Below are 72,089 nucleotides of genomic sequence, written 5' to 3'. Positions count from 1 at the left end.
TGTCAAACATGGTGGTGGCAGCATCATGGTTTGGGCCTGCTTTTCTTCAGCAGGGACAGGGAAGATGGTTAAAATTGATGGGAAGATGGATGGAGCCAAATACAGGACCATTCTGGAAGAAAACCTGATGGAGTCTGCAAAAGACCTGAGACTGGGACGGAGATTTGTCTTCCAACAAGACAATGATCCAAAACATAAAGCAAAATCTACAATGGAATGGTTCAAAAATAAACATATCCAGGTGTTAGAATGGCCAAGTCAAAGTCCAGACCTGAATCCAATCGAGAATCTGTGGAAAGAACTGAAAACTGCTGTTCACAAATGCTCTCCATCCAACCTCACTGAGCTCGAGCTGTTTTGCAAGGAGGAATGGGAAAAAATGTCAGTCTCTCGATGTGCAAAACTGATAGAGACATACCCCAAGCGACTTACAGCTGTAATCGCAGCAAAAGGTGGCGCTACAAAGTATTAACTTAAGGGGGCTGAATCATTTTGCACGCCCAATTTTTCAGTTTTTGATTTGTTAAAAAAGTTTGAAATATCCAATAAATGTCGTTCCACTTCATGATTGTGTCCCACTTGTTGTTGATTCTTCACAAAAAAATACAGTTTTATATCTTTATGTTTGAAGCCTGAAATGTGGCAAAAGGTCGCAAAGTTCAAGGGGGCCGAATACTTTCGCAAGGCACTGTAAGTGTCAGATTATGATCAGATAGCCCAGTAACCATATTGAATGATTTAGTCACTTTCTCTGGTTTATTACTGAACACCAAACCAGTCTGTGTTTTAGAGCAACAAGTCACCCTGGTTGGTCCTTTAACTAGCTGTGTAAGGTCAAAGGTATTAGTGATCTGTTTGAGGGTTTTCCTACAAGACTTGTCTTCATAATTAATGTTAAAATCTCCCATTAAGATGACCTCTTTCCCAAAATCACATTCCCTAAGCATGTTATTAAACTGTTCAAAAAACACACTTTTGGTGGAAGGTGGCCTATACATTCCAATAAGGGTAAAAGACATTTGGGGAGACAGTGTAACGTTCAGGCCAATACATTCTAGTTCATTATCACATGACCACTCAATTTGTTTGCATCGGATATGTTATTTAATGTAAATCATCAGACCCCCTCCTCTTCCTTCAATCCTGTCTCTCCTGAAAACATTGTAGCCAGGCACAATCAATTCAGCACATGGAGAGGTTTTATGGAGCCAGGGCTCTGAAAGGAAGAGGAAGTCAAGGTTGGAGTCTGTGAGAAGATGTCGAATTTGATCACTTTTTGGAATGACACTGCGAATGTTCAAGTGCCCCCCTAGTGGTCCCTTGGGCTTAGCTCGTGGGTCCCAGATGACTCGAGAGTGAATGACACATTGAATAAAAGTTCAATTTTCTGTGTTTTCTGACAGCTTGGTTTAGGGCGTTTTGTTTTGTTTTGATTAGGGGCAGTTCTGTGCAGTGCAATTAACGATCCCTCCCGCTTGCACTTATTGTTGTAAATGACTATTGTAGCTGGAAAAGTCTGATTTGTAATGGAATATCTACATACGCGTACAGAAGCCCATTATCAGCAACCATCGCTCCTGTTTTCCAATGGCACGTTGTGTTAGCTAATCCAAGTTTATCATTTTAAAAGGCTAATTGATCATTAGAAAACCATTTTGCGATGTTGTTAGCACAGCTGAAAACTGTTGTCATGATTAAAGAAGCAATACAACTGTCCTTCTTTAGACTAGTTGAGTATCTAGAGCATCAGCATTTGTGGGTTCGATTATAGGCTCAAAATGGCCAGAAACAAATCACTTTCTTCTGAAAATCATCAGTTTATTCTTGTTCAGATAAATGAAGACTATTCCATGCGAGAAATTGCCAAGAAACTGAAGATCTCGTACAACGCTTTGCACTACTCCCTTCACAGAACAGCGCAAACTGGCTCTAACCAGAATATAAATAGGAGTGGGAGGCCGCAATGCACAACTGAGCAAGAGGACAAGTACATTAGAGTGTCTAGTTTGAGAACAGATGCCTCACAAGTCCTCAACTGGCAGCTTTTTTAAATAGTACCAACAAACCACCAGTCTCAACGTCAACAGTGAAGAGGCGACTCCGGGAAGCTGGCCTTCTAGGCAGAGTTGCAAAGAAAAAGCCATATCTCAGACTGGCCAATACAAAAAATATTAAGATGGGCAAAAGAACACAGACACTGGACAGAGCAACTCTGCCTAGAAGGCCAGCACCCTGGAGTCACCTCTTCACTGTTGATGTTGAGACTGGTGTTTTATATTTTGCTTTGATGAACAATTTTTGCCAACTACATGATTCCATATGTGCTATTTCATAGTTTTGATGTCTTCACTACTATTCTACAATGTAGAATATAGTAAAAATAACGAAAAACCTTGCAATGAGTAGGTGTCCGAACTTTTGACTAGTACTGTAAGTATATATTGCTAAATGGAGGGACATCCATTTTCAATTCAGAGAGGTCCGTCTTTCTCCATGTAACCCTTATTATAAATAAAGCTCACTCCCTTATGTTGTAACTTTACCTCACACCACTGTCCTTTTCGGATTGATCCTAATGTCATATGTTTTATTTTCAAATGTTATGATTCGTGTTAAAGTTTTCCGAATGACACTCATGATCATCCCAACAGAAACAATCAGTCTTGGTTCAGTGCATTTGAGAATGAATGGTCAGATGTGTGGTTGAACTGCAGTGATAGGAGTTCCTCTAGTCACCTCATTAGTGCTGCTTCACAGCGCCGGGCCTGCTAGTTCAGCAAATATGTCACCTTTGTGTCACATCATGTCCTCAGGTCTCTGAGAGCTCACAGTCCACATCTCACCCCAATTCACGTCCATTGTCTTGCTTTAAAGGTCCAATGCAGCCTATTTTAAATCTCAGTATCAAATCATTTGTGGGTTACAATGAAGTACCTTTCTGTGATTATTTTCAATTGGCAAATTTCTCATTCAATCATTTTTTCTAGGACTGTATGGGAGTAGTCTGTGTGGGGAGGGGGAAACTGAAAACTAGCTGTTATTTGCAGAGCGTTTAGGAACTCTGAAATGTCAGGCTGTCTTTTCAAACAGATCTTTTCAAACAGGGGATTATCATCATTTGTACAATTTCACTTTATTATTCCAAACTCATAGTGTGCAAATATATTTAAAACACAAGAAATCAATGTTTTTGGCAGCACTGGGCCTTTAACCAGCCACCAAGGAGACCTCCATTCTCTGCACAATTCTGCAAACCTGAGTCACTGATTATCTCATCCTCTCTCATTAACCCGGAAAGACATTTGATACCTCTTCGTAACAGTTACATAGACCTGTTCCAGCAAGCCAACTGATGGCATTCTGAAAAAAGGTTTGGGTAGCACTTCATGGGCCGGTTTCCCAGACCTAGATTAAGCCTAGTCCTGGACTAAAAAGTTTGGGCAATAAAGAGTTGAAGAGAAGCCGTCGCTGGGCCCAATGAATATCAAGTAATCATGTGGTCCTATGTAGCATGTCTAAGCAAAACAGAACACCTTCAGAAACGGCATGTTTGTGGGCTGCAATAGTTCCTAGTTATTAGAATACATACGATGGGAATTAGGCACTTGTCCAGTCCACCATGTGTTGAAACAGAGTAAGATTTCTAGGAGCTCTGTGTTTGTCAAGCTGAGGCAAGTTTCAAGTTTATTGTCACACGCACATGTGTGTGTGTGTGTGTGTGTGTGTGTGTGTGTGTGTGTGTGTGTGTGTGTGTGTGTGTGTGTGTTGAAGTGTAAGTGTGAGTGTGTATGAGTGTGTAGAGACCTGTGAGTGTGCATAGGGTCAATGCAAAACTAAAACTAAAATATAAGGTTCAATGCAGATAGTCCATGTAGTCATTTTGTTAGCAAAAAAAATAAGCAAACATTTACTAGTAGGGGGTTTAGTAGGTCAGATACTAGTAAGGTCAGGCCAGGTACTGGTCAAGTCAGGTACTGGACCAAGTCAGACACAGGTCAGGTCAGGTACAGGTCAGGTCAGGTACCTGCACTGGTCAGGAACAGGTACTGGTCAAGTCAGGTACAGGTCAGATCAGGTACAGGTCAGGTCAGGTACTGGTCAAGTCAGGTACTGGACCTAGTCAGGTACTGGTCAGGTCAGGTACTGGTCAAGTCAGGTACAGGACCTAGTCAGGTACAGGTCAGGTCAGGTACAGGTCAGGTCAGGTACTGGTCAAGTCAGGTACAAGACCTAGTCAGGTACAGGTCAAGTCAGGTACAGGACCTAGTCAGGTACAGGTCAGGTCAGGTATAGGACCTAGTCAGGTACAGAACCTAGTCAGGTACAGGTCAGGTCAGGTATAGGTACAGGTCAGGTCAGGTACAGGTCAGGTACAGGTCAGGTACAGGTACAGGTACAGGTCAGGTACAGGTCAGGTACAGGTCAGGTCAGGTCAGGTACAGGTCAGGTACAGGTCAGGTCAGGTACTGGTCAAGTCAGGTACTGGACCTAGTCAGGTACAGGTCAGGTCAGGTACTGGCACTGGTCAGGTACAGGTCAGATACAGGTCAGGTACTGGCACTGGTCAGATACAGGTCAGGTCAGGTACTGGCACTGGTCAGATACAGGTCAGGCCAGGTACTGGCACTGGTCAGGTACAGGTCAGATACAGGTCAGGTACTGGCACTGGTCAGATACAGGTCAGGTCAGGTACTGGCACTGGTCAGATACAGGTCAGGCCAGGTACTGGCACTGGTCAGGTACAGGTCAGGTCAGGTCAGGTCAGATACAGGTCAGGTACAGGTCAGGTCAGGTCAGATACAGGTCAGGTACTGGCACTGGTCAGGTACAGGTCAGGTACTGGCACTGGTCAGGTACAGGTCAGGTACAGGTCAGGTACAGGTACAGGTACAGGTCAGGTACAGGTCAGGTACAGGTCAGGTCAGGTCAGGTACAGGTCAGGTACAGGTCAGGTCAGGTACTGGTCAAGTCAGGTACTGGACCTAGTCAGGTACAGGTCAGGTCAGGTACTGGCACTGGTCAGGTACAGGTCAGATACAGGTCAGGTACTGGCACTGGTCAGATACAGGTCAGGTCAGGTACTGGCACTGGTCAGATACAGGTCAGGCCAGGTACTGGCACTGGTCAGGTACAGGTCAGATACAGGTCAGGTACTGGCACTGGTCAGATACAGGTCAGGTCAGGTACTGGCACTGGTCAGATACAGGTCAGGCCAGGTACTGGCACTGGTCAGGTACAGGTCAGGTCAGGTCAGGTCAGGTCAGGTCAGGTCAGGTCAGGTCAGGTCAGATACAGGTCAGGTACAGGTCAGGTCAGGTCAGATACAGGTCAGGTACTGGCACTGGTCAGGTACAGGTCAGGTACTGGCACTGGTCAGGTACAGGTCAGGTACAGGTCAGGTCATGTCAGATACATCTACTGGTCAGGTACTGGCACTGGTCAGATACAGGTCAGGTCAGGTACAGGTCAGGTCAGGTACAGGTCAGGTACTGGTCAAGTCAGGTACTGGACCTAGTCAGGTACAGGTCAGGTACAGGTACTGGTCAAGTCAGGTACTGGACCTAATCAGGTACAGGTCAGGTCAGGTACTAGTCAAGTCAGGTACTGGCACTGGTCAGGTACAGGTCAGGTCAGGTACTGGCACTGGTCAGATACAGGTCAGGTCAGGTACTGGACCTAGTTAGGTATAGGTCAGCTCAGGTCAGGTACAGGTCGGGTACTGGCACTGGTCAGGAAGAGATCAGGTCAGGTCAGGTACAGGTCAGCTCAGGTACATGTCAGGTACAGGTCAGGTACTGGTTAGGTACAGGTCAGCTCAGGTACAGGTCAGGTACATGTCCGGTCATATACAGGTCAGGTACTTGTCAGGTCAGGTCAGCTCAGGTCAGTAGCAGGATTGGCAACCCCTTGTCCTGGTTCAGTCCTCTAACACTAATGAACACAGATTATAGAGTTGGACTCTGCCAAGTGCGTACCACTGGTATTACTGCCCTTTCACCACTCACCCACTGGTTCTGCTAATAAAGGCATCACTCCAGTTGGCCAACTACCTCCACTGAGGCATTTGCTAACGTGCTCATGTCCTATTGAATAGCATGTTACATACCCTTCACGTCGGAATATTAGCTCTACTGTTTCTATTGCTTATTAAAGGTATAGTTTAATCAAAGTGTACATTTGTTTCTTTACCTTAAAAGCAGTCTATGGACAAATAAAGGACATTTTGACATTTTGGTTTAGTTCAACTAGCTACTGCCTCCAACCACTAATATATCTGTGTTAAATATCATGACTAAATCTGCTTTAAGGAACGGAAACAAATATGTGAATTTGTAATTTGGCTTAGCTATAACTTTAACGTGACATACAGTATACTGTTAAACTGTTAATGGCTGTGTAATGTAGTTTTACACACAGTCCAGACTGTAGACTAGGGACTATATAAGTTTTACTGAAAATCCTTGTTCAACCCTGTTGATGCATTGCCAATCTTACCTTCCAAGATCATGTGATTGCCCTGCTACAGTTAGCAGGCTACTTGGTCTTTCCCACACTGTCAGGACTAGTGATCAGACGGCTTGCAGACACACACCTCAGCTGACTAATCTGGACACAGGACCCTGGCTCGCTACAGACAATTGACACCTACTGTACGACTTCCTGTAATATTCCACTGGAATGGAAGTCGTATGGATAGAGCTGGCAAGGGAGCAGGTCTTAATTCAAAGATGATGCTGAAAGTGATGGGAGAAAAAGGACTGACATGATGGGAGAAATATAGAGATTTTCATGGAGCATAAAAAGAAAATCAAAGTAGACGTATTTCTAGAATTCAAACAAACTGCAATGTGCCAACATCGATCGCACCTGACTTTTAATATCAATAATAATAATATATGCTATTTAACGGACTCTTTTATCCAAAGCCATTTACAGTAATACGTGCATACATTTTACGTATGGGTGTTTCCGGGAATTGAACCCACTATCCTGGCGTTGCAAGTGTTAACAGCAAATATAATTGCGCAAACGTCTGGGAAATTGCCTTTAAATGTCAAGTGTAGTGAGATGTCGGCGCAGTGATGGGTTCTTTGAAGCCAGCTTAAGTTCAGTATCTGATGACCTAATGATAATGATAATAATAATTAAAAAACATACAAAATAATTAAAAAGACACTAGATAGCGAGCAACAAAATCCGACTTATATCACTCTCATTAGTTAGTTTAGTTTCCGCCATGATCACAACACATCTCCCACGTGAGTGTCCTCTCCAATATGTATTCAGGCTCATAATGTGTTACATTTGTGTCATAGCTACTTAAAGGCCTCCCTCCCTGGTTGAGTGCATTGTGTTCCTTCCCAGAACCTCCAGCGCTGCTGTCAGTGAGCCTGTCTGGCAAGCAGCCAATGGGGCACACGTTGAAAGCCTCTTGATGCATAGCTGTGTGTAAGTGCGTGGCTGTGCATCATCAATAAGGATATAGTGCTCCACTGTCAATACGAACCTTTCGAGCTGTACATAAATTGAATATAAATTACACTGTTTTCACAGTGGGTATCATAAGTATCCGCCTCCCTTGGATATTTTCACATTTTGTTTAGTTACAAAGTGGGATTGACATAAATTTAATTATGATTTTTTTTTGTCATTACCACATTTCCACCCACAGTTTTTATGCAAGTAGTCATAAAGTTTCAGTACAGATTTGTATACAGCACCAGTCAAAAGTTTGGACACATACTCATTCAAGGGTTTTTTATTTATTTTACTATTTTTTACATTGTAGAATAATAGTGAAGACATTAAAACTATGAAATAAGACATAGGGAATCATGTAGTAACCAAATAAGTGCTAAACAAATCCAAATATATTTTATATTTGAGATTCTTCAAAGTAGCCACCCCTTGACATGATTACAGCTTTACACACTCTTGGCACTCTCTCAACCAGCTTTACGAGGTAGTCACCTGGAATATATTTCAATTAACAGGTGTGCCTTGTTAAAAGTTAATTTGTGGAATTTCTTTCCTTCTTAATGCATTTTAGCCAATCAGTTGTGTTATGACAAGGTAGGGGGGATTTTGAGAAGATTGCCCTATTTGATAAAAGACAAAGTCCAAATTATGGCAAGAACTGCTCAAATTAGCAAAGAGAAATGACAGTCCATCATTACTTGAAGACATGAAGGTCAGTCAATGGGGAAAATGTCAAGAACTTTGAAAGTTTCTTCAAGTGCAGTTGAAAAAAACATCAAGCACTATGATGAAACCGGCACTCATGAGGAACACCACAGGAAAAGAAGACCCAGATTGGAAATCTCTCCTTTGGTCTGATGAATCCAAATTTGAGATTTTTGGTTCCAGTCCCTGTGTCTTTGTGAGACGCAGAGTAGGTGAATGGATGAGCTCTGCGTGTGTGGTTCCCACCATGAAACATGGAGGAGGAGGTATGATGGTGTGGGGGTGCTTTGCTTGGACAAGCATCCAACAAGTTCTCAGCATATGTGGGAACTTCTTCAAGTGTTGGAAAAGCATTCCAGGTGAAACTGGTTGAGAGACTGCAAAGAGTGTGCAAAGCTGTCATCAAGGCAAAGGGTGGCTACTTTGAAGAATCTTAAATCTAAAATAAATGTTGATTTTTTTTAACATTTGGTGGGTTACTACATGATTCCATGTGTGTTTATTTCACAGTTTTGATGTATTCACTATTATTCTATAATGTAGAATATAGTAAAATAAAGAAAAGTATGTGTGTATACCCATACCCATACCCATACCAAGTATACCCATACCATGATGCAGCCAACAACACTCTTGAAAATAAGGAGGCAGTTACTCAGTGATGTGTTGTGTTGGATTTTCCCCAAACATAAGGCTTTGCATTTAGGCCAAAAGGTTCATTCTTTTGCAGTGTTTTTTTTTTACTTCAGTATTACATTAGTGCCTTGTTGCAAACAGGATGCATGTTTTGGAAATATTTTATTCTGTATATTTGTATTCTTCTATTCAATCTGTCATTTAGGTCATTATTGTGGAGCGACTGCAATGTTTTTGATCCATCCAGTTTTCTCCATTCACAGCCATTGTAGCTGTTTTAAAATCATCAATGGCCTCATTGTGACATCCCTGAGCAGTTTCCTTCCTGTCCTGCAGCTCAGTTTAGAAGGATGACTGTATCTTTGATCTGTCTGGGTGGTTTAATACATCATCCACAGCATAATTTTTTACTTGACCCTGCTTAAATATGCACTGTGAGTGTACAAAGCATTATGAACACGTGCTCGTTCCATGACATAGACTGACCAGTTGAATCCAGGTGAAAGCTATGATTACTTATTGACGTCACATGTTAAATCCACTTGAATCAGTGTAGATGAAGGGGAGGAGACAGGTTAAATAAGTGTTGACCCTTGAGACAATTGAGACATGGATTGTGTATGTGTACCATTCAGAGGATGAATGGGAAAGAAAAGGATTTAAGTGGCTTTGAACGGGGTATGGTAGTAGGTGCCAGGCATACAGGTTTGTGTCAAGAACTACATCCAGCCAACTTGACAAAACTGTGCCATATTTCCTGTGCTTTTTTATTTGTCCTAGGACAGACACTTCAAAACCTTATTCTTTATCATTTTTTTCACTGTCTTGTTTTGCTACAGTGTATTTATGAATGTGTTATTCAATGTGTTTCTATGGGAACATTTTATTTCCAATTTTTGTTGGATACCTAAAAGGGTCCTAAAATGTGAAATCAAATAACTAAATTGTCCATGGTATGAACATCTTAAAACAATTCCATATGTTAGCTTAGACCAGGACTTGATGTTAGATTTCACTTGTTTAGCATTTACATGGGCAAACTCAGGACCATGTCTCCTTACAAGCAATGCTAACCTGGCTGTCACTTGTCTCCTTACAAGCAAGGCTAACTTGGCTGTCACTTGTCTCCTTACAAGCAAGGCTAACTTGGCTGTCACTTGTCTCCTTACAAGCAAGGCTAACTTGGTTGTCACTTGCATTTTGTTGTACATGCCTATTTGTTCTCTATTGCTCCTCTACTGTTCTTCAAGCAAGGCCGATGACATCACATTTGGCCATCAGACCAATTCATTAAATGCCCTACTCCTTGAAGTGTGCAGCATTGAATCCAGCCCTAGGTCTGTTTACATCTGTCTTAAAGATGATTTCCACATAGCATGATCATTTGGATAGCCACTCTAGCTTAGCCCTCATGTGCGCTCAAGCAAGCATGCTAGGTAGTGCTAGGTATCAACATCCAATCCAGGGAGTGAACCACAGTGAGTGAATCACAGGGAGTGAACCACAATGAGTGAATCACAGTGAGTGAATCACAGGGAGTGAACCACAGTGAGTGAATCACAGGGAGTGAACCACAGTGAGTGAATCACAGGGAGTGAACCACAGTGAGTGAAACAGTAACTGATAGTGTGGTGTAATAATCACCTCTCTCTGAGTGGGAGGTTGCCTGGTAATTTGTCTCCAGCCTGGGACATGGGGAACTGGGGCTATTTATAGTGCAGCTGACCTTTACCCAAATGTCTGTTTGTCTTCAAGAGACCATGGCTTTGTTCATTCACTGTGCCAAGCCGCGTCCAAGCCACGCATGGTCAAATGTGAAGTTATTGTTTGTGACTAAGTTCTGCTTATCAAGTGAATACAATGTTATTTCTCAGTCTGTTGAAAGTTTTCATCTTGGGGGGGTATTATTATATAAGTCTACGTTGTAATTACGTAATTGTGTGTGCTGGAGTGTGTTTTAGGCCTTGGGTTGGTCTTAAAAATACTGTACAAGAAAGTGGTCAAACTTAACAACTGCTAGTGTACACTGAGTATACCCAACAAATGTTGGTCTCAATTAGTCAGAGCATGGACTTGAAAGCATTCCACAGGGATTTTGGCCCATGTAGACTCAAACGCTTCCCACAGTTGTCTCAAGTTGGCTGGATGTCCTTTGGGTGGTGGATCATTCTTGACACACACGGGAAACTGTTGAGCGTGAAAAACCCAGTGGCGTTGCAGTTCTTGACACAAACCGATGCACTGCCACACCCTGTTCAAAGGCACTTAAATCTTCTGTCTTGCCCATTCGCCCTCTGAATGGCACACATACCTAATCCATGTCGCAATTATCTCAAGGCTTGAAAATCGTTACATAACCTGTCTCCTTCCCTTCATTGATTGATGTGAATTTAACTAGTGACATCAATAAGAGATCATAGTTTTCACCTGGATTCACCTGGTCAGTCTACGTTAGGGAAAGAGTTCTTCATGGTTTGTACGACCAGTGTAAATTACTATACTTTTGCTAATACGTGTACTAAGTCCTGTTGTTCATGCATATGTGATTACAGGATCCTGTAATAAATGGTTAACACATAATAAATGTGTTCACAAATTAGGACAAACATCTTTACACATTTCTACAAACTGTATGAATGGTCAACATACTATGTCTGTAATGGTTTACCAACCGCTTCTAAAGACTTTACCAACTGTTTATGAACAGACTGTATCAACCGTTTATAAACAGACTTTACCAACCGTTTATAAACAGACTTTACCAACCGTTTATAAACAGACTTTACCAACCGTTCATAAACAGACTTTACCAACTGTTTATGAACAGACTATATCAACCGTTTATAAACAGACTTTACCAACCGTTTATAAACAGACTTTACCAACCGTTTATAAACAGACTTTACCAACCGTTTATAAGCAGACTTTACCAACCGCTTCTAAAGACTTTACCATCTGTTTATGAACAGACTATATCAACCGTTTATAAACAGACTTTACCAACCATTTAGAAACAGACTTACCATTAGTTGTATGCCTGTGTATCCACCAGAAAGTGACAATGATATTGTATGGGCTATGTATGAGACAAGAGTATACTAAAATAAACTTTAACAATGATACGTTGATTGATTGGGAAATAATATCTCCATTTAAAAAATATTGGCAATTGTTATGCTATTTATCTGAGCTCATCAGGCACCTCAATTTCTATTCTAATTTCTTTTGAATTTACTGGCACGATTTCAGAAATTATACACAGATTATCTTTAACAAAATAACACCTAGTTACACCTTTTTCATTCTCAATCTGTTTATGCATGTGTGATATGCACACATTAAAAGTTGTTTTGCTTTATATCGGCACAACCTTTCCGTGTCGAGTGGATGCAACAATAGACCTTATTATCTAGAACCTGCTGTGAATTCTATTGTCTCTCACATTGCTTAACTCAACCATGCAGTGACAGCTGTGGGTACGTGTATTCAACTGAAGTGAGTGACACTAATTGTGATGATAAATACACCCGTATTCACGCCGTCCTTTTCTAATACAGAGGACCCCAATATACAAGAGGACACATCTGTGTCATAACGTAATCATCTAAATAATATGACTGTCAGTGATGAAATAGGAGGAGAATAGGCAGCGTGTGGACATCTTTGTCGTTGGCACATGGATGTATCATCACATAATTGACTGTAATTTGAGCACACTCCAAGTGTTGTTCAGATAACATTTGGCAGCAACACCCTCCCAGGGGCATGTGCTAAGCCCTACAGTATAAATGTATTACTCAAGCATATATGTATCATGACGACCAAGTATGTGTACACTGAATAATGCATCTACATGAAATGCATTGATTACATAAGGTCCTCATTTACATTATGCCTTCATAACCAAGGGCTAAATATGTATGTTGGTACACTCTGTACTACACCATTAGACAGTCATTGACTTCTAACTCATTCAAATTAATAACAGAGAAATATGACAAGGCAAAATACAAAATAGTTTACAATTTAGTGAGCACTATATCCGCAGTTATATTCCAAGCCACTGTTAAATCCTTAATGGTGAAACTAGCATGTCCGTTTGTGATGGTACAACAACAAAGAAATTACTTCAAACAACAAACACTGTATTTTTCCCCTCGGAAATCATTGCACATCATTGCACATCATTGCACATCATTGCACATCATTGCACATCATTGCACTTCATTGCACTTCATTGCACATCATTGCACAACTTTGCACATCATTGCACATCATTACACACATGATAGAACAGTAGAGTATGTAATGCCATGTTTTTACCACGATGCTGGACGCTCCTCGATGCTGGACACTCCTCTCCTCCATTTCATCAACAAAACAAGAAACAATAACAGATGTGCTGGGGGGCCAACCTGCTTCCCCTCATGCAGATTCCAGCTTTAAGGCATTAGAGGTTTCACAGTTTCAAACCTTATGCTACAGTACATAGCCACTAGTATGTGCTGTATAGAAGATTGTGTAAGCACTAGGCCCCTATGTGCTGTAGGCTATAGTAGGTTGCGTTATGTGTAATGTGCTGTCCCTCAGGGGAATGGTGATAATCAGTCCATCCGGTGGAAGATTGTCAAGCAGACCAACACCCCTCGATGGCACAGCCAGACATAGACTTTGCCTGGGTTCAACTGGCTGGTCACTACTGAGCCCCAATTGAATCAGGCTTTAATGGAAGCTCTAGCCACTTCAAATGGGACGGCTGATTGAGGTGGATGTATTAAAACTAGTCAGACGCCTGCTCACCTTGAATAATATATAGTATGTGTCTGTTAAAGGGACAGGTTTTCCTTGCAGTGGGGAGAGTTTTATTGAAGTCTCATCAGATGCATTTTATTCTATCAATCATATTTATATGTTTACTTGTTTAATCAGTTCACTATTACATCAGGAGGGGGGGGTAAATACTAGTCAATTAGCTGTGGCTGTTAGCTAGAGCTGAATGGGCATTAGTTAGGTAACTTAGCTAGCTTGCGCTTGGTTCCAAAACTGAACAAAATTTCACTGTCATTATTGATGTCCATGGGGTTCAATCTAATTGACATGTTTTGGCTATAATGATCTTTCCACCAAATTTCCCTCCATTATAAAAAATGTAGCTCGCTGGCACAGGCAGGTCAGTCTTTAAGTAGCAACGCCCCACCCACCCATCTGAGGATCTGTCTTTTTCAGCCATCTATTTCCTGTGTTTTTAGGGGTGCAAAATACACGTTTCACTTACATTTCCTTCGATTGATTTTTTTTCATTTTACTACTACGACTCTTTAATACTCTTGCTTGTGCCTGTTGTTTTTTCCCCATTAACATTGCGACGTCATGATGTTACGTTGGTAAAAAAACAAAATAGCTTCTTAGCAAAGAGCAATCTCCCAAGCAAGAACCCCGCTAGCACTTTCTGGGAGTGGTCTGAGTGGGGAGTTGAAAGCGGAAAACCAGCTATTACTGGCAGAGAGGTTTGGAACTTTCTTATTGGTCTACCCTTATCAATAATAATTGTACAAATTCTTTGAATAATGTGGCTAGTACAGATATTCTTTCATTGACATTCCTGACCACTTTCCATTTTTCTACTTCTCTCTGGCAGATGGATATAAACAGACATTCTCATTGACCTCCATACAAAAGTTCCTTGTTTGGTGAGCGAAAAAAACAACATAAAAAAATGCCACCTGCAGGAGAAGACAGATTTTGGGCCCAGTTATCCCTCTCGCTTCGCATTTTCCTCTCTGGTGTAGGTAGGCCTAGCCAGAGGAAATGTTTGTGGTTGCAGCCCTGTTACGCCCCTTTATGTTAATGAATTCATAAATAAAAAGTATCTTCATCCTTTGTTCAACTTTTACATTTATTAGAATTGTTTTGAAAACATTTGAACAATTTTGATGACCGTTGCTACTTTAAGTTAACAACATCGGCTAATGTGTCCAACTTCGGTTGGAAAAGATGCACTGACTGCCTTTCCCAAGAGCAGTGGCAGCTTGCAGGCTTTCTTATAGTTAGCATAAGTCGTGTCATTAGCTTCTGCTAGCTCGTTAGCCTCCTTCACAGCCAACTGTCTCCTATCAAACAATTAGATAGCAAGTTAAGTGTTGGCTTTTCCAAATATATGTTGTTGAAAACACAATTTCCTGATCAGTAGGGATATAATGAATTATGCTTTCTGCACTTATAATGCATATCAATGTTTTATAATGATACTATAACTACTTATGAGCAATTATAGCGAGTATTATAAGGAACTATAAGTCTATTATACGGCATTAGAAATGTACTTACTGTGTAAGGCATTATATGTGTAAATCTCATAGAAAGTGTAATTAAATATTACATGTTGCTCCTGTTGGCTGTTATCGAGTCTTGGATGTGTATCACAATGGACTGTGCGGCTTTAACTAGACCACTCTTAGACATGAATGGTTTGCTTGTGTACCACAATAGCAATTTCATGGAGATCAGTGTATTGCTAGGTCTCAAACATGCAGTCTCATACTCTTTGCCTTAGCCTCTACCTTTGATGTTGCCAAGCAATGTTCACAACTACAGACTGGCTGAACAAATGTTTGTCATTCTCTTTGGTGTATAAATATTGAAGGTGTGAAGCAAAGTGCAAGAGGGGAAAAATGGTCTTTGATTTGCGTGAGCGAGCAGCAGGTACAGGGAATGGTGCGAACAGGGATGAACATGATCCGTGCCTACAAGTGTAGGATCTTAATTTCATCACCCTGTTGCAGTAGAACTTTAAACATTTAAAACATGTAGTGTATCTGAGATTTAAACGTTTTTAAATATCAACCCCTACAAAAATGTCAATTTATTATAATCCACATAATAATTCACTGGTATAGCAAAATGGCTCAAATTAAGATCCTACACATTTAAAAGACTATGTCTGGCTTTAGCCAGGCGGTGACATCATCTAGCAGGCAGGATGACTAATGGAAAATATGCTGAGCTCGCTGTTGACATAGCAACTGACACAACAGTAAAGAAGGTGAGATCCACAGGTCAGATGTAAAATAAAACCAAAAATAAGTTGATGGTGAGGTGGTGACAATGTCCACAGAGCCAGGGTTCATAACTCTTCAGATTTCATAACAGCTTATAAAGAAGACTGTACATGAGATAGTGTTGCATTACTTAGACATACAGTATCAGTACATAGTGTTCATTATGAAATGAGTTTCTGTGCTAGAGGCCAAGTACAAGCTAAAGGTGTAAAGGGCTTCAGACACCTTCATGTAAGCTGTCAATAATGAAAAAAATCTATTGCCACGTTCGTTGTACGGAGGAGACCAAGGCGCAGTGTGATGTGAATACATGATACCTTAATGAAGACGAAGACCACTAAACAAACTATACAAAATAACAAAACGAACGTGACGCTATAATATACTGAGTGCAAACACAGGCAACTAGACATAGACAATAACCCACCAAATACCCAAAGAGGATGGCTGCCTAAATATGGTTCCCAACCAGAGACAACGATAAACAGCTGCCTCTAATTGAGAACCAATCTAGGCAACCATAGACATACATAAACACCTAGATGGTAAACAACCCCATAAACATGCAAAAACCCTAGACAGTACAAAACACATACATCACCCACGTCACACCGTGACCTAACCAAAATTATAAAGAAAACAAAGAATACTAAGGTCAGGTCGTGACACTAATATAGAGATAAACACCCATCTAGACAAAAAAAGACTTGAATAAAAAAGGAAACAACAATGATTTTTGATCTAAAAGGGTTTTATTAACCTTCAAGAGAACAGAACCTTTTCGAAAACTTGATTACACTAAGTCTAACCGCTAGCACCCTCTTTAGCAGTAAAAACACAAATCCATAACGTGTAACAGACAATATAGGATCAAAGTATTGCACAGGATAAAATAACTATCATTTTGACTATTTTCTACATTGTAGAATAATAGTGAGGACTTGGCCTCCACAATCACCCGACCTCAACCCAAGACCCTTGAATGAGTGTGTCCAAACTTCTGACTGGTACTGTACGTATAATAATCATTTCATCCATCATTGCACAGCTCATAAAGCATTCAGAAATTCATGTTACTATACATTTAATAGGATTCTGACAAATGGTAATGATTCTAAATGCATTTTTATACAGAGCAGCAAAGTCCATACTAATAATTATTATACATAGGAAGAATTAATTTGTGTTTCATACAGCACCTTGCAAGGAAACTTTGAGGTCAGATATCATTTTCTTATGAACTAAACAAACAAACAAATCGGAACCAGAAACGAAAGCTACAAATAATTTCACATTTATGCCATTCAGTACCTCTGTCAAACCAAGGTATTTCTGATGGAGCACCTTATTCCTTGAGCCTAACCCATCCGTGCTTTACTGTGCTTCAACAAGGCTATGGTAAAAGAACTGTTTATACAGTCTCTTATTAATCCCTCGCCTACCCGCCCACCTGCTTATCGCTTTACATTTCGTTCTGCTGGCTCAGCACGTCGAAGGACATGATAATGGCCATGTCAGTGGAGCCCCCACCACCCCCGCTGGCTGCCAGTTTGAGCTGGGACATGCTGGCCCCGGTGAACACCTCTCCCTCCCACACACGGCTCTTACTGAGCTGCAGCTCCTTCAGCTGCTCTCCCACCACGCTCACCCTCTGGGCCCCAGGCACCCTGACCCTGAACAGCACCCAGGACATGGGCTCCAGGAGACCCCCACGGGGCTCGAACAGCACGCTGCCCCTCTGCCAGGCTGTGTAGGTGCAGGGGAACGGAGGCCAGCTGCTCCCTGAGCTGTTGCACAGCACAAAGTCACATAGCAGACTGAAGTCCTGGTCAGTGGAGGTTTTGGCGTAAAGGCCCAGCTTGTAGACTCCGGCCTCGGGTAGAGCCACGCTGATGGTCACTTTGCTGCTGTTGTAGGTGAAGAAGACGTGCCGGCAGAGTGGGTGCCCCAGTCTCTTGCGTTGTTCCTTGAACAGCACAGCGTGGAGCTCCAGGTCTTGTTGGTTTTGGAAAGTAATGTTGCATTTGCCTTGCTGGGTGCTCACCAGCGCCCCCGTGTGGCTGAACTTTGAGAGGCCAGCGTCTTGCGTCCGGATGCCAGGCCCACAAGTAGTGCTAAGGGCAGGGGGAAAGAGCTCATTGAGGTTGATAGCGCCTCCTGTGCAGTGCAAGAGGAAGTTGCCTCCATTCTGGAAGCCGTCTTGGGGCCGCTCGTAGTTCCGAACAAACACAGACAACCGATAGTAACCTAGATAGGGACAGAGGACGTTACAGGTGAGGCGGTCAGATTGGATTTGAGTTGCCAGACACCTCTTGGCTATGGACGGGTCAAGGTCTTTCTTGGTCAGTTCACACAGCATCATGAGTGGTCTGGAGGTGTGCAGAACAAGCTCGAAGGAGCCAGTCTCCGACACCGCAGCCTCTGCTCCGTTGCTGCACTTCTTCACCCCCAGGCTCTCTGCGCTCCGCTGCAGACCCCAGGACAAGAAGGGGTTCTCAGGGAGTTCTTCAGTTGGTTCCTGTTCTGGACACTCCACCAGGAGAGAGCAGACCCAGCTGAACGTCCCTGAGTTGTTGCCTGACCGGGCAAAGATCATGACGTCATACGTGCCACCTGTAGGGGGCAGCAGTCGTAACCTCATGCTCTCCCGGGTCACAGTGAGCAGGCCAGATGAGCTATTGACCGCTTTGGGTTCACAGCCGCTCCGCTGAGAGATCTGGTAGGTGAAGTCGACAGTCTTGGTGAACTTCATGGACACCGAGGCCTCACCATTTTCTGATCAGAAACAGAAACAGCAATTAGCAAAATCAACATATTGTACAGTATAGGCCTGAATGATGGTACCTCTTCAATGGTAACTCTTCAATGACATATTCATCTACAACTACTTTATGACTAACTGTGAATAACTTCTGTGAACAGTGTCCACTTTCAACAACGTGTTAGCCTACCATTTATGTTGTATAATTCAACCTTGAGCACTAGTCTCCAGTTTTTTATGGACTGTGCCGCCATTTTTGTTTTATATGGATCCGGGACTGACCTGTGACCAGCAGGAAGTGTTTGGGATGGAGGAGGGTCAGACCCAGTCTGTAGAACTCAGAGGTCTTTAGAACCCTCTTCTCAAACTCCTCCAGTGGAATGGGATTGTCCAGAAGCTGCCACTCTTTCTCATCTGGACAGTGGGAGTTGATGAAGTCCTCAGGGTCTGTCAGGAAGTAGAAGTCATCGTACCTGGATGACAAGGAGAATGGCTTAATAGCAGAAAAGCTAATGCTAATGCTAATCGAAAGTGACAATGTTTGGGAGATGTTGCAGTAGTGTTTTTAAAATAAATTCCACAAGTACACTCTTTGATAAAAAGATGGTATCTAGAACCTAAAAGTTTTTGCTGTTCCCATAGCAGAACCCCTTGAAGAACCCTTTTTGGTTCCAGGTTGAACTCTTTTAGGTTCCATTGTAAAGCCCTTTCCACAGAGGAGGAACCCAAAAGCGTTCTATCTGGAACTAAAAAGTGTTCTACCTGGAACCAAAAAGTGTTATTATATGGGGACAGCCGGAGAATCCTTTTTGGAACTCTATTTTTATATGATTGTAGTGAGATAATTCCAGTCATATTTGGCACTAGTACTGTTGTATGTATGGTCCTGTGGACCACCTTGTTAGAATTGGTCCATTACAAAAATAGCCTTTGTAACGAGTGGCAATCATCATTACTTGTTTTCATCATTATCAAGTAACACGGTTCTTGACATTCCATGCACGAATAACAGGGTTTATTTTAGAATAGCTAATCAGACACTAGTTCTTTGCTATTCTTAGTGATTCAATTGCATCTATTGGCAGCTTGTCAACATAATAAATGTTGTGCTCAACAGTATAGTATGTACTTAACTCTGTGCTAGCACAGTTACCAATCATGTAGGCCAATTGCTTTACTTGGAACTCATATTCACCTCTTAATAAAGGCTTTGTTGTCCATGTCTACTCTCCCTGCTCCCCAACATGCGTCCAGTAGATACCAGTGGCCTCCCAGTTTCACTGCGTTCCACATGTGGAGGGACTTGGTGTTTTGGTAGCTCTGGCCTTGCCTGTACCCAATACCTTTGCCATGGCCAGACACCTCTTGGCATTCGATTCCTGCCTCCCTGCAATGAAGCAGGAAACATGTAAGGGTGGAGTGCCTGATGTGTTTATTACTGACAATGGTATGCAATTTTAGACCACTCAATTGTCAATGTGTTTGATGGTTTTATTTGATTTTTACAAATAATTTTTCAATGGACCAAATGCTGTCTTACTGGCACATCTGCATGCAGACGCTGGAGTACCCACAGCACACGCCCCGACCCGTCTCAATGACCCTTTCTGGGGAGCACAACTTGTCCGTCAGGCCAAGGTAGCCACTTACGTCGTACTCTGCAAAAAGAACCGCCCCCCGATAACATTTAGGGAAGGATATGTCGAGAATTATGCCACTATCTTGCATAACTCAAAATGTCACGATCAAGCTATTCTGCAATCAACTTCCCTGGAAAGACTCCATGTCTAACATTGGGACATATGAAAAAAGACACAGTGTAACTTAAATTGAATTATAAGGATTTAATCCCCCACTATAACCACGGGACTGCTTGCCCATTTAATTAGATAACGAGGCCACTTATCACGTCAGACTGAAACTGTGCGGCTATTTCATTAACATTTCCAGTGGACCCAGAGTGAGATGAATGAATGTCTATTTTAATGAACGTCTGTCCTCGTTAGGTTGAACCGCAAGGTCCCATCCACCAACAGCTGATCCCTGTATATACGCAGTGGAAAGACCTTAGGGTAGCATTGTAAGGACAGCTGTGTAGGGATGGAAAGTTTGGGATGTACATCTAGTATGGTAAAGAGCCTAATGAGACCAACTCTTACCTTATAGTATGGGGCTCTAGAGTAAAGCTCTCTGATGCACAGTGTTCTAAGTGGTGTTATGTTATTGGCAGGTTGCTGCGGTGTCGCTGCGCTGTCGTGAGTAAGCCGTGGGTTGGATAATTGAGAAGGTGTGTAGGAGTGTACGGCTGTTAAAAGTGTGTGTGTGTGTGTGTTACTGACCGATGTTGTGGCAGAGCCAGATCCAGATGGCTCTCAGTTTCTCCAGCTCATTCTGTGCTCCTTCTGTGATGGTCTGCGTGATGGTCTGGGTGATGGTCTGGGTGATGGTCGGAACTGAGAAGATCTTTTGACTGCGCAACTGCAAAACAAACAGGATTTGTGGAGAAAAATAAACTTAAATGCACACACACACACACACACACTCACACTCACACACACTCACTCAAGCATTTAAGTGCACAAATATACAAAACCATATACAATATACACACGCACGCTGAGATGTACAAATATACGCATAGACACACATACACATACACACACACACAGTGGTATCCTACATGCACACACAAAAATAATACAGTATTAGAAACAGACTTTTCCAGTATTGATGGCATGATTATCCACACTGCTGAATACTTCTGTGGTGGCAAAGAGTTCCTTTTTGAGCTTTTTTTTTGAGACGCTTCCGCTCTTCACTGTACTGGAGCTCTCCCTTGGTCTTGGCTGGAGTTTGGGCTTCACCGGGGCTCGTCCTTCCACATCCCTCTGTATGTCCCCCTCCTCTCTCCTCACTGTACTCTTCTTCACCACCCTGAGGGAGTAAGCAGCGCACTCATCTGACAGCTGTCGCTTGGTCATGGGTCTCTGGACCTCCAACTCCATGGCAGCCCATTTCTGAAACACAGAACTAGTCTTGGACTGGGCCGCACCGGCAACAGTTGCCACTGTCGTTTTGGTTGCTACGGTTGACGCTACAGTTTTGTGGCTTTTCATGATATTGCTGTTATTTAGTGACAGAACCTCTAGCTTCAACTCTTGCTGGACAACTGACGGACCTTTTTTGTCATCTGATGTTGTTTTTGAGGTGTCTTTAGAGTGGCCATCTTGGGGTTTGGAGGCTTTCTTTTCACCACTTTCCCCAGTTTTGACCTCCTGACCTGAGGCCTTCTGTGTGGCCTGAGGGTAGGACTCCTCCTCGGTCACTTTAGTGTTGTTGCTGTTGTTGCTGTTGTAGCAGTAGTGCTGTTGGTAATTGTTGGTAGGGAGGGGGCAATGGACGCTGCAGAGGTTGAGGGATCTCTTTGGGAAAGGGACCTCTACAGAGCTCATGTGAAGAACATTGCCCATCGTTTCCAGTTTTGGTTATATCGGAGCAGAAAACTGAGAGAGAAAAATAACTGTTAATTAAAGACGCAATATTAAACCAATTAAAACTGATCCTGGGACACAGAGGTGTAAATAATAACACTGCAATAAGAGTGAAAGTTATTTGAATCTGCACCTCTGCACTGTGAAGTGAAGGGCAAATAATACTAAATTCAGACTGAAACTTGGTATCTTCAAAAAAGACAATGGTGTAAAAAAGAAGGTTCACACTCAAGGCAATGCTGCTGGAGAAAAAATATAGGCATCAAATTATACCTGAAAGCAGATGGTTGCTATTGATAGTGTGGGTAAATAGTAGCTTTATGATATCTACTTCCTCTATACATCTGTACTCATATGCCCTTCATACACACAAATATACTTCTGTAAACACATCAAATAAATGACAGACGAAGTCATTACGAAGAGAGACCATGCTATTGCACTTGACATGTTAATTAAGGTAAAATACCAGTTTTCTCTGTGTGTTTCTGAAAATGTGACAGCAATATGTGAGTTGCAGATTATTTGTGCTATGTGCAGACGATGTTGTCTTAGTGTGTGCTATGTTAATCATATACAGCAGCAGCAGTCTGTACAGTTAGTCTTATGTTAGTCTATGTTAGGGCTGGATTCAATCCATATCGCCGAGGTATCCTGGAAGATCAACATTAAAATGTATTGGTAACTTCCGATTGAGCTGACATATGCAGCGTTTACCGTGAATGCAGTTTCATTGCCTTTGTCAATCGCACTATAAAGTGGATCTTCAGCGCAACAGATTGAATTGAGCCCTTTGTCTTATCGCAGCAGCTTGCAGAGTTTCATGATAACCTCAAACTGAACTATACAGATAATAACTTGCAAATTAATCGTAATAATGCCCAGAAGTAAACACACACGCCACGCCTCATATTCAAGTGATGATCTCAATAAATCCTAAAAAATGGATTGGTAAGAGAGTAATGTATTTTTGTTGCGTTTATGGACCCCAGGAAGATTAGTTTCCCTCATGGTGTCAGCTAATGGGGATCCCAATAAAGATAAATTATTCCTACCTGGTGTTGATGCTTTGTCAGCAATGGTAAATATGTCTGGCTGTCTGTCTGTGTTCTCTCCATCTATGTCTTGACAGATCTCACCTCCCGAACCTGTGTCTGTTTTATACTCTGTGTGTCTCTCCTCGGGGCTGGGATGTGTAGGGTTTCCACGGCGAGGGGATGACAGACCTAAAAATACTACAAAGCAGCTGATAGAGACCAATGGCACAACTTTCCACGAGCGCTACCCTTCAGGGGTAGGGGTGGGCTGAGGGTCTGGGGCTGCAGAAGGGAGCCAAGGGGGGGCTCTGGGAAAGGTGTGAGATTTTGGGGAGGTTAGAGGTGAGCTGGGTTCATGCTAACACATTTTTTTGTTTGTTTACTTCAATTGTGGTACATTTGAAAGAACTGTATTTTAGGCTGACAGAGCTGTAGTTTTATCTGAGAAATGTTAAACTAGTTCATGGGTGGCAACATAAGTATGTTGAAAGCATTAGATTAGATTTAGATTAGATGTTTATTTAGTCACACGCACACGGTCACCGATGTAGTTGCAGTGTACAGTGAAATACTTAAGATCCAAGCTCCAACAGTGGAGGTGTGAATGAAACAAGAAAAATAAAATAGAATAATAACAATACTTATAATATATACATATTTACAACTGTGACCATTATTCCGCCGTCTCCAGGAATTTGTTACAGTCGGGTGGAAAGTGAGTACCCATACACATATTCATACTTCAATATTTCTGCCCAGGTGTATGAAGTGATGCACAAAACAAACTGAGTAAGCACATTTGAGAAAAGCACTAGACAAAAATAAAATGTTTTTTAGCAGCTCTAGGCGATGCGCCATCTGTTGGTGCCATCTTAGCCATTGAAGGTGTTACTGTTTGCTCAATATATATGGCTGCACACCCCACCCCTTGTCTTTGATGGAATTTAGGAGTTGTTACATCACAGGTTGCTAAGTGCCATTGCAGCAGTTGGTCCTGCAGCCACAACCAAGGTGGTCCATTGCAGAACATTCAGTATAACAGTGAGATAGTCCATTGGTTAGTGGAAGGTCCTTCGTTCAATCTGTCATCTACATTTAAATATCAAAGGTGCCCCCCCTTCTTACCTCAAGCATAAGTGACCAACTCCACTGTGATTGGTTAAGAAGACTGTGAAATGTTATTCATTGATAGTCCCTTGTACTCTACCTGTGGGGCCTGGCTGGCTTTGTGACAGTAACCACTCATGCTACACATCCGACAAAGCCTTACGAGTCTCTGTCACACAGTCTCATAGCTTCACGTAGCATTTCTGGTCTGTGTCCAGCAACCTCTGACTCTGAAGTGACTGACAAAACGACAAAACAACAACCTTGACGGTGAGATGAAAACTGAGAAGGAGCCGGGGGTCGTACTCATCCCAGCGAATAGTGTTTTGGAAGGTAAGAGAGTGTATTGTGTATCTCACGGTCTACAACGACTTGATGATGGTTCAAGTACAATGATGATTAACACTATGAAACACTGAATGTGGGTTATTTATGAAAGCTTGTTAATTGTCAGCAGTCAAGTTAGACATATGGACTGAGTTTGGAGTATTTTGATAAATGTTCAGGGGCGGACTGGGACATACTGTGTCTCAAAGCCATATAAAATATCTTGGTTGTAAAATAGTTGCTATTGAGTTGAATATTGGGAAATGCAAATTATACCTACAGAAAGCTGAGGCCCTCCTCTCTTCGACAGGGACATGGGGGCGAAGCTTCCAAGGCTGTGTTTTTCCTGTAATTGCATTTTGAAATGTTACATGATCGGAACACATTTTTCTTTCAAGCGCATGGGTGGGGGAGGAGGCGAGGGCGCAGGGGCAGGGCAGACACTTTCATTACAGGAATCCTGTGGATAATGCACTTTACTGTTTGACCAAATCATGGTTTTAGCCTCCCAAAAAAAGGACGTTTTGAGTGAGGTGACAATGTAGAATGTATTTTTTTCAACGTTTACAGGCACCCTTTCCGATGACAGAGGCCCAGCAGGTCTCTTTACTGATGCTGTATTTGAGTTTGCATGACCTCAGCTCAGCTGGCCCATCTTGGTAGGGGGGCCGGCCGTTGCCCACTGATCAGCTAAAGGCTCATTATAGTACAGTGGTTCCCAACCAGGGTACTAGGACCCCTGGGGGTACTTGGCCTATCCACAGTGGGTAGTTAAGAGACCATAGGCCTACTGGTAAAATGCACAGAGACATTGTGCAACAACAACAAAAAACTATTATCTTAAAGGCTCAGTCACCTTTTTTCATAGTTTTATTTTTATATAAAAAATATATTTTGGTTTGTTTGTGTCATCAACCAAAAAAATGGTGGGGGAGTTCCTTATTATTTTCTATGTTTGGTTAGGTCAGGGTGTGACTCGGGTGGGAAAATGTTTTCTATTTCTTTGCTTTTGGCCGTGTGTGTTTCCCAATCAGAGGCAGCTGTCTATTGTTGTCTCTGATTGGGGATCACACATAAGTTGTAATTTTCCTTTTGGGTTTTGTGGGATCTTGTTTTCCGCATAGTTTTTTAGCCTTACAGAACTGTACGCTTTTTTGTGTGTTTTTTTTTTGTATTTGTTTGTTGCAGGTTTAGCACTACGAAGTTGTACGTTCGTTGTGTTGTTTATTGGTTTTTGGTGGAACAGTAATAGAGAAAATGTACGCCTACCACGCTGCACCTTGGTCCGGTCATTCTCCAAACGAGGAGTGTAACAGTAACAATAAAACCAAACCAACACCTAGCTCCACTTTGAGCCGTTCTACATGGGTCTTCCGGTCCCTCTCTGCTAATGGACAGCTAAGCTGTTTACCGGCATATCCAACAAAAGAGAACAGAGATCCAACAGACTTGCCCTTATTGGGATCAGGTCTACGGCCAAGTAACATCCGGTAGGTTCCTGTCCAGTTGGGTTTAATTTCCCTCCCAGTATTAGGAGGGCCCTGCATGTCAGCTCTTGCTGCTCCAGACCAAAAAAACAGATCTGGCTGAAGCCAGGTTAAAACAGCCACCACCTAACCTCCAAGCTAATTATATTCAGGTGTGTGTAATTAGACTCTTACCCTTCCGGGCCACCCTCTCTCACAAGCAGAAATATACCGGCTTTCACACACCCACCCTCTCTCTCCATCACACTTGGTTTGTACCTGGAAATGAAAACTTTATTTCCAAAACGTTATATTCACCAATTTTTTATAATTGCCTATGGCTCCTTCATGTGTGTGTGTAAAATATGACTGTTCTCAGATTTTTTATTCATAGATTGTATGTGTTTTTTGCAAAACGCTATATGTCCATTGTTTAGCAGGAATACACGGTTCATATCCTGCATATTTGACTGTGATATGTGCTTGTCTCACAGAGTTATCATAAGATGAATGCACTTCTGGAGGTACAACATACTATTTGGAGTCGCACGGTTGAAGGATCTACAATCATTCCTGACAAGGCCAATGAAATCTGCGCCTCACTGGAAGCCCGCCTTCCACAGGTGATAAGCGTGAGGCTTGGATTCATTCCTTCAATTTAATACCGCTCTTCGACAAGCCCAGGGGCTAAACATGTGTTGTACCTAATTTCCCATCCGTAAAGATCTACATCGCCCCCTGCCAATAATGTCCCATACCTGAGAGAGCTTCCACTCCTGAGAGAGATGGTCCAACCTAGATAAAAGATCTGCATCCTCCAAAGCGAAAGCATGTGCGCACTGCTCTCCAGCAATAGGGAGCGAGCCAAGGTTAGGAGGGAGGCAGTCTCTCCCCATCTGTTGATGCATGCCACCAGCCGGCCCAACAAAATCAGGGGGATGCGCTTGAGCGCCAGAAACTCTGGATTATCTGTCGTGATCACCTTGCAGGATACAACTCAGCCCATAGGAGCCCCCTGACAATAACAGAGGGTCCCACCACTGGGTCATGGCCCGTAGGCCTAACAGAGACACCTGAAGTGATCGGCTAAGGCTGTGAGATGCGTCCAGGTGAGGGGCTAGCACAGTATCAACAATAGCCCCACAGGAATTACTTCCTCACAGAAGCCATCTGCCCCAGTAGGCATAGGCAGTGGCGTAAGCGCACAGTGTTACCCAGCCAAAATGTGGCTAAGCAAAGCCATAACCCGGACACCCTCCGTGGGGATAGAAAAGCGTGATACGTGAGTGAGTCTAGCTCGAGACCCAGAAACAGAATGCACTGAGCTGGAGTCAGACAGCTCTTATTCTGGTTTCTTATGAAGCCTAGAGACTAAATATGGGACAGTAGCATGGATGTGTGTAACAATGCTTGCCCCCTCGACTCCACCGCCACCAGCCAATCGCTGTAACAGCCGGCAGCTCGTGAGCATTCTGAGCATGTAGACTCTGAGATACTTGCTGAGGGCACGTAGGTCTAGAACACAATGCAAAGTCCCGCCCCTTTTCGTAACCATGAATACCGGCTGTACCAGCAGTCCCAGATCTTCCACATAGCAACCACTTGGATTGCCTGCTTCTGGAGAAGGGAGGATATTTCCACAAAACAGGCACTGACGCCTCATGAACAGTCGATGTGATGACGCTGCAGAAGTGTGCGGGACACACAACAAATTGTAGCCTGTACCCTGACATCACTGTTAGCATGATCCAGGGCGACACTGCGCATGCGCTCCATTGGTCGGAGCAGACAGCGAGACTCCTGTGAAGTACCATCTGATGGGGTGGGATGCCACCTTGTGGACTGGGAGAGATTGGTTCTTCTTCCATTTCAACCACTCTTGAAAACCATGTGTCAGAGCATGGAGAAGGAACACTTTTCATAGAACTTTTAACACCTGTGAACACTGTGGAACTCAGTTGAATCAACTGTGTTTATGTGGCAAGGTTTCCCTAAAGCCCGGCCCACTCTTGGTACACGGGCTCCGGCGATCAGTGCCGTACCCCGATTGGCCATGCCACTTGGGGGTACCGTTGTCACAACTAACCTCACTCAGTTTAGGTGGTAAGATGCGTTCAGGTAACCGGCTGGAACCCAGTGCTGGACCGCACACATTCAAAATAGACCCAGAGAAAAAACTTTATTATGGAGGTTACCCTACCGACCAGTCATGGGTACTGGTGACAAAGGAATGGGACAGACAGCTCTGAAAAATGTACCCTTTCTGTTGTAACAGACATGGGCAATTTGTAATTGAATTGAATTCCCAGGAATGAAAAGCATTGAACTGGAGACAGACAGCTTATTTGGGGGCTCATATAACCACAGAGACTGTGTGTGGGATAATAGGGTGGTCGTATCCAACTCTGCTCCTTTCCTCAACTCCGCTACCAACAACTAATCGCCTATAGAGCCAATAACCTGTACCACTAGACACCTCATAGGGACTAATGAGCTACAGGCAGGAATCAGCAAGGAATCCCAATAATGAGCCACCCATGGGGGAGGGGCGCCCCCTTGTGGACAGTGACCCAACTTGTCATTTTCACTCTGGGGAGAATGATTAAGTATATTTTTTAATTGAACCTTTATTTAACTGTGAACCCTGCGAAGACTGTGGAATGTGGAGTAACATAGGGGGCAGCAATAAACATGGACAAGCATCCAACATACACTGTACTTCCATGAGACTGTATAGCCTGCATGAAGCCTGGCACCTTTACGGGCAAAGGGGGCTCTGACATAGTACCTTGTTTGCCAAACATGGGGGGCATTTTTGTCACATTGTTTTCTGCCGGAGGGGCGCAGTGGTCACTCAGACCCGTGCCAAGGCCTCTTGCTCCAGGGTCAGCCCAGCCAAGTGATCGGGGGCTGCTTCTTCATCAGAGGTGCATGCCAACCCCGTTTCCTTCACTGCCATAACGCTTGGGGAAATCTTGCAAGTTTCACTTTTAAGCATGCTAGCTGAAGTTAGTCAGCATAAGCTAGGCTATCTAGCCTCTTTGACCACAGCACAGTCCGTTTAGAATAACTTATTTTTAATTTATTTAAATTTTTTAATTTTACCCCCTTTTTTCTCCCCAATTTTGTGGTATCCAATTGTTAGTAGCTACCATCTTGTCTCATCGCTAGATCGCTCCCGTACGGGCTCAGGAGAGACGAAGGTTGAAAGTCATGCGTCCTCCGATACACAACCCAACCAAGCCGCACTGCTTCTTAACACAGCGCGCATCCAACCCGGAAGCCAGCGGCACCAATGTGTCAGAGGAAACACAGTGCACCTGGCAACCTTGGTTAGCGTGCACTGCGCCCAGCCCGCCACAGGAGTCGCTGGTGCGCGATGAGACAAGGATATCCCTGTCACTGCATCCCCCAAGCGATGTAGCTCCCTAACCCGGACGACGCAATGCCAATTGTGCATCGCCCCACGGACCTCCCGGTCGCGGCCGGTTACAACAGAGCCTGGGCACGAACCCAGAGTCTCTGGTGGCCCTTAACCACTGCGCCACCCGGGAGGCCCCGTTTAGAATAACTTAACAACTTAAATCTCTGTATACTAAACAGGAGAGCTACCCCAGAAAATCCACCATGGGCAGGGAGGAATAGCTAGTAATAGCTAGCTCACCTCGACAAGTTACCCTGGCTAGCACGCTATGCAGCCCTCGTTTAGCTAGTCTGGTCTCAAAAGTCCACTTAGGACCAGATCCATTCATCAAGAAGTCTGGGAAGAGAGGCAAGCTGTGCTTGACCGAGGTGGCAGGGGGTTCCCACCAAACCTGGCCGCCCTCTGTCTTCAAGTAGACTCCCGTAACCGGCGACAGACTGCACAGCCACCGCATGACCCACGCCCAGGCAGGCACTGCATTCCCCACGCCCAGGCAGCTACCGCATCCCCCACACCCAGGCAGGCACAGCTTGCCATTTGCTAATCTGTAAAGGGTATGGAGAGTCACATATCCCTTTAACCATTCTGTAGCTACCTTATGTGCTATTCTAAAGTTTTGTCTGAATCAGATCATCTTGATGGGAACATTTTAAACTGATTTATCTGAAAGACATTTTAAAAAGCATACAGTGATTTCCCAACAAAGGCATGGACACGGAGTGAATCATGCGGTCATAAATCTCCATATACTGCCTTCATTTTTTTTTGTATTCCTGTACTGAACACAATCCTATTACAGTATGGAATGAAAAAGTACCTGAACTGTAGAACATATTCAAACAATCTCATTCACTGCGGGGAGTATAGTTGTTTATTGACTTATCCAGGAAAGACAAGTACTGTAGTTGATTAAGGCCTAGTGTTATTGTCAGTGTTTGACCACCTCATTCAGACTGTTTGGTATGATTTGTGATTTAAGATCATTGAGTCCCTCCGTGTGTGTGCATATTTAGTTTCAAGTTTCTAGTTTCAATTAAATTGTTAACTGGATTGTTGATCTAACATGAGTTCAATCTGTACTTGACCAAATAAAATAGCTTTATTTTTCCAGAGGGAATTTGGTTATACATTTGTAGCTCCAGTTCAGTAAATGATTTCACAGTTTACATTCCTCCAGTGAGTTGTTATGATGACATGCCACAGGGGGGAGAGCTTTCCTCTTTTGTTCTCTATTGCTCCTCTATTCTTCCTTAAGCGAGGGGGGAGGCCGATAGCATGAGGAAGCCCCATTAGACCAACTCCTTGAATGGCCTACTCCTTGAAGTTTGCGGTTGTCTTAGGCGATACACAATGAATTGTGGCCAAGGTTTGAAATTAGAGAGCATGCAGAAGCCATTTCAATTGGTTTATCTTTTTTTTCTATATTTTGTATTGGACCTATGAGAGCATACAATTTACAATTGTTTACAAATATAAACAATTGTAAACAATTGTTTAGAAATATATATATATTTTTTATAGTAGTATTCCAGACAGTGTTTCTCCCAGTTTGTCTGTACTGGGCATGGAATTTGATTAATGTTTTACAGTAGCTATTGTGTGAAAAACTTTGTCCCTGCAATGAACCCGCTGACCATGCACCATGGTTCACAAACATCACCAACCAATAAGCTATTAAAGCTGCAATATGTAACTTTTTGCGCGTCCCGACCAAATTCACATAGAAATGTAAGTTATTGATCTGTCATTCTCATTGAAAGCAAGTCTAAGAGGCGGTTGTCACACCCTGACCTTAGTATTCTTTGTTTTCCTTGTTATTTTGGTTAGGTCAGGGTGTGACATGGGTGATGTATGTGTTTTTTTGTGTTTGTATGTTTATGGGGCTGTCTCTTTTCTAGGTATAGTGTATGTCTATGGTTCCGAGATTGGTTCTCAATTAGAGGCAGCTGTCTATCGTTGTCTCTGATTGGGAACCATATTTAGGCAGCCATATTCTGTGGGTACTTTGTGGGTGATTGTTTCCTGTCTTTGTGTTCTCTGCACCAGATAGGACTGTTTCGGTTTTGCCACGTTTGTTATTTTGTATTTGTGTAGTGTTCACGTTATCGTCTTTCATTAAAACATGTTGAACACGAACTACGCTGCATTTTGAGGCAGCACGGAAGCAGGACTGGAAGCCCGAGAATCAGCCCCAAAAATATCTTGGGGGAGGCACACAGGAAGTATGGCAAAGCCAGGTAGGAGACCTGCGCCAACTTCCTGTGCTTACCGGAGAGTGAGAGGGACCGGCACCATGTTATGCTGTGGAGCGCTTGGTGTCCCCAGTGCAGGTGCATAGCCCGTTATGCTACATACCAGCTCCTCGTATCGGCCGGGCTAGAGTGGGCATCGAGCCAGGTGCTTTGAAGCCAGCTCTACGCATCTGGTCTCCAGTGCGTCTTCTTGGGCCGGTGTACATGGCACCAGCCTTACGCATGGTGTCCCTGGTTCCGCCACACTGGCAGGGCGACCGGGAGCATTCAACCAGGTAAGGTTGGGCAGGCTCGGTGCTCAAGAGCTCCAGTGCGATCTATCCAGTGCCACCTCCACGCACCAGCCCTCCGGTGGCAGCCCCCTGCACCAGGCTTCCTGTGCGTGTCCAGAGCCCAGTACTCCCTGTTCCTCCTCCCCGCACTCTCCCTGAGGTGCGTGTCCTCAGCCCAGTACCACCAGCGCCGGCACCACGCACCAGGCCTACAGTGTGCCTCGCCTGTCCAGCGCTGCAAGAGCCTTCCTCCTCTCCAGAGCCGCTAGAGTCTTCCGCCTGTCCAGAGCCGCTAGAGTCTTCCGCCTGTCCAGAGCCGCTAGAGTCTTCCGCCTGTCCAGAGCCGCTAGAGTCTTCCGCCTGTCCAGAGCCGCTAGAGTCTTCCGCCTGTCCAGAGCCGCTAGAGTCTTCCGCCTGTCCAGAGCCGCTAGAGTCTCCCGCCTGTCCAGAGCCGCTAGAGTCTCCCGCCTGTCCAGAGCCGCTAGAGTCTCCCGCCTGTCCAGAGCCGCTAGAGTCTCCCGCCTGTCCAGAGCCGCTAGAGTCTCCCGCCTGTCCAGAGCCGCTAGAGTCTCCCGCCTGTCCAGAGCCGCTAGAGTCTCCCGCCTGTCCAGAGCCGCTAGAGTCTCCCGCCTGTCCAGAGCCGCTAGAGTCTCCCGCCTGTCCAGAGCCGCTAGAGTCTCCCGCCTGTCCAGAGCCGCTAGAGTCTCCCGCCTGTCCAGAGCCGCTAGAGTCTCCCGCCTGTCCAGAGCCGCTAGAGTCTTCCGCCTGTCCAGAGCCGCTAGAGTCTTCCGCCTGTCTAGCGCCGCTAGAGCCTTCCTCCTCTCCAGAGCCGCTAGAGTCTTCCGCCTGTCCAGAGCCGCTAGAGTCTTCCGCCTGTCCAGAGCCGCTAGAGTCTTCCGCCTGTCCAGAGCCGCTAGAGTCTTCCGCCTGTCCAGAGCCGCTAGAGTCTTCCGCCTGTCCAGAGCCGCTAGAGTCTTCCGCCTGTCCAGAGCCGCTAGAGTCTCCCGCCTGTCCAGAGCCGCTAGAGTCTCCCGCCTGTCCAGAGCCGCTAGAGTCTCCCGCCTGTCCAGAGCCGCTAGAGTCTCCCGCCTGTCCAGAGCCGCTAGAGTCTCCCGCCTGTCCAGAGCCGCTAGAGTCTCCCGCCTGTCCAGAGCCGCTAGAGTCTTCCGCCTGTCCAGAGCCGCTAGAGTCTTCCGCCTGTCTAGCGCCGCTAGAGCCTTCCTCCTCTCCAGAGCCGCTAGAGTCTTCCGCCTGTCCAGAGCCGCTAGAGTCTTCCGCCTGTCCAGAGCCGCTAGAGTCTTCCGCCTGTCCAGAGCCGCTAGAGTCTTCCGCCTGTCCAGAGCCGCTAGAGTCTTCCGCCTGTCCAGAGCCGCTAGAGTCTTCCGCCTGTCCAGAGCCGCTAGAGTCTCCCGCCTGTCCAGAGCCGCTAGAGTCTTCCGCCTGTCCAGAGCCGCTAGAGTCTCCCGCCTGTCCAGAGCCGCTAGAGTCTCCCGCCTGTCCCGAGCCGCTAGAGTCTCCCGCCTGTACAGAGCTGCTAGAGTCTCCCGCCTGTCCAGAGCCGCTAGAGTCTCCCGCCTGTCCAGAGCCGCTAGAGTCTCCCGCCTGTCCCGAGCCGCTAGAGTCTCCCGCCTGTACAGAGCTGCTAGAGCCGTAGCGAGTATTTGTGTAGTGTTCACGTTATCGTCTTTCATTAAACATGTTGAACACGAACTACGCTGCATTTTGGTCCGATCCCTGCTACACTCTTCAGACGAAGAGGAGGAAATCAGCCGTGACAGCGGTAGATCTGTTCTTTGTGTGCTATTTCCATGCTTCCTTTTCGTTATGTTTAGTTTTTGCGTCTTTTGCTTTGGGGTTTGGTACACCAGCTTCAAACAGCTGAAAATACAATATTTGCGGTTCTTGAAAATATATTTCACAGTGGTTTAGATGGTACAATGATTATCTTGTCACATAAAATGAAATCAGGAGAACTATTAGAATTTTCGCAACCAGGTAATGGCAGAGCAATTTCTGCATATTGCACCTTCTAAAGAGCGACTGCCTTAAAGAGTGAACCCCTTTGGAAACAGCCTATGAGTCAGAAACAGTTATTCTAGTGTCAAAATTGAGTACATAGTGTAAATAGGATAGTTTGATCATAAAGTCACTCTGCAAAAATAGAGTTTGGAACATCCATGTGTCACAACAGGTAAATTAAGGTTGGGTTTGATTTGAAGATGTCCATCAGCCCACTAACATGGGCTGAACAGCTGCGGTCATTTCTATCTATCTAATAGCTTAGCCAGAGTTCAGTGGCTCTTTAAGGCTCCAGCACAGAGCCTTTGTACATGTGACTCTGCAACTACTACTGTAAACAGTATCATTTTCACTGTATGTTAGCAAATAGTGTCATGTATATGTTTTAATGTATGTGTTTGAGCTGATCTTGGACCTAGCGGTATGCCACTTTGGGTGAGGTTATATGAAGGTAACATTTAATATCCATACAGACATGCCAGATATGAGCAGAGAAGCCTTTTTCATTGGAGTCATGAACAGCCAGTTTTCTGGTTTTAAGATCACGACAGATCTAGTAAGGCTATTCCCAATTGGTCCACAAGATGGTGCTATGTTGATGTGATTGGGAACTCTGTCTCCCTTTCCCTCCATCACCCTATGCTAAGCACACAGTCCGACTCCACAGCTCAGCTGCATATGGGTGTCAGATAAAATTGCCTCTCGAGCCTGATCTTGGGTCAGTTTAGCATTTTCCCCACTAATGGTTAGTGTTAGGATTGGAGGAGGGGAGCCTCTGTATGAAAGCTTATGTTTTAATTGATTACTCTGACTGGGAGTGGTATGTTACCCATTTATCCAAAATGCTTAAGGCTGAATGCTCAAGCGCATGTCAACAAAAATTGGAGGGTGCAAAATTCTCCATGCCCTGAGCTCTTGTGTAAATCAACTGTCCGTCATACAGTCCTACATTTGAATGATCTCCCACATGAAAAAATGCTACAGTTTACTATAGAATACTACAGTACTTACTACAGAATTATATAGTAAACTGTAGTATACTGTAGAATAATATAATACACACTGTAGTATCCCTCAACCATGTTATATAATAGTAAATACTACAGTATTATCAGCAAAAAAAAGCACTGTAGTAAATATTACAGTAATATCTGCAAAAACACTACAGTCAACAAAAACACACTGCTTTAACTATAGTAAATACTACAATATTTAATTTTTATATGCTATTCCCAATCCCCTCACAATTTGTGCCACCCATAAGCGTGAAACCTACAGCAACCATTACACGTAAAATATTTCAGAGATCTTTATCTTTATCTATATTTTAAGGGGTTTTCATTATTCGCTCTTCTATAAATCCGTAAACTTAATGTATATCCTGCAGAATCTTGTCTTCTCAAGCTCAGACAGCTTGTATAGTTCAGAGCTACCGTTGTAAGGTGCTGCTCCCGACCCCTGGCTTTAGCCTCAGGCTACATCACACTTGGCAACAGAAACCAGCAATGAAACCACATGCACAGAGGTAACACAGTGCCTTTCCCACCTTATTACGATGCCTATAGCATCTCAGCGAGAGGCTTTACTATCTAGACTTGTTTGGCATCTGTCTATTAACACACATGCAATCTTTGTACTATCTGAAATTAAAGTTTACTGTGAGCCTACGGTGTGTTGCGGAACTGCCTTTGATGTCAATTTAAAAGGTTTTACAAGGTTTGTAACCTTTGCAGAAATAACAAGCAGGTACGACAGTTGTAATTACATCCCGATAGGATGAATTCGATGGAAGGTATCCATGGAAATATAACACAGGGTCATCCAAACAGAGCAGACCTATTTTAAAAATATGAGCATAAAATCACTAAGCTCATTATTTGGTTGGGAAATGATTTTGAAGTCCCCCATCCTTTTATCTTTTCCCTCTGAAACTATTTTCTGAGAATGTTTTACCGTATCAAATTCAAAAAGTAAAAAGGAATTAAGGATATGCAAATCTGACTCCAAAATCTATTTTTCATCTTGGACAAACCACAGGAGGAGGAGGAACTATAACCAACCAGCCCAACAGAACAGGGTAATTCATTATTATGCTATTTGGTAATCAGTAAGACACATGCATCCAAAGCACCTACAGTAAAAACACCAGGCTCTGCAGATATTCTGATGCATCTTTCGACAAATTCAGACTATGGCGTAAAACATTTCATTGCTTCATTTATTTATTTTTCCTATCAAGGTCAGTTTTCTTGGCCCCAGCCAGTAGATATGGTCTCAAGGCCCAAAACGGTTTCTATGTCTTCAATCGTACACAGTGTTACAACAACAACCTTCCACTCCCTGATGAGTAAGCCTATTCAGGCCATACCCTGAATGGAGATTTTATACAAACCCATTCCAACAAATTAAAACTGCAGTAGCGGAATGCATATTGTCTTTTATTTTCCTATGTTTATACAATATGATGTTCTAGGACATATTGAACAACAACAACATCTGTATCAGGTGTACAAAGCTGCATGTCACATTTCATCTTTTTTTGTATTCGATCCTAATCCATTTATACCAATAATCCATTTTATTTGTAGAGCGCTTTTCATTTACAGGCAGACTCTCAATGCTCTTACCAGGTTCAAAGTAATCTGATGGACATGAGATTTATTCTATCTTCTTATAGTCCATACATGCTAAGATCAATACGTATTAGTTTGACAAATCATAGGTACCCTGTTCTGGCTGACGGCAATGTCGGCTCAAAACAAAAGTGACCTGGTTTAAGCATGTGGAGTAATGAGTAGTATTGCAAAAGTGATTGCTTTTGATAAAAAACACTTTACCCTACCTTCCCCCTGTACCCTACCTTTATGAAAATGTATGTTATGTGGAAAAGGTGTTGTATGTTTTGAACAATGCATTATGCTGCCTTGTTGACGACATGACAGAGCGACTCAGATTACGATTTGATTAAAGAAGGGTGCTCCTCCCTCACAGCTTTTGTCCGTTCACGTCACGATCCAAAGACTGGTGCACAGTGGTTCAGCTTAATCGAACTCCCTTCATGTTAGAAATGCAGATTATAGCTTTAAAGTGATAGTTTATTTTATCTTATTTTCCTCAAATTGTTAGCTGGTTAATTACCGACATCTTGAGTCACTTGGCTGCTATTTTTGGATGTAGCAATGCTAGTGGAAACAAATTGCATAAATTTGTCCCTTTAACTTCCAAGCATTCATTATTCGTTGTCCCAGAAATCCATTTTGATTGAATAGGCACCTTTCATGAGTGAAGGCCATACAGACATTGAAATTAACCAGGTTTACCAAATATCAAAAAAGTGGGCATGTTACTATTTGTACATGAAAGATGGACACAAGGACCCAGGAGTTGACAGCCCCCCCCCCTTCCCCATGTGCTAGGGGAGGTACTGATATCCTCCCTTCCTGAGTGTGAACTCCAGTGAAGACTCTGGGCATAGGGAGTATAGCTGAGGTGATCCCACTAGAACTTCTGAGGATGATGGGTTGACCTGGGAGGGTCTCTCACCTGAAAACTTGGAAATTATGGAAGCCATAAAGGTCCTTCATTTTGTGCCATCTGGTAAGTCAGTTTGCCCAGGATTGTAGGGTTTCCCTGCTGTGCAACCCGAGAACCCTTGTGCCAGACTTGCAAGCGTGTGCCATTTGCCTTCTAGACTTTACACCTGACAACCCGGAGGGAAGTCTTGTATGTTTAGTGAATAAGTTGAATTTTAGGGTAGGACTGTCCTTTTACACTTCAACAAGACTTGCCTTGATTTTTGTCTAGTTTTACATGTATAATGTGTGAGTGAGTATTGTTTTTAAATGAATCTGTGGCATTATCTATGTGTGTTTACAACTTGTTACTACTGGTTACTGTATGAATCATGTTTGACATTTTGATATTGAAACCATTCATGCTAAATGAGATGCCTTTATTGGCCTGGACAGCTGGAAATTTCAAAAGCAAATGGTGTGGGTCAATATTTACAATATGACTGTAAATGGAACCCTGGCCGTGCCATGGGAAGTACAGCTGCACCCGTTAACTATCATTCTGAAGTGGGCTGACACATTTTATTTGGTTGCCCATGGGTGAACATAACAAGGATATCATCTGATGCGTATTTGACCATTTCTGATATGACTCGGGTTGTTTGCTTGGTGACTGACTCTTTGTCTGAGGCACAGAACTGTTTGCCTGAGGTGAATAGTATTATGGGTTTTCTTAGGGCAGAAGATGTGCCTCTGTAACAGTCGTCCTCCCAAACACCAAGATAACCTCCTACTTATTCCTACTCATAGGCTACATACAACCACAACGTCCACACCTTTTGTAGCCTGTGACTAATAACATTTGATTGGATTTCATTTGTACTACAACGTCTTACCAACTCAAGTCCTTCACTACACAAACTTCTCACTGTACAAACAACGTAGACGGCTGCATGCCACCAAACAATTAGTTACAGTATGTAGGGCACTATATATGAATAGCACAACAGGGCAGTTATGAATAGCACAGCCTTTTACTAAAAATATGTACGACACAGGTAGCTCAGACAATCTCCGTAGTTATAATTGGGGCATCCACCCCTTTCCACTTCCTGTATTGGCTCTTCTGTGGTCTTTATGGGTTAATCTGCTCTGGTTGAATTTTCTCAGGCAATGGATTAAGTAAGATTATCCAGTAGAAAAAAGCCACATGTTCTAATCTGGTAAATTTCAAGGTTTCCACTCGTTGAATGTATTATTAGACCTGGGATGGTTTGTTGAGACTTATTTAATAATACAAATATCATGACCATACGGAATCATTTAATAAGGCACTTCATGGAGAGGATAAGACGCTCTTCCCTGTGGCCTTACTTTGAACCAGTTGCTTGAGATAGTTTTATTTAATCCACTTAAAAACGGAAGATAATTAGCTTGATTTTTCTCGTCGTTACATTCTTTGCCTCCAAAAAGGATTATCCCTCATTGCCACACAGAATTGGTGTCAAGGAGAAGCAACTGTTTGAAGTTGTCTTTTACTATTCATGTATTGGCACCAAGCTGGAACTTGCTATACTTTGACTGATTTCCTTGTTCTTCTACAGCATGTGTGTGCATATCTGTAATGTCAGCACAGCTGCAGGGTAGGGCTTCAGTGCCTTGAAACAACGGGAGAGCACAATGGCAGTAGTTGGCATCTGAGATTCGGATGCCAGAAACCCCACAATCATACACTATTGGTCCGGTTATCTTTACGGAGACAAACCTATTGTGCACCTTGACGAGGTAATCACTCCACCTGGCATGCAAAAGCACTCTCACTGGTGTAAGGTATTGTGGTAGAAAGAGCTGTATGTCTTGCTTTCACACTGGCGTAGTGACATGGTCTACATTACACAACACAACCTGCCGTTAATGTTATTACACCCTGTACATGTGAGGCAGTACGACTATTTTTTCAGCCGGTTGCTTTTCATGTTTACGGTAGTCCTGCATTTTTTATTCATTAATTTAATTTCTCATCCACATAAATTATACAATATGGGGAGACTGTATTTCAGAAGGGGAGATAATCATTTGATTTAGCAAAATGTATCCCATTCTTCCAGAGGGGTTATGACCTTGATAATATTTATCCCAAAGAGGGTAAAAGGAACTGCTCAAACAGAATAAAGAATTCATAACATTTCCCACGTTTTGCAACTAGCAGAATGTACTATTTGAAAAGACTTAACTAGGACAAGGCTATTCTGTTTCTAAACTCCCAAGGCCAGTTGCCTCAAGCTGATAGCCTTTTCCCCAAACAACGATAGTGAGGCTTTCCGAGCCACGCCCCAGGTATGAACCTAGCTTCTTGTCCTTATTCAAGGTAATAATTTTTCCCCAAACCACAAATATACCCTCATTAGCTGTCATTCGGAGAGTTGAAACCATACCATTAACCATACAGTTAACCTTACAGTTTACCATACCATTAACCATACAGTTTACCATACAGTTTACCATACAGTTTACCATACCATCAACCATACCATTTACCATACAGTTTACCATACAGTTTACCATACAGTTTACCATACAGTTTACCATACCATTAACGGTACAGTTAACCCTACCGTTTACCATACAGTTTACCATACTGTGTACCTCAAAAAGAACATAGGAATGACATGTTATCATACTTTGGAAGGCAATACAAACCAAACAGCATCATTAGAACAGAAATATAAAAGGAGATAAATAGAATTTCCCTCCAGCAGTTGTCTGAAGACATGTTAGCTCAGACCCCATATGGCTTTCTGGAAACAAGACAGCCATTTTAATGAAAAACATGCTGGGAATATCAAACCGTCAAATTTAAAACTCTATTTCTAGTCCAAGAATCTGCCTCAGAGCGCAATGTGACTGTAAAATAGATCATGTGGTCAATTAAAAGCAGATAAAAAAATGTCACCTTCCAAAGCAAACAGGAAGATACACATTTTAGCAACTGAATACAACCAGGAGCAGGACAGTGGAAGGTAACTATTTTGGGGATTGATTTCGATGGCCAAGTTGCCATGCGGCCTGCAGCAGGACAGTATATCTCTGTCAACACCACGAGACAGCGCCCTCAGGAAGTCAGACAGCCTTCTAGCACAAGTACATGAAGAAGCCCTGGGGAGGGGACATGCTGTAGTGGAGGGAGGTGTACAGTAGGCTTCAATTGGTACTACAATTATTTTTTACATGTCTTGGTAAGACTTTACCAGCCCACAGGGATCATCCTTTACTGCATGTGTACACCGTACTGTTACATCTGTTCACGTAGGAAACATCTACAACAGACTTAATGGCTGTTATTTAGTCACTGTCTTTCTGAGATGACAATAACACACTGTAAGGGATCATACATCCGTATGAGGAAGTATTTCAGTGGGTTATGACCACTTCATAATGCATTATGCATAATTTCATGTATTTTTGTTTGTAATCCCAGCCCCCATCCCCGGGAGGCCTTTTGGTAGGCCGTCATTGTAAATAAGAATTTGTTCTTAACTGACTTGCCTAGTTAAATAAAGGTTAAATAAAATAAAAAATAAAAATAATTATAATTATACCTATAGATGTTCATGACCTAAAATATACACTATTGACAGAAGACTTCAACTTGCCAAGTGGTCGTCTATATAACACACAAAAAAGGCTGGCATAAAATATCATAGGGTCTCCTCACACATTGCTCACATTCACATAAGGGCCCTGTTACGTAAGGTCCTCAGTCAGTTGATGAGGTGAAACCCTGTGAAATGGGAGAGGCATGAGAATCTTCCCTCTAATCACCATAGAGATACAGTATACTGGAGCCATAGAAATAGAATTCATTGAACGGACGCTCCCATTCAAGTCGATGTGCTGTGGTCTGAATTTTTTTCTCTCTTCTAGTCCTTTTATTTCTATAGTGGAAAGGCTGTGAGGCTACTCTCTCCCAGTAGTTTGCTAGGAACAGGACTGTCTCTATGAGATACCTGACTACACACACAAACATTTCCTCATGCCCTTCAAACACCATCTGGGGTCAGGTTCACAGTAACTTAACTGAATTCATGTGTTTCTTTTGGGGATCAAATGTCTTGACACTTTCAATGATACAAATAAGAGACATATGAGAAGACACCTCTTTCAATGTCCTAAATATCTTCTCATAGTGCTCTGGCATTCTACAAAATACAATATTTCTCCTTACAGACGCATACATAAAACTATAAATTCATAGGAAATAAAAAGCTTCCAGATTAAATGGAATTGACTTCAACCATGTTAGTAATGCCATTTGCAATGCTATGACTTTACACACAACTTGCTGCTGCATATCTGTCAGGCGTTTCAGTGCTACGAGCCTGCCGGTGGATTTGAAAGCTAACGAACGACATTTATTGTTGTCGCCTGCATTCTGTGAGCTGTTTTTGAAGGCATGCTAATGCCAAGAACATTGGGTTCGCCCTGTGTCATCTCTGTGTCAGATCGACTCTGTGTCAGATCCATTTTCACTGAGACCTGGGGACATTCTCTACTACACCCTTAACCTTTTACTTTGCACTGTATGGTGCCAGGTTCCACTATGTCCTAGTAACACGTAGGGGACAGGATATCCCATGTGGAAATAACAAAGTCGTTTACATACAGTATAAAGAGAAGGGACATCATAACGCTTGCTGATGCATCTCACCAAGCATAGCCAATACAGGTGAAGGATCTTAATTTAAGCCAGTTTGCTACAACAGGAAAATAATCCTGCAGCAAAAGGAAATGTGAATTATTAGGTGGATTATAATTAATGAACATTTTTGTAGGGGTTGATACATTTTTCTTAAGGGAAAATCAAGTATGACATTTCTAAGTGGAAATTACAAACTTCAGAAGCCTTTTTAAACCTCAACTACACTACACATTTTATATTTCCAGCATTGCAGGAAAGTTCTCCTTCAACAGGGTGATCAAATGAAGATCCTACATCTGTATACTGTAAGGCCTATGCTATCTATGTTGTACAGCCAGAGTACAAATATGTCATGAGTAATTAAACATTTACAACATTGATTTGTTCAGTCTCTTGGTACACATTATAGCTGGCTTGACCGATTGTTTTATCGATTCAAGTGAAAATATCGAAAACACTCTTTGACATTACAAAACTCAGACCATTTCCTCTTTTTTAATACCCATATTTCTCTCTCTTTTCCCCGCAGAGGCTCCATCATCTGGGAGGTCAAAGAATGGATATGTTTTCCAGGAGATGGGTGAGTATGGAACAGATTTTCATTGTTGATCCCTTTGCTCAGCGGTGCTCTCATCTGCTGTGGTCTCTATCACATGATAGGATGATGGATAGGATGTGACATGACATCATAGAATGATAGATAGGATGTGACATAGCATTATATCACATCATAGGATGATAGATAGGATGTTACATTGCATTATTTCACATCATAGGATGATAGATAGGATGTGACATGACAGTATATCACATGATGAGATACTTCATATTTGTTTGACAAAATGTGTACATTTTGAATAGGTACTGACCAGTGGTAAGAAATACTGTAGATCACTCTGGGCAAAGCTAATATGCACTGATTGCAGTGGTTACTTATGCTAATCCTTCATTTCATACACCAATGAGCACCGTCAGGCCTTTAGCGGTAGTAACAAAGAAAACAAACTAGTAAATAACTAGGTAGATGACAAATGAGCCGATGCCATGGAGGAATACTCATATATCACATGTGTGCAAAGTTATAGCTCAGCCAAGCTAATTACCAGATCAAGCTGCATTGTTGTTCATGGATACAGTCTTCGTGCCCTCTTTCTCTCTCATAAAACATGCATGAATCTACAACACATATTTCTCTTCAATACGATGAAAGAATTTACGAGGGGACGTCTATTGCTATATTGTGCCATTTCTGGTTTTAGGGGGATTATTTTATAGGACCTCAATGTTCTGTACTGTGTGTTCTATAACAGATGGTAACACAGCCAGAGGGCAGACCAATAGCTTCATACTCTAAATACTGTTGACCTTGTCTAATACCTTAACATTGAGACCAAAACAGGGTTATCGTGAATCAATCGATATTGTAGTAGCTACATCTATTAGGCTAACACTATGCGTTTTCTGCAGCTTTGTCTTTGGAGGGCAAGGTTCTGAAAATATAACTGTACTTTTCCATCATTCATATATCAATGTACCATAACATCAAGCAAGGCACTCCAGTGAAGTAAACTAGCCTATTCAGAGATAGAAGAACCTGCATGGTAATTTATGACATTGGAGAGGGTATCCTAATCCCTGACCTCTGACCTTTGCTGTGTTGTTGTGTCTGCAGAGTTGCGAGACGTGGAGCGGGAGGAATGTGTTGAGGGCAAAGTGGGGAACCATGACAATACACCTAAGGACCACCATGACACTCCGATCCAAACAGGGATTTCAGGTCAGTGTGTGTGTGTGTGTGTGCGTGTGCGTGTTTGTGTGCGTGTGTGTGTGTGCATCATACTAATTAATTAAATAGTATTTACCAAGGGCTGCCAAAAACCACTATTCTCTGTCTAGCTTCCATATTTTAGAAGAAAAAGAAACGCACACCTATTTAGGCGAGGTGCTGGCTAGCGGAGTAGAAAACTTAAAAATAAAGGAGAGCCGTACACTCTAGGAGCTCAGATGCAAAAATGTAATATCCAAAGTTTCGACAGCCAGGCTGTCTTCATCAGGGTATAATCGTGATGAAGACAGCTTGGCTGTCGAAACGTTGGATATTACATTTTTGCATCTGAGCTTCTAGACTAGAGTGTGCGGCTCTCCTTTATTTTCTAACTTCCATATGTTGACATTTTGTTATAGTAATGAGGTATTAGTCAGTGCCAAGAGTTCCTCAGAAGTCAAGGAAATAAACAGTCTGTCATTGTGTCTCCTTCTACTATTCCACCTGCTGTCAGAACTGACTATTTATAAATATGGAGAAACAGATCTCTTGAGAGCTATGTGCCTATGTGGTCTGTTGAAAACGATGCCGACATAAAAACCTTTAATCTGTAGTTCCAGATGACCCTGGGGATGACCCTGGGTTTGGGCTCCTGAACACATCAAGAAAAGTAAGCTACTCTTTTACAACACTCTATGTACAGCTCTAATATTAGCTAAAGGAACTTGAGAAGTGAATCCCAGTGGAATTATGACATATTTGAAATCAAACTTTCACCCAGACCGAGTACTAACTTCAATGGGATGTTTGCATGAGAAGGTTTGAGATTCGCATAGTGTATCTGTATGGTGTTGGAACCCTTTACAAGTCTACTCCTACCAACATCTTCCCTGGCTTTGTCTCCACCAGTATGTGAAGCCGATGAACTTCCAGGAGGAAGTGCGTGGCCACCGGGACCTAGATGGCTTCCTGGCCCAGGCCAGTATCCTATTGGATGATAAGGCAACCACTCTAGACGAGGTGCTAAGGTGCATGCTGACCCATGTAACGGAAGACGGCCACAGGGGCTGTGACATGGACGAGGTCATGAACACTGTGTTCACAGACACAGGAGGAGATGAGGACAATGGTGTGCATCGGGGAATAAAATGCAAAGTGCAGTTTGCAAATGGCAATTGCTGGAAGAGGCCAGTGTAGTTCTAAAATGAGGAAGTTGATAGAATCTCGTTTCTTAAGATTATCAGTAAAAATGTCTGTATGTAAAAATGATAGATTACTACGTAAAGCTTTGTCAGACTATAAATGACCAACCACCCAGCTTTGGAATAGTTAGATCAATTTCTATGCTTTTGAGAGAAGCTGGCTACTGTGCCTGGAGACTTCCAGCAATTGTGCTAAGCTAACAATAAGCTAACTTCAATTATTTTTAAACTCTACGTACAGACATAAAACTTATATCTGACTTTGGGTAAGTAGAATCCCCAAAATCGTGCAGTATCCCTTGAAGCACACAGGGTATTGGTGATAAATGAGATGGAATATTATATCAAGGTAGGCCTAATATCTCAGTGAAAACATTTATCATGATTTAGCTTTGTTTTTCAATGTACTAGAAAAAGATACACTTGTTGATATTAGTACCCTCTGTTTGCTCTCTCCAGTGCAATTGTTGTCCGAGACCATTCAGGGTGTGACTGCTTCTGCCACTGGAGTCCGCTACCAGCAGTCCTGGCTCTGTGTCCTGTGAGTAACAGCTGACATACTGTATTATCGGTCATTACTTGTTATTACTTTACGTAAGTAATGTTTCCAACACAGTCAAACCTCTGGTTTGACACAGTCAAACCTCAAACCTCTGATCATGAATTTGTCTGTCTGTGTACGTCGGTCCAGATGCAATGTGAAGAGCCTCCAGAGACGCCACGTCTGCATCGCCCGTCTGGAGAGACCACAGAACTGGGGAGCAAACTGTTGTGAGGCTCGATATGTCATCCTCATTCTCTCCCCACCTAGAACGGTAATGCTCCATTTGACCCATCTACGATTTAACAAGCAGAACATGATATTACACTAATACCAATATGTCTGTGGCAATATTACAGTAATGCCCATATTTATGTGTTTTGTGAGTTGGGAAATTTACTGGCAACTGATTAATATCTTAATAGTTCCATTATGTTCCTCAAATATTCTCTAAGTATTCTCTCGCTCCCCCAGAAAAGCACCAAGACTGCTATCGAGCTGGGCCGCACATTTGCCACCATGTTCTCAGACATCTCCTTCAGACAGAAACTGCTGGACGCCAAGACCCAGGAGGAGTTCAAACAAGAGCTGGTGCACCAGCGTCATCATCTCTCCATAGTCAATGAGAAACCAGCTACAGAGAAGCAGATGATCCATGCAGAAACAGACCCACGCAGCAAAAAAACACTAAAAGTAGGCAGGGACTACCTCATCAATCTGACGGGGACTGACATGGCCAACATGTAGCAGCTTCACTGTTCAATTGGAAACACAGTGCCGTGGGAAAGTATTCAGATCCCTTGACTTTTTCCACATTTTGTTCGGTTAGGCCTTATTCTAAAATGCATTAAGTTGTTTTTTCCCCTCATCAATCAACACACTGTGTTCTTGGGGACCTTCAATGTTGCAGAAATGTTTTGGTACCCTTCCTCAGATCCGTGCCTCAACACAATCCTGTCTCGGCGATCTACAGACAATTCCTTCGACCTCATGGTTTTGTTTTTGCTCTGACATGCACTGTCAACTGTGGAACCTTATATAGACAGGTGTGTGCCTTTACAAATTATGTCCAATCAATTGAATTTACCACAGGTGGACTCCAATCAAGTTGTATAAACATCTCAAGGATGATCAATGGAAACAGGATGCACCTGAGCTCAATTTCGAGTCTCATACCAAAGGGTCTGAATACTTATGTAAAGGGTATTTCTGTTTTTAATTTGAATACATCTGCTAACATTTCTAAAAACCTGTTTTTGCTTCGTCATTATGGGGTATTGTGTGTAGATTGCTGAGTATTTAAAAAAATGTTTTAATCCATTTTAGAATTAGGCTGTAACGTAACAAAATGTGGAAAAAGTCAAGGGGTCTGAATACTTTCCGAAGTCACTGTACCTGCTAGTTAAAGGGATGGTTCACTGTTTTTCAGGCTTATTTTTGACACAGGGTGTGGTTGTTTCATTCAAAAGATTCTGGATGTAAATAACCAGCTAACAATCTTAAATTTGGTTTGGATGAAACACTAAGTCGAAAATAAGCTAAAACGCAAATAAAATAAAGAGCATTACTTTACTTTTACTTTGAGTAACTATTCCTTTAAAGCGGCATGATAAAAGTATTTTCCCCGTTAGTGGTGTGGTCCCCTTATGAGATTTCCCCCATGTGGAGATGGACCACCCTCAGGTTTTCCTTTATCCAGACATATAAAGACTCGCTCCACTATGTAGTAATACTTCAGCCAATTTATTTTATCCCTTTCCCCCCTCTATCATCAAGTCCTCAGGAATGGTAAGCAGCTGGACTGCACATTCAGCTGTATGCCAAAATGTTGTATTTCCCTGGCAGCAGACTGCATCTAGGCTCTTGTAACGACAAAGTACTTCATTATGTAGCCTTCTTTAATCAAGGGGAAATTTCTGGGCTTAGTGTGCAGAGGCGCAACACAGAAATGCCTGCCCGGTTAAAGAAAAGTTGCGCTTGAAGTACCTTAGTAAAAATGATTTTGAATAACCAACCAACGCATCCACAATAATCCAGGTCAAATCCTTATTCCAGAGGGCTTTTATTTCTGTGTGCCTTAACAAACACAACTGTGGTGGATGTTGTGGTTTCAGGCCCCTCTGGTTTAGTGTCTTGTATTACTGTATTTATTATCCCTAAAGGACTACGTGCTTTGCAGTAGACCTACAGACCACATAATAGTACAGGATAGTTCAACCAATCAATAAAACGTTTGTTTCTCCACAGTGTGCAGATTTCTTTAAAGTTGGCCGAGGTATCTATGAGGATCTTCGTCGGCGACTACCACTCTATCCCTCAGACTTCACAGACGGTATAACTTTTAAGCTTAGCCTTCCTCTTGTCACTACATTTTAAAAGATACTTTGCCGTTATGGCCCCTCTATTTAGACCGGTCATGGATAATTATTTTTGATAATTGACTTCAATATGACATACAGTTTTTTAAATCATATTTAACACATCACATAGCCTAAACTTGTGAAAAAAGCTCAATCTTTCACCTTACAATTGCTGTTGTCATTACGATTATCACAGCTAGTTCATATCCAAGATTGTACCTGTATTTACAGTTGGCTGAGTTGTAAATTGCTCTCTGGTTGGTTAGCAGAGCTGCTTTCTGTTTGGTTGGCAAAGTTCTAAACTGCTCACCTGTTGGTCCGTATAGGTATGTACGGCAAAGACCGCTCCTGGCTGAAGTACACCACCACCGCCATCTTCCTGTACATTGCAATTCTACTTCCTAACATCGCCTTTGGTTCGCTGAACGATGAGAGCACGCGGGGAGAGATAGGTACAATCATCTGGATGTCTCCCTATCCTTCTGTCTTGTGCCTGTCCATCTGTCAAAGCCTGAATGACCCTGACTTAAATGTTTGAATAATTCAGCTTTCAATTAAATTCAAAAAAATTATATTTTCTGTTGATTGAATCCTGAAAATGTATATAGTCACTCACTGCATCTTTAAATATATATATATATATATATATATATAAATCTTTGCCTACACTAACATTATAATGGTCTGTTCTTGATAGATGTCCGGAAAGTCATCGTTGGCCAGAGCATCGGAGGAGTGATCTACTCTCTGTTTGCTGGTGCTCCTTTGGTTATCCCACTGACTACAGCACCCCTGGCCATCTTTATTAGCGGTATGTCTACTACACTGGAAGATGATCTTAGAGAAACAGCTGGACAACATAAATACTACATCAATATCCTGTAGACTTGAATTATTTGTCTGATATTTTATGTTTGTAGTGATCCGGGGAATCTGTGATGACTACGATTTGGACTTCCCTGCCTTCTATGCCTGCATCGGCTTGTGGAACAGCTTCTTTCTCATCCTGGGAGCACTTTTGAATGTCAGTCTGTTCATGAAGCTCTTCAAACGGTCAGTGGACAAACAGCCATTCAGTGAATCAGGCTTCTGCTGGATGTATAACCAGACCAGTGCAGGCCATTGCAGTACAGCTTGATTCTGCTTTGTTTGGCTCAACTTTGTAGTTAGGAAAGGACCTTGACAGCATGACTACTGAACCCACTAAACATGTGACATTCCTGTCTGTTTTGACTTCATTTTTCCCATAAACATCATTGAAGGTACTCATCATTTCATTGAAGGTACTCACTTGTAATCAGTGTTGTGACTTTGCCTTGGTTTGTTATGTCTTGGTCTGTGGTTTATTCTGTTCAGATAAAGGGGTATACTCTGTGTTTCTTTTATACCCTTTCCTTACAGCTCATCAGAGGAAATCATAGCCCTGTTCATTTCAATAGCCTTTGTTGGGGACTCGGTGAAAGGCACTGTCAAAAGTGAGTCTGGGGATGGGGGGCTTACATTTACACAACATATTCAGGTGTTCCGCCCGCCAGGGAAATCCATCTTAGTGTAAATGTAGAGGTACCTAAGCGGGCTACCGGTCATCTGCACAGTAAATGTACCCAGCATATATCCATCAGTCTTTTTAAGAGGCCAGCGAAGCATGCAATCAAACTATTCTCCCGGGCAGGCTCTGAAGGGAACTGACATGTGTTCCGGAGGACGCCCTTGAGTTAAGCACAAATCAGTGGCTGAGGAAGTGGCAGACGAGCGTATACATATGTTGCGGTCTCTCCCTTATCCTTGGGCTGCCCGATTAACTCTTTCTTTCCCTGCCCTTATCCCTATTTCTACCCCTTTCTTTCTCTCTCTATAGTCTTTAATTACTTCTACCACGGGCCCACGCTGGCAACCAATAACAGCACTCGGGTGCTTCTAGAGATCAAGGAGTTAATGGAGAAGGCTGCAAATGCAACAGAGAGGCTGGGGAGTAGGACCAGCGATGGGGCCCCTGTGGTGAAGCATGTCACGCATGTGTTTCTGCCCGAGTCTCTGGTCCTGTGTACCAGGGAGAGGCCTATCCTCTGTCTCCTGCTCATGCTGGGGACTCTGTGGTTGGGGTATGCCCTCTACCAGCTGAGAAGGAGGTAAGTTCAGATCAAGTTGCACAAATATGCGGGCTGACCGCTGCCAGGCTGACCACTGCCAGGCTGACCACTACCAGGCTGACCACCGCCCCGTTCAATGGTGGCTAAAGGACACACGTTATCTCAGGGGTCTCCAACTTCAGTCTGCTGATTGTTTTTGTTCCAGCACTATCACTTCATTGTCGAACCGTCTACTGCTAAATTCAATTTATATAATTTAGAGTAGCAAAATGTTATTGTGTGCCCAATGCATAGTTGACATACTGCCTTGTGGCTTGGTTTACTTCCCACAGTCCTTATCTGCATGCCAAAGTGAGAGAGGTGGTGTCCGACTGTGCCTTACCCATCGCTGTCGTTATATTCTCCTTCATTGGTTCCTTCCTTTTCCTTGATGTAGAGCGTGAGTAGTACACATTATTGTTCAGAAAAGGGAATTGTCTGTTTTAAAATGGCCAATTTGTCATTGATCAAAATGTTTCAAGCAAGCCTTGAAAAATACTAGATAAATGCCACAAGACAAATCATGCCACTTTTCTAAACTGTTCCCAACATTTCAAAACAGTTCCTGTGTTCAACTTCCACAACGGGAAGATCTTCAGGCTGGCCCAGTTTGACAAGCTGACGGGCATGAACTGTCTGAGCGCTGTAGGCTTAGGCTTCCTCCTGGCGCTGCTCATCTTCATCGACCAGAATATTGTCATATCACTCACCCACGTCCCCGAAGCAAAGTAGGATCTTCCATATTTTTACTTTATACTCTAGGTTAAGAATGTGTGCTGCAGAGTGGATATAACTGCACCGCCAGGAGAATATTGCAGAATCATTACATTAACGTTTGATGATTGCAAACAAACCTGCAAGAGAGTTTGTCACAATTATGTACTTTTGCTGCAGCACAGCACATGCATTTTTTCAACACACTCAACCTTATAGTATACTCTATAACGCTACTCTATTATGCTGTATATTGTATTTGGTTTTCATTAAATATGACTTTGTCGTAAGGCTTTGACCAGTGCTTAATTTGAGGTGGATTCGGTACCTCTCGTGGCATGAAAAATGGTCACTTTTTGCAATGTAAAAATTCTAACAAACGCGATCAAAGTTCATTCGAGTTGCCTCTTTGTTAATTCTAGAGCCGTGCGAAGGGTTCTGGAGGAGCTTCAGCACGCCTGATAAATTGAAATACATTTTCCAAAGTTATAGAGTTACTGCTGTGTGTTCCGAAATAAATGAAATAATTCAGAATAGCTTACTACACCATGAGAAAGACAAAATATTTGCCACAGAGGATAAATTGCTTATTTAAAAAATAGCCTAGCTGTGGAGTGTAGCCCAATGAGGCATTAGCCTACAGTAGGGAATGCGCGACAAATCTCTCAGTGAACAAACAGCATGCAGACAAAACTGGCTTTTCGCAATATTTCAAATAGTCTACAATCATGGAAAACACAGGTTGGAAAGCAAATGTCTAACGCTGAAAGGAGAATACTCAAATTTGTCAGATGTAAGCTAACCAAATATTTGATAAACTTCCAAATATTGTTTAACAAAGTAAAACAAGAGAGAGAGGCTTTTGGCATGAGTGCATTATGCCATCACCAGTGAGTGAGCTGCGATTCATTGGGAGAGTCAGTGAAACTGGAAAGCATTTTTAGGACTATAATTTCCTCCTCATATTGTAGCCTACAATATGCGTCCACACACACAGGACTAGACTATTGATGGATTCAAGACAAGGTCGTTTTCATTGATCTCAGATACTCAGTTTGTGAGTGTCAAAGTAGCCTGCCATTTCCATATTATGGTGCTTTTAACTCTGAAAAAAACCTGCGTTAAATTCCCCCATTATCCAGTTCTTGAACGCACTAAAGTCGGAAGTCTGAGATTTCCATAAAAAGATTATGCCAAAGTCTACATTCATGTAAAATGAGGTAGAATTGCATGAAATTAGTTTATTAAAGGCCCAATATGTCCTGGACCATAGGCCACTAAAATGTGGCCTAGGGTCCCATGTGTGCTACTTCTGTAAGTGCCTCTACTCTACTGCTCTATACCACTACACAAATATGATGATATGCATGCAATGCTTTTCGGTGCCCCACTCTTTTGCTCAGTTTTTGTTCCAGCCCCTTTACAAATTAAGCACTGGCTTTGACCAGCTCAACAAACACGTTGGTAGCCTATCCAGCCAGTATGTTGGTAGCCTATCCAGCCAGTATGTTGGTAGCCTATCCAGCCAGTATGTTGGTAGCCTATCCAGCGCGATGTCATCCATGGTCCACGATTAGTCCATGTATGTCTGAATTGTATAATGCCAAACTGTTCTGTGTCTATGTGGTAATGTTTCAGGTTATTGAAGGGAACTGCATTCCACTGGGACCTGATGCTGACCGGCTTCATCAACATCCTCATGTCGTGTCTGGGTTTGCCGTGGATGCACGCTGCATTCCCACACTCCTCCCTGCACGCACGTCAGCTGGCCAAGGTGGAGCTGCACGTGGAGGGGGGACACCTCTATGAAACGTGAGTGAGGGCAGCTTGACCAAAGATTTAGAGGCAGTTTTCTGCATAACTTGTTGTGAACATTTATTATTTTTTGAAACAGTTACTTACAAGGACGGTTGCAGAGTCCCAGATGAAGACAACTTAAACCTACTTTAATGAAGATTTTTCATTTAACAGTTTTATTCCTGTAGTCTGTGCGATCTCCAATATTCTATCTGGAGTCTGTTGTTCAATGGCCCTTGAAACAAGATTATGGGTGGGTGTTTCTAATGAGACTAAACAAGCCTGCCTGTTTCTGTTTCTGTCGGTTTACAGCATTGTCAATGTGAAGGAGACGCGGATCACGGCTCTGACGGCTAACATCCTGATCGGCCTGTCAGTGTTCTTGTTACCCATCCCTCTGCAGTGGATCCCCAAGCCTGTCCTCTACGGCCTTTTCCTCTACATAGCAGCCACCTCCCTCGACGGCAACCAGATGTTTGACCGCATGCTCCTCCTCCTCAAAGAACAGGTGAGAGTGAGGAAAATAGGGACGTGTGTGTGTGTGTGTGTGTGTGTGTGTGTGTGTGTCTATTCCATCCATCCATCCATCCATAAGTCTGTCCATCCATCCGTATGTATGTATGTATTTATTTCTTTATTTCTTTATTTATACAATTGAAGTCGGAAGTTTACATACACTTAGGTTGGAGTCGTTTTTCAACCACTCAAATTTCTTGTTAACAAACTATAGTTTTGGCAAGTCGGTTAGGACGTCTACTTTGTGCATGACACAAGTAATTTTTCCCTGTCTGTTTACAGACAGATTATTTCACTTATAATTCACTAAATCACAATTCCAGTGGGTCAGAGGTTTACATACACTAAGTTGACTGTGCCTTTAAACAGCTTGGAAAATTCCAGAAAATGATGTCATGGCTTTAGAAGCTTCTGATAGGCTAATTGACCTCATTTGAGTAAATTGGACGTGTATCTGTGGATGTATTTCAAAGCCTACCTTCAAACTCAGTGCCTCTTTGTTTGACATCATGGGAAAATCTAAAGAAATCAGCCAAGACCTCAAATCATTGGAAACCTCCACAAGTCTGTTTCATCCTTGGGAGAAATGTCCAAACACCTGAAGGTACCACGTTCATCTGTACAAACAATAGTACGCAAGAATAAACACCACGGGACAACGCAGCCGTCATACCGCTCAGGAAGGAGATGCGTTCCGTCTCCTAGAGATGAATGTACTTTGGTGCAAAAAGTGCAAATCAATCCCAGAACAACAGCAAAGGACCTTGTGAAGATGCTGGAGGAAACTGGTACAAAAGTTTCGATATCCACAGTAAACGAGTCCTATATCGACCTAACATGAAAGGCCGCTCAGCAAGGAAGAAGCCACTGCTCCAAAACCACAATAAAAAAGCCAGACTACGGTTTGCAACTCCACATGGGGACAAAGATTGTACTTTCTGGAGAAATATCCTCTGGTCTGATGAAACAGAAATAGAAATGTTTGGCCATAATGAACATTGTTATGTTTGGAAGAAAAAGGGGGAGGATTGCAAGCTGAAGAACCTCTCGATGTTGCAGCTGTAGAACCTTTTGGGGATCTCAGGACCCATGCCAAATATTTTTAGTTTCCTGAGGGGAAATAGGCTTTGTCGTGGTGTGTTTGGACAATCCTAGTTTGTTGTTGATGTGGACAACAAGGAACTTGAAGCTCTCAACCTGCTCCACTACAGCCCCTTCGATGAGAAAGGGAGCGTGCTCGGTCCTCCTTGTCCTGTAGTCCACAATCATCTACCTAGTCTTGGTTAAGTTGAGGGATAGGTTGTTATTCTGGCACCACCCGGCCAGGTCTCTGACCTCCTCTCTATAGGCTGTCTCGTCATTGTCGGTGATCAGGCATAACACTGTTGTGTCGTCTGCAAACTTAATGATGGTGTTGGAGTCGTGGGTGAACAGGGAATACAGGAGGGGACTGAGCACTCACCCCTGTGGAGCTCCAGTGTTGAGGATCAGCATGGCAGATGTGTTGCTACCTACCCTCACCACCTGGGGGTGGCCCGTCAGGAAGTCCAGGATCCAGTTGCAGAGGGAGGTGTTTAGTCCCAGGATCCTTAGCTTAGTGATGAGCTTTGAGGGTACTATGGTGTTGAACGCTGAGCTGCAGTCAATGAATAGCATTCTCACATAAGTGTTCCTTTTGTCCAGATGGGAAAGAGAGATTGTATCATCTGGGGATCTGTTTGGGCGGTATGCAAATTGGAGTGGGTCTAGGGTTTCTGGGATAATGGTGTTGATGTGAGCCATTAACAACATTTCAAAGCACTTCATGGCTATGGACATCAGTGCTACGGGTCTATAGTAATTTAGGCAGGTTGCCTTTGTGTTCATGGGCACAGGGTCTATGGGGGTCTGATTGAAACATGTTGCTATTACAGACTCAATCAGGGACATGTTGAAAATGTCAGTGAATACACCTGCCAATGGGTCAGCACATGCCTGAGCACATGTCCTGGTAATCTGTCTGGCCCCGCAGCCTTGTGTATGTTGACCTGTTTAAAGGTCTTACTCATGTTGGCTACGGAGAGCGTGATCACACAGTCGTCCGGAACAGCTGATGCTCTCATGCATGCCTCAGTGTTGTTTGCCTCGAAGCGAGCATAGAAGTGATTTAGCTCGTCTGGTAGGTTTGTGTCATGGGCAGCTCGCGGCTGTGCTTCCCTTTGTAGTCTGTAATAGTTTGCAAGCCCTTCCACATAAGACGAACATCGTAGCCGGTGTAGTATGATTCAATCTTAGCCCTGTATTGACGCTTTGCCTGTTTGATCTTTCGTCGCAGGGCATAGCAGGATTTTTTGTACGCTTCTGGGTTAGAGTCCCGCACGTTGAAAGCGGCAGCTCTACCCTTTAGCTCAGTGCGAATGTTGCCTGTAATCCATGGCTTCTGGTTGGGATATGTACGTACAGTCACTGTGGGGACGACGTCCTCGATGCACTTATTGATAAAGCCAGTGACTGATGTGGTTTACTCCTCAATGCCATCGGAAGAATCCCGGAACATGTTTCAGTCTGTGATAGCAAAACTGTCCTGTAGTTTAGCATCTGCTTCATCTGACCACTTTTTAATAGACCGAGTCACTGGTGCTTCCTGCTTTCATTTTTGTTAGTAAGCGGGAATCAGAAGGATAGAGTCGTGGTCGGATTTACCAAATGGAGGGAGAGGGAGAGCTTTGTAAGCGTCTCTGTGAGTGGAGTAGAGGTGATCTAGAATTTTTTTCCCTCTGGTTGTACATTTAACATGTTGATAGAAATTTGGTAGAACTGATTTAAGTTTCCCTGCATTAAAGTCTCTGGCCACTAGTAGCGCTGCCTCTGGGTGAATGGTTTCCTGTTTACTTATTTCCTTATACAACTGACTGAGTGCGGTCTTAGTGCCAGCATCTGTCTGTGGTGGTAAATAAACAGCCACGAAAAGTATAGCTGAAAACTCTCTTTGCAGGTAGTGTGGCCTGCAATTTATCACAATATACTCTACTTCAGGCGAGCAAAAATCTAGAGACTTCCTTAGATTTTGTGCACCAGCTATTGTTTACCAATATGCACAGACCGCCCCCCCTCGTCTTAATGGAGTGTGCTGTTCTATCTTGCCGGTGCAGCATATATCCCGCTAGCTGAATATCCATGTCGTCATTCAGCCACTATTCCATGAAACATAGGATATTACAGTTTTTGATGTCCCATTGGTAGGACATTCGTGATCGTACCTCGTCTAATACCTCGTCTAATTTGTTGTCCAATGATTGCACATTGGCAAGTAGTATTGGCAGTAACGGCAGCTTTCCCTGTCGCCTTCTCCGGGTCCTGACCAGGCATCCGGCTCTTTGTCCTCTGTACCTGCGTCACTTCCTCTTGCAAATAACGGGGATGTTGGCCCTGTGGGGTGTTTGGAGAATGTCTTGTGCGTCGTCCTTGATGTAGAAATATAAACAGTGGGAAGAACAAGTATTTGATACACTGCCGATTTTGCAGGTTTTCCTACTTACAAAGCATGTAGAGGTCTGTAATTTTTTATCATAGGTACACTTCAACTGCGAGAGACGCACCAGTTTGAACTTGTTACCTGTATAAAAGACACCTGTCCACACACTCAATCAAACAGACTCCAACCTCTCCACTATGGCCAAGACCAGAGAGCTGTGTAAGGACATCAGGGATAAAATTGTAGACCTGCACAAGGCTGGGATGGGCTACAGGACAATAGGCAAGCAGCTTGGTGAGAAGGCAACAACTGTTGACGCAATCATTTGAAAATGGAAGAAGTTAAAGATGACGGTCAATCACCTCGGTCTGGGGCTCCATGCAAGATCTCACCTCGTGGGGTATCAATGATCATGAGGAAGGTGAGGGATCAGCCCAGAACTACACGGCAGGACCTGGTCAATGACCTGAAGAGAGCTGGGCCCACAGCCTCAAAGAAAACCATTAGTAACACACTACGCCGTCATGGATTAAAATCCTGTAGCGCACGCAAGGTCCCGCTGCTCAAGCCAGCGCATGTCCAGTTCCGTCTGAAGTTTGTCAATGACCATCTGGATGATCCAGAGGAGGAATGGTAGAAGGTCATGTGGTCTGATGAGACAAAAATACAGCTTTTTGGTCTAAACTCCACTCGCCGTGTTTGGAGGAAGAAGAAGGATGAGTACAACCCCAAGAACACCAACCCAACCATGAAGCAAGGAGGTGGAAACATCATTCTTTGGGGATGCTTTTCTGCAAAGGGGACAGGATGACTGCACTGTATTGAGGGGAGGATGGATGGGGCCATGTATCGCGAGTTCTTGCCCAACAACCTCCTTCCCTCAGTAAGAGCATTGAAGATGGGCCGTGGCTGGGTCTTCCAGCATGACAACGACCCGGAACACACAGCCAGGGCAACTAAGGAGTGGCTCCGTAAGAAGCATCTCAAGGTCCTGGAGTGGCCTAGTCAGTCTCCAGACCCAAACCCAATAGAACATATTTGGAGGGAGCTGAAAGTCCGTATTGCCCAGCGACAGACCCGAAAACTGAAGGATCTGGAGAAGGTCTGTATGGAGGAGTGGGCCAAAATCACTGCTGCAGTGTGTGCAAACCTGGTCAAGAACTACAGGAAACGTATGATCTCTGTAATTGCAAACAAAGGTTTCTGTACCAAATATTAAGTTCTGCTTTTCTGATGTATCAAATACTTATGTCATGCAATAAAATGCAATTTAATAACTTAAAAATCATACAATGTGATTTTCTGGATTCTGTCTCTCACAGTCTCACAGTGTACATATGATAAAAAATTGCAGACCTCTACATGCTTTGTAAGTAGGAAATCCTGCAAAATCGGCAGTGTTTTAAATACTTCTCCCCACTGTATCTATATTAGCAATAAGTGATGTAATGGTGAATAGCAGAGCAGCTAAAAGGGTTAACCATGATGGTAAACCATCTCCTCTCCCTCCCATCAGACCTCCTAGTCAACCATGATGTTAAACCATCTACTCTCCCTCTGCCTCCCCTCACACGTCCCAGTCAACCATGATGCTAAACCATCTCCTCTCCCTCTGCCTCCTCTCAGACGTCCTAGTCAACCACAATGTTAAACCATCTCCTCTCCTTCCCCTCACACGTCCCAGTCAACCATGATGTTAAACCATCTCCTCTCCCTCTGCGTCCCCTCACACATCCCAGTCAACCATGATGTTAAACCATCTCCTCTGCCTCCCCTCAGACGTTCTAGTCAACCATGATGTTAAACCATCACCTCTGCCTCTCCTCAGACGTTCTAGTCAACCATGATGTTAAACCATCTCCTCTGCCTCCCCTCAGATGTTCTAGTCAACCATGATGTTAAACCATCTCCTCTGCCTCTCCTCAGACGTTCTAGTCAACCATGATGTTAAACCATCTCCTCTCCCTCTGCCTCCCCTCACACATCCCAGTTAACCATGATGTTCAACCATCTCCTCTCCCTCCCTCATGATGTTAAGGGATAGGTGGGGCGCTACCGTCCTACCTCGACAACATCCAGTGAAATTGCAGAGCACGAAATTCAAAATACAAAAATAGTAATATTAAACATTCATGAACATACAAGTGTCTTACATCGTTTAAAAGCTTAACTTCTTGTTAATCCAACCGCCGTGTCAGATTTCAAAAAGGCTTTATGGTGAAAGCATACCATGAGATTATCTGAGGATAGCGCCCCACACACAAAAGCATTAAAAACATTTTCCAAACCAGCAGAAGTGTCACAAAAGTCAGAAATAGCGATAAAATAAATCACTTACCTTTGAAGATCTTCCCCCATCTCCTCTCCCTCCCCTCAGATATCCTAGTCAACCATGATGTTAAACAATCTCCTCTCCCTCTGCCTCCCCTCAAAAATCCTAGTCAACCAAGATGTTAAACCATCTCTTCTCCATCTCTCTCCCCTCTGACGTCCTAGTCAACCACAATGTTAAACCATCTCCTCTCTCTCCCCTCAGATGTCCTAGTCAACCATGATAATAAACCATTTCCTCTGCCTCCCCTCAGACGTCCTAGTCAACCATAATATTAAACCATCTCCTCTGCCTCCCCTCAGACGTCCTAGTCAACCACAATGTTAAACCATCTCCTCTCTCGCCCCTCAGACTTCCTAGTCAACCATGATGTTAAACCATCTCCTCTGCCTCCCCTCAGACGTCCTAGCCAACCATGATGTTCAACCATCTCCTCTCCCTCTGCCTCCCCTCACACGTCCTAGTCAACCATGATGTTCAACCATATCCTCTCCCTCCCCTCAGATGTCCTTGTCAACCATGATGGTAAACCATCTCTTCTCCTTCCCCTCAGACATCCTAGTTAACCATGATGTTAAACCATCTCCTCTCCCTCCCCTCAGACTTCCTACCCTCCCACCCACTACATTCGGAGGGTGCCCCAGAAGAAGGTGCACTTCTTCACAGCCCTGCAGATACTGCAGTTGATCATCCTGTGTGCGTTTGGCATGTACCCTCTGCCCTATATTAAGATGATCTTCCCCTTCTTGATGATCCTGCTCATTCCCATCAGGTAACAGACACATAATTAAATAGAACACATTTTATTGTACCTCTATTGAATTGGTATAGTCCTCCTGACCAGCAGGGGGCAGAGAAGTCCACAAAAAAAACTGGGAAGCTGAACCAGGGGCGTTTGGCTTTGAACAAAGGGTAGCAGTAGCCTCTATTGGTTAGAAAAACGTGCCTGGTTGATTTCCATGGTTAAATATTCAAGATCACCAATAATTGATTGTTGTGGCTTTCTATTAACAAAGATTATAACAGGTGTATTTACCATTAAAAACAACAAAGACTGTAGTTCAATGACACTTACTACAGTAGTGAGTTTGATTTTGAATAAATTGGGTTTAATGTGTGTCTCTGTATCTCTTCACCAGGACTAACCTGCTGCCAAGGGTAATCGAGGCGAAGTATCTGGACATCATGGATTCTCAGCACATGTAGACAGACAGAGGGAGAACTCTGAAAGGACTGATACCAAGGCCTTGATTCAATTTGTAGCGCTGAAGACCTGCACTAAAGCTCAATAGAAATTTAAAGATAATGTTCCCGCATTTGTGGAGACTGCATTCAAAGAAGGTGCTGTCAGCTCGATCAGAAATGACCGTTCAATTAAAATCGCACTACAGTGCAAATCTTCAGCTCTATGAATTGATTTGAGCCCCCTAAAATACAAAATGTATTTTGTAAACTGGGTCAAAGACATATAAGGTTTTCAAAGTAGCAAAAAAATAAAACAGCAATTACAATTCCCTTCAAATCCTTTTTATGTTCATTGGAGTGTCATATATGCCCTTATATTAGTTATATTCAAGAATAAAGTCAATAAAAAAAATGTGATTGATATGAATGTACCCTAGTAAAATGTCATTCAGTATAACACTAAGTGTTAAAAAAATAAATGTATGCCCATTTTTCATAATCCCAAGGTTATATTCATGCTTAGACTGGTAGAAATATAACTACCCAGAAAAAATGACCATTATTTTTATTTTGAATACCACATATTTTATGTGTCACAGGTACAACTCAAAATCTATTGAAGGTCTTTTACAAAAACTTCCTGCCTTACACTGAAAAAAATTGTAAAATCGACGAAAATATCTTTCACTTCATCCTTTGAGATTTGTTTTTATCTATCTGAGTCAACAAAACAAAGTTATTGCATTTTAATATAAAATACTGGTGTTATACTGTACGACAATATTTTGTTACCCTGAATGACACATCACTACGGCCCAAAAATATTGATTAAATGTGATTCCTTTAGCAACAACAACAATGATCCTATGAATGATTATTAGTAGCCACAATAGTATTTTTCAAGGACTCAGATGGTTGCTCCAGTTCTGGAGGTGCAGGTTCATGTTGTACTTGTACAAGTTGTTCAGGGGGCTGCTCAAAATAGTTTCCTTCAGTGGATACTGGAGTTAAGTTCATCACCACATTCATTTGTTCGATTCTTTCACGGTGCTTCCTCTAATTTAATCTCAAATGTTCCCTCTTTTTCAGCATGAGATTGTGTCATTGTATGGATCGGTGGATGATCAGGATAGACGTCCTTCTTTCTTCTCTGATAGCTAAAAAACTCAAATGTAATAGACACTGGCATGTAATGTAATACTAAAATGTAATAGACACTGGCACAGAATGGGATTCACATCCATGAAATGTTATTAGTAGTCTATTAAAAGTAGGCTATACAATGATAACACTTAATCAAAGTTTAAAAGTTAAATCAACTCCCTCTCCTTTTCTCTTTCAAACATGTTTTGTTACTATTTCATTGCTAATGTTAATAATAATCACTTTACTATAATTTGAGCCTGTGGCAACACTTTACGTTGCATTAAATTGCATTATTACACAATTATTACATAATAGTTAATGTTATAATTATACATTGTTACACTGTAACTGGTAAATGTATATTTAATGCAGGTACACAAATGTAATTCCAAGATACCTACACAAAATAGCTACATAAAATGGCCATCAAACTACTTCAATTCAAATTTGTACAGTCTCGATTTTTCATATAGTGCCCCAAATGTGAAGCAGCAATAAACCAAAATCCATTTTTAATCCATAATTGTGTGTGTGTTTGTAATATTATATTAACTAATATACTCCATCAGTTATACCTTAACTGCAGTGCAATAAAACATTAACTACAGTGTAATAGTGCAACTTAATGTTCAGCGTTATCCACCCAGCTTTATATGCTATTGTATCCTATTCTGTTGCTGACAGTAGCATGAAACAATGAAAACAATACCTTGCTTTTCTTCTGGCTAGTCTTTCCTCCCTAGCAACTGGATCTGCATTAATCTGTTGTCTGTGCCGTGCAGCCCTCTTCTTATTAGACAACGGCATCTACAGTATAAATATAATGTGCCTTGAAATACCTTAAAATGTCATAAATTAGTTTACAATGTTAATATTCAGTATTCAAACATCAAGTAAATATCAATTGCATGATTAAATGTTGTAAACTAGTGAAAACATGGGATAACAAAGCTACTGTCATTCAGCATAATGGTGACAATGTGGTATAACATGAAACTTTTGTTGTGCTGAAGAACAAAAGCGTGATCCTTAAGGATGGATTTCATAAATAAACATATTTAACAGGCAGTTCCTTGGCCATCTATATAAAATTAATGACATTGACCTATAAAGATTATTCTTACTTTTTATATTTAATAGAGCTTTTTATAAAATAATAACATTAAAATATTATTTTCTGTATTGTACTGAAGGACATGCATTTTCGTTACAATGGTTACTAGAGGGTGAAAAGGTGAAATCATCAAATATTCGAGAGAGATTTACTCACCTCATCACATTGATAGAGGGTCTTCAATGGGTCTTCTTTGTGATGTCACACACTGTCAAATGATTACCATCATGTGATATGCTTAAAAATGGCTTTTTACCTTTGTTATACTGAATGACTTTGATGAAACTCAAAATTCATCAACAAAAGTTTTTTAGATACAGTATGTCGCCCATTATTCTATACATTGTTGCAAACACTAACACAATTATGCCATGGGTGTTCATTTATATTTTTAGGATGAATTTTTACATTTTAAAAACACTTTTGTCATTCAAATTTTTACCCGGACAGTTACACTGAAGGACATTTTGACATTTTAAAGCTCAATAACTCTCTTAATTTAATAGTTTGCAACACAAATATTTCTGGGTGAAAAGAAGGGTAAGAGTTGAATGATTTAATATTATATTCATACATATTGATATTTTTCTGTTAAATGAATAGCCTTCAGACACCAAATTTACACGTCTTTGACCCAGTACATGTTAAGGCCCTTTGACTCCAAGAGTACTAGACTGTGACTGGGTTGCAACCGGTAGTTGACTGAAATTGAAATCTGGATGGACCACAATTTTCACCTTTTTATTTGTTACGTATAAGCTGTGCTTCTACATCTGCATTGCTTGCTGTTTGGGGTTTTAGGCTGGGTTTCTGTATAGCACTTTGTGACATCGGCTGATGTAAAAAGCGCTTTATAAATAAATGTGATTGATTGACGTACAGTAGTTGCTTAATCTATGTAGTTGCTTTATCTATATAGTTGCTCAAATATTTAACATACTCTTTAACCTCTCTTCTTATTGTATTAAGAGAAATTCTGTACAACACAAGGCATTATCTAATTCTGCCCCTGACCCACATCCTACCGTTATATAACATGTTTAAGCTCATTGTATTTTTGTATATGAATAAGGTAAACATTTAGAAAGATCAACATTGTTTTGGTTTTAGGCTGGGATCTGTAGATAGTCATGGTTGTTTATAGTTCAATATTTTTGGTTTCTTATACAAAATCAATTCACAATGAATTGGCCAGATTGCAATGCAATTGTGCCATAACTTCTGCAATTACAAGGTAACATACAGGATATTAATGTAAAACAAACAAATATGTTGCACAGTATACTGCTTTCCTGCTGTTTAAGCTGTTACCAAACAAATAAAGCCTTTTAAATGATTTGAATGTTTGTATTTAATTATAATCACACTACGACAGATTAACATGTTCAAATTGCTCACTTTCTGTACTGTATTACCTCATTCTGAAGACGTGTAAAACAGTCCTCCCTTTCAAATTTCTTGGTTGATGGTTTCACAGCATTGCAGATCTGTGAGAGACCCTGTGCAATTGTCCCAATAGATGGCACTATAAGCCCACCTAGAATTACCTAAACCTGGATTTTCAGAGGAGAGTTCTGTGTAGGCTTATTGTCAGACTTGTTACTTGTCAGCTGTTCTTTGCAGTGGTTTCTAGTGTCACTGCTTTTAAAGCCAATGTATACATTTCAAAAGGTGTTATGAACAAACTGTTCCCTAAAGATCACTGCTGTGTCAGATAAATTGTGTTGCCTTCAACACTTCAGAGTAGAGTGGACTTTTTTTTAAGGGAAGCGCAGTCAAAAACGTAATTTCCCTGTATTTTTAAATTATATTTCCACATTATGAGGTGGAAAAAACACAATAAAAATGTGGATTGAGCAGACATATGCAGTGTTTACCAACATTGCCTATAAAATGTGCAGTGTTAACATTGGATTGAATCCCAGTCCTTTTATTTAACTAGGCAAGTCAGTAAAGAACAAATTCTTATTTACAATAACGGCTAATGGCTAAACTTTGATTTCATAAATTGGCAATAAATCTAGGTGAGTGAACAAATACAGCTCAATTGTTCCCCACCCTATGTGACTCCCCATCACAGCCAGATGTGATTCAGCCTGGATTTGAACCAGGGACTGTAGTGATACCTCTTGCACTGAGATGCAGTGTCTTAGACCACTGCGCCACTCTGGAGTTCTACATCAATGGAATTGTAAAACACTTGAACACCTATCAATGGCTAAACTTTGATTTCACTTAAGATAAATTGACAATAAATCTAGGTGAGTGAACATATACAGCTCAAATGTTTGTGTGAATTACGAACCTCAAATAGGTTCTGGATGACATCCCATCTTTGAGGAATAGAAATGTGATTCCAGAACTTCCATGCTGGCAGGCAGCAATCAGTGTTAAAGAAACTGAGCAATACTACCGCACAACTCCTTCACAATTACCATACACAGGCCGTTCTCGTATGCCTACGTCGATGCTGACTATTTCGAGACAGAAACTCATAAGCACAACATTGTAGAAAAAGTCAAATAGATTTATTGTCAATTTATCTTAAGTGAAATCAAAGTTTAGCCATTGATAGGAGTTCAAGTGTTTTACAATTCCATGAATGTAGTACTCCAGAGTGGCGCAGTGGTCTAAGGCACTGCATCTCAGTGCAAGAGGTATTGAACATGGATGGGCAGACTTAAGACAAGAACACAATCTGCAAAAACCACCAGCCACGGCGGGTAGATTGAAGAGTCATTTGAATAGTACAATACTTTTGTATTATCAACAGTATGCTAATAACTGACAGTTTATCAGAACTTTTAATTCAGATCCTTTGATGTGATAAATTCTGCTCCACTTCAAGACAAAACAGAACCAAATCTTTAGGATCCAGATATAGGATCTTAATTTGAGACAGTTTGCTACAGCAGGAAAATAATCCTGAAGCAACAATACATTAGAATTATTACCGCAAAACATACGATCATAATATAACTACTGTTCCCTGAAGAAGGGAATGAGTTATAACATACTATAGGGGAGTCAACGACCAATCAAATATGAAATCACACCCAACAGACTTGCACCCATTTCAGCGAGCATAAATCCCCTGACAGCGCTGGGCAAAAATATGTTACACCTCATTCCCTCTTTCAAGGAACAGTGATTATATTCATAACCGTATACTTCCTTTCAGTCTGTCACTATGTATAAAATTCTATGGGGACATACAATCACGCCCCAAGCCGGCTCAGAGGGTACCCATGGCAGCCCAAACACATACAGGTTCCACCGGCATATATGCATAGTCACTTTCACCATATCTACATGTACATACTACCTCAATCAGCCCGACTAACCGGTGCCTGTATGTAGCCTCGCTACAGTTATGGCCTTACTACTGTTATTTTTCACTGTCTTTTTACTGTTGTTTTTATTTCTTTACTTACCAATACCTTTTTTGCACTGTTGGTTAGAGCCTATAAGTAAGCATTTCACTCATTTCACTCTCACTCTGTTGTATTCGGCGCACGTGGAGAATAAACTTTAATTTGAAGGCTCAAACCTACTGGGAACTGTGGTAACCTGGATAAATGTGCAACCTGCGTCCTGCCAAACACCCAATCCCGGGCCCAGCAATACGAACACTATGAGCCACACTTGGAGCAGTTACATGCAAGCGATAAAACCTCAAAGGTATGTCACGAACCCCAACTCGCTGCAGCAGAGTTTTCACCAATTGTTATGCCCTGGATAATGCCCAAGCAGCCTCCACACCTCTAGTGTGAACACACACACCGCTAGGCAACCCTTGTGCTTCGCTGTCATACGTCAGAGAGAGAGATTCCACAATTCAATGAGAGACGTTGCTTAGAAAACGTCCTATCCCGAGCTGGATTAGCGAAACAGACAAAAAAGCTCACAAACACGGATATCATTGGTCCTATCCATTCGTGCATAAAGCGACCCTCAAACGCTCTCCACTTACAGTGCCTTGCGAAAGTATTCGGCCCCCTTGAACTTTGCGACCTTTTGCCACATTTCAGGCTTCAAACATAAAGATATAAAAATGTATTTTTTTGTGAAGAATCAACAACAAGTGGGACACAATCATGAAGTGGAACGACATTTATTGGATATTTCAAACTTTTTTAACAAATCAAAAACTGAAAAATTGGGCGTGCAAAATTATTCAGCCCCCTTAAGATAATACTTTGTAGCGCCACCTTTTGCTGCGATTACAGCTGTAAGTCGCTTGGGGTATGTCTCTATCAGTTTTGCACATCGAAAGACTGACATTTTTTCCCATTCCTCCTTGCAAAACAGCTCGAGCTCAGTGAGGTTGGATGGAGAGCATTTGTGAACAGCAGTTTTCAGTTCTTTCTACAGATTCTCGATTGGATTCAGGTCTGGACTTCTTCTTGCCACTCTTCCATAAAGGCCAGATTTGTGCAATATACGACTGATTGTTGTCCTATGGATAGAGTCTCCCACCTCAGCTGTAGATCTCTGCAGTTCATCCAGAGTGATCATGGGCCTCTTGGCTGCATCTCTGATCAGTCTTCTCCTTGTATGAGCTGAAAGTTTAGAGGGACGGCCAGGTCTTGGTAGATTTGCAGTGGTCTGATACTCCTTCCATTTCAATATTATCGCTTGCACAGTGCTCCTTGGGATGTTTAAAGCTTGGGAAATCTTTTTGTATCCAAATCCGGCTTTAAACTTCTTCACAACAGTATCTCGGACCTGCCTGGTGTGTTCCTTGTTCTTCATGATGCTCTCTGCGCTTTTAACGGACCTCTGAGACTATCACAGTGCAGGTGCATTTATACGGAGACTTGATTACACACAGGTGGATTGTATTTATCATCATTAGTCATTTAGGTCAACATTGGATCATTCAGAGATCCTCACTGAACTTCTGGAGAGAGTTTGCTGCACTGAAAGTAAAGGGGCTGAATAATTTTGCACGCCCAATTTTTCAGTTTTTGATTTGTTAAAAAAGTTTGAAATATCCAATAAATGTCGTTCCACTTCATGATTGTGTCCCACTTGTTGTTGATTCTTCACAAAAAATGTTTGAAGCCTGAAATGTGGCAAAAGGTCGCAAAGTTCAAGGGGGCCGAATACTTTCGCAAGGCACTGTATATGTATGCAATCCTCTCATAAAAGGCGCATGCGCAAACTGTATAGTCATAATCAGGTTCGAGGGTAAACCCCTAGCGGTCAAATGCAACCTTTCAGGGGCCAAACCCACAGATCCCATTGCTGCGGTTGTGGGTGCCAAACTCTCCCCTGTGCATGGGACAATAGATTATGACGATACTGAATCCTCCACAGGTCTCCACCCAACAGGCGGATGATATCCAGGAACCAGGGTTGTCTGGGCCAAAGTGGCGCCACCAGAATAAACAACACACCCTCCTGACAGACCCTCTCCAATGTGGATTGAATCAGGTCCACCGGAGGAAATGCATTCAGCAGGGTTCAAGGCAACTGGTTCCCAAAGGAGCCGCCAGACCCCTCATTGAGAAGAACAGACTACAATGCGTGTTTTCTCTCGATGCGTAAAGATCTAAGTCGGCCCTGCCTAATTTGTTGCTAAAAAACCTGCTAATATAACAACCAAATTTTAAAATACCATTTGCTGAAAACAGGTGGTCAAGCTAGAAACATGAAGGAGAATTTGACAGCATAGCTCCACATGCGTCATGACTGCAACAGTAGGGACCAGAGAAATTAATGTTCTTCACTCACCACGTTTGAGTACGTGGTGAGTGAAAAAATAAATAAATAATGTATTCGTTGGACCAGCGTTTTGAATGTGTCAAATTTCGGTGGTTTTGCGTGGTTGTTGGCTTAGCTTTCTGTAACTTTGTAACAAGTATTTGTAGGCACATTTTGTGTTATGATTGCAAGGTGTCCTGATATATTTTCTGATATCTTATCTTTTCTGATATCTTATCTTTTCTGATATCTTGTATAAGGGAATGATAATAGAGTACTACAGAATGAGTCATAATACCCATAAAATCTAGCGGTCAAACAGGGAAATGGTTCCAATAGTTTTTCCACCATTCAGTTTTATCACTTCAAATCAGGGCTGTGTTTCGTGAAGGCTATCATAAAGAACTACAAATGCCATGACGATCTGGACGAGACTGCCGAATCGAGACAAAGGTAAGAATCTCTGGATTAATTATCAATGTTACTAAATGTAGTAACAAAAAAATTTGCTACATTTCTTCAAGTTAAACATTTTGTGAACTGTCTTGTTGACACAATACCTGTTAGCAAAGGTGTCAGCTAGAGATGACATGCAGGAACTTGCAGGGATTTGTAGTTTTGCATGAAGTCTACTTTGATGCTAATTAGCATTTTCGAATTTGAAAGTAAATAGAGCCGAAAATGTTGATAAAAATCATCTTGACCGAGAGAGATTTACAGCACATGGTTATCAAAATGTCACGCCAGCGTAAGCCTAAACGAAACACGGCCCTTTTTTGAAGTGTTTCTAAAATCCCCTGTAGGAAAAATGAATGGTGGAAAAACTATTGGAACCATTTCCCTGTTTGACCTCCAGGTGTTATGACTATTATGACACCTCCACTGTGGGGCTCTGTCTCATACTCATTAAAAGTTTAATTTCAAGAAATGTATATTTTACATATTTTGGACAAAGCATTCAGAGCAATCTTGAGGGAACCCTGAAATTTCCATCCCTAACTATAACATTTTCCAACAAGATAGAATGGGGGCGGTGTTGCAATCTACTGCAGAGATAGCCTGCAGAGTTCTGTCTTTCTATCCAGGTCTGCACCATCCTACAATCTAAGATTGATGCCCTCAATCTCACACAAATTATCAATGAACCTACCAGGTTCAACCCCAAATCCGTAAACACGGGCACACTCATAGATATCATCCTAACTTACTCGCGCTCCAAATACACCTCTGCTGTATTCAACCAAGATCTCAGCGATCACTGCCTCATTGCCTGCTTCCGTAATGGGTCTGCGGTCAAACGACCAACCCTCATCACTGTCAAACGCTCCCTAAAACACTTCAGCAAACAGTCCTTTCTAATATACCTGGCCGGGGTATCCTGGAATGACATTGACCTCATCCCGTCAGTAGAGGATGCCTGGTTATTCTTTAAAAGTGCCTTCCTCACCATCTTAAATAAGCATGCTCCATTCAAAAAATGTTGAACCAGGAATAGATATAGCCCTTGGTTCACTCCAGACCTGTCTGCCCTTGACTAGCACAAAAACATCCTGCATTAGCATCGAATAGCCCCCGTTATGCAACTTTACAGGGAAGTTAGGAACCAATATACACAGGCAGTTAGGAAAGCTAAGGCTAGCTTTTTCAAACAGAAATGTGCATCCTGTAGTACAAACTCAAAAAAGTTATGGGATACCGTAAAGTCCATGGAGAATAAGAGCACCTCCTCCCAGCTGCCCATTGCACTGAGGCTAGGAAACACTGTCACTACTGATAAATCCACTATTATTGAGAATTTCAATAAGCATTTCTCTACGGCTGGCCATGCTTTACACCTGGCTACCTCTTCCCCGGTCAACTGCCCGGCACCCTCCACAGCATCCCGCCCAAGCCCTCACCATTTTCCTTCACCAAAATCCAGATAGCTGATGTTCTGAAAGAGCTGCAAAATCTGGACCCCTACAAATCAGCCGGGCTAGACAATCTGGACCCTCTCTTTCTAAAATGATCTGCCCAAATTGTTGCAACCCCTATTACTAGCCTGTTCAACCTCTCCTTCGTATAATATGAGATTCCCAAAAGATTGGAAAGCTGCCACGGTCATCCCCCTCTTCAATGGGGGAGACACTGTAGACCAAAACTGCTACAGACCTATATCTATCCTACCCTTCCTTTCTAAGGTCTTCGAAAGCGAAGTTAACAAAGAGATTACCGACCATTTCGAATCCCACCATAGCTTCTCCGCTATGCAATCTGGTTTCAGAGCTGGTCATGGTTGCACCTCAGCCACGCTCAAGGTCCAAAACGATATCATAACTGCCATCGATAAGAGACATTACTGTGCAGCCGTATTCATCAACCTGGCCAAGGCTTTCGACTCTGTCAATCATCACATTCTTATCAGCAGACGTAACAGCCTTGGTTTCTCAAATGACTGCCTCGCCTGGTTCACCAACTACTTCTCTCAGAGTTCAGTGTGTCAAATCGGAGGGCCTGTTGTCCGGACCTCTGGCAGTCTCTATGGGAGTGCCACAGGGTTCAATTCTCGGGCCGACTCTCTTCTCTGTATACATCAATGATGTCGCTCTTACTGTTGGTGATTCTCTGATCCACCTCTAAGCAGATGACACCATTCTGTATACTTCTGGCAATTCTTTGAAGACTGTGTTAACTAACCTCCAGACGAGCTTCAATGCCATACAACTCTCCTTCCGTGGCCTCCAACTCCTCTTAAATGCAAGTAAAACCAAATGCATGCTCTTCAACCGATCGCTGCCCACACCTGACCGCCCGCACAGCATCACTACTCTGATGTAGAATATGTGGACTACAAATACCTAGGTGTCTGGTTAGACATCTCCAATCCAAGCATCTCCAATCCAAAATTAAATGTAGAATCGGCTTCCTATTTCGCAACAAAGCATCCTTCACTCATGCTGCCAAACATACCCTCGTAAAACTGACCATCCTACCAATCCTCGACTTCAGCGACGTCATTTACAAAATAGGCGCCAAAACTCTACTCAGCAAATTGGATGCAGTCTATCACAGTGCCATCCGTTTTGTCACCAAAGCCCCATATACTACCCACCACTGCGACCTGTACGCTCTCACTGGCTTCAGGTCATCTACAAGTCTCTGATAGGTAAGGCCCCGCCTTATCTCAGCTCACTGGTCACCATAGCATCACCCACCCGTAGCACGCGCTTCAGCAGGTATTTCTCTCTAGTCACCCCCAAAGCCAATTCCTAATTTGGCCGCCTTTCCTTCCAGTTCTCTGCTGCCAATGACTGGAATGAATTGCAAAAATCACTGAAGCTGGAGACTCTTATCTCCCTCACTAGCTTTAAGCACCATCTGTCTGAGCAGCTCACAGATCACTGCACCTGTACATGGCCCATCTCATCCCCATACTGCATTTATTTATTTATTTTGCTCCTTTGCACCCCTGTATCTCTAATTGCACGTTCATATTCTGCACATCAATCACTCTAGTGTCTAATTGGTATATTGTAATTTCTTCACCACCATGGCCTATTTATTGCCTTAACTCCCCTTTCTTACCTCATTTGCACACACTGTATATAGATATTCTTCAACTGTATTATTGACTATGTTTTATTTATTCCATGTGTAACCCTGTGTTGTTGTATGTGTCGAACTGCTTTGCTTTATTCTTGAGGTTAAGACTGTTCAGAATGATGATATGATAAGAGGTAATGATTAATAAGATTACTGTTTATCGATGTAACAGATGTAACCTTCTAGAGCTTAATTCAGGTGACGCTTTAAACAACCTCTTCCGTGGTGCCCCAAATCCCAATGAGGTCATTGTTACATGAATTTAATTGGGTAACAATTAAACATAGTCAGATGATTA

The 72,089-nt window shown here is 42.6% G+C and overlaps 2 protein-coding genes across 4 annotated transcripts; one reads left to right on the top strand and one right to left on the bottom strand.

Moving 5' to 3' along the window:
* Nucleotides 1-16,611: 16,611 nt before the first annotated feature.
* ky (kyphoscoliosis peptidase) lies at nucleotides 16,612-23,321 on the bottom strand. Of its 2 annotated transcripts, XM_021561529.2 has the most exons (7): nucleotides 23,186-23,276; nucleotides 21,357-22,142; nucleotides 20,979-21,117; nucleotides 20,180-20,297; nucleotides 19,835-20,026; nucleotides 18,922-19,112; nucleotides 16,612-18,653 (listed from the first exon to the last, which is right to left on the bottom strand). In XM_021561529.2, exons 2-7 carry the CDS (start codon nucleotides 22,107-22,109, stop codon nucleotides 17,341-17,343), a joined length of 2,706 nt encoding a protein of 901 aa, XP_021417204.2. In that variant the 5' UTR covers nucleotides 22,110-22,142; nucleotides 23,186-23,276; the 3' UTR covers nucleotides 16,612-17,340. The 2 variants fall into 2 exon arrangements, with proteins under 2 accessions (XP_021417204.2, XP_021417205.2); XM_021561530.2 differs by lacking the exon at nucleotides 21,357-22,142 and having other exon boundaries at nucleotides 23,186-23,321.
* Nucleotides 23,322-24,383: 1,062 nt separating this feature from the next.
* Nucleotides 24,384-63,836, top strand: LOC110488999 (sodium bicarbonate transporter-like protein 11). Of its 2 annotated transcripts, none has more exons than XM_021561527.2 (20): nucleotides 24,384-24,607; nucleotides 42,775-42,825; nucleotides 43,918-44,022; nucleotides 44,625-44,680; nucleotides 44,920-45,139; nucleotides 45,672-45,753; nucleotides 45,904-46,027; nucleotides 46,228-46,446; nucleotides 48,001-48,085; nucleotides 48,440-48,565; nucleotides 48,811-48,924; nucleotides 49,034-49,166; nucleotides 49,515-49,588; nucleotides 49,972-50,242; nucleotides 50,536-50,642; nucleotides 50,805-50,970; nucleotides 52,595-52,768; nucleotides 53,066-53,261; nucleotides 59,658-59,827; nucleotides 60,195-63,836. In XM_021561527.2, the coding sequence occupies exons 1-20, from the start codon at nucleotides 24,550-24,552 to the stop codon at nucleotides 60,259-60,261; spliced, it is 2,598 nt and encodes an 865-aa protein (XP_021417202.1). In that variant the 5' UTR covers nucleotides 24,384-24,549; the 3' UTR covers nucleotides 60,262-63,836. The 2 variants fall into 2 exon arrangements, with proteins under 2 accessions (XP_021417202.1, XP_021417203.1); XM_021561528.2 differs by lacking the exon at nucleotides 24,384-24,607 and adding an exon at nucleotides 37,486-37,631.
* Nucleotides 63,837-72,089: the final 8,253 nt, after the last annotated feature.

The sequence above is a fragment of the Oncorhynchus mykiss genome, chromosome 14, assembly GCF_013265735.2.
Source record: "Oncorhynchus mykiss isolate Arlee chromosome 14, USDA_OmykA_1.1, whole genome shotgun sequence".
NCBI lineage: Eukaryota > Metazoa > Chordata > Actinopteri > Salmoniformes > Salmonidae > Oncorhynchus > Oncorhynchus mykiss.
This window is presented reverse-complemented; position numbering and strand designations above follow the sequence as displayed.

What these genes read in the sequence shown, in the direction of transcription:
- ky (XM_021561529.2), bottom strand. Translation starts at nt 22,109, where the DNA reads ATGGGCAATGTTCTTCACATGAGCTCTGTAGAGGTCCCTTTCCCAAAG. An exon ending in ATGCCATCAATACTGGAAAA is followed by an intron (nt 21,118 to 21,356) that starts GTCTGTTTCTAA and finishes TTTGTTTTGCAG; the next exon opens with TTGCGCAGTCAAAAGATCTT. An exon ending in AACAAAGCCTTTATTAAGAG is followed by an intron (nt 19,113 to 19,834) that starts GTGAATATGAGT and finishes CTTGTCATCCAG; the next exon opens with GTACGATGACTTCTACTTCC.
- LOC110488999 (XM_021561527.2), top strand. Translation starts at nt 24,550, where the DNA reads ATGAAAACTGAGAAGGAGCCGGGGGTCGTACTCATCCCAGCGAATAGT. An exon ending in GATCCAAACAGGGATTTCAG is followed by an intron (nt 44,023 to 44,624) that starts GTCAGTGTGTGT and finishes TTTAATCTGTAG; the next exon opens with TTCCAGATGACCCTGGGGAT. An exon ending in GGGGGACACCTCTATGAAAC is followed by an intron (nt 52,769 to 53,065) that starts GTGAGTGAGGGC and finishes GTCGGTTTACAG; the next exon opens with CATTGTCAATGTGAAGGAGA.